Genomic DNA, 54,349 nt, shown 5'->3' on the forward strand with positions numbered 1-54,349 from the left:
AACTGCTAAAATAATATTTTAAGTCGAAATGAACACATACTAGAAACATTATAAGTTAGTTGAGTCTGTTTTTTTTTTCCCTAAGTACTTTCTCAAACAGACAAACCTTAGCCCCCTAAGAGACACTTCACATTAAAAATAAAATGTCTGCCCACTGCTGGTTTCTCAACTTGCCTCCACCTTCTGTGCCCTTTAATGAACTGGGCCATGAGGTGAGTCACAGAGGATAAAGGGAGTGGTAAGAATTTGAGGAGAGAAGAGAGTGAGGCTAAAATAGGAAATCAGGAAATGTGATTTGGTCGCCCTGTCCCTCACATGGGGCCGCCCTCTTGTTGCCCAGCGTGGCTTCTTCTTGAGGGTTCTGCGTGGTTCCTCAACCCCAGGGAATTCCGCAGGGCGTTCCGCCCAAGACCACTGGGCTCCCTCCTCTACTCTTTTGCCAGTTAATGAATAGGCAGGAATTTCACTGCCTGGAAAGAGGAATGATGCTTTCTGGTCCTTATTTCACGTCTAAAATAGAGAGGTCTATTGATTTATTCCTAAATATCTTTGAACACTAAAATAGAAGTTTTAAAGCATATATACTACCTGGTTGCTCTAGTCTTAAGCCCGGGAAAAGCACAGGTTCAACAATTAAAATTGAGATAAACGCTACCAGTCTTGCTTTATTTCATGAGAATGAGAATATAATAATATGCCATACGTTTATTTGGGGGAAAGATTGATGTCTTATAACATGATTTATAATTACAGAAAACATGTGAGTTCACTGGGAATAAAGAAATTTTGAAGATAATAAAATGCTTTCACTTATGTTGTAATTTCTATGTCATTTGGTGTAGGATGTGGAGATATTAACGTTTATACCTAACTTAAGTTTGTCATCTGAGACCTGAAAGGGTTTTGTCTATCAGCTGCACCCTTGGGTAGCCACACAACCTTGGGGAAGGCCTCAGACCCATCCCTTGCACAGCAGGAATGAGAACAGCACTGCCTGTTGGGAAGCTTGAGGGAGGCTATGGACGTGCAGCGCTTGGCAGAGGGTCTCACCATGGAAGGTACCAGCAAATGTGAGATACTTTTATGATTTCATTTTCTCCAAAAGAAAGGGAATAAAAGAAGAGGGGAGGAAATAAGACTAATTGCGAGAGATAAAGTACAAGGGTGAGGGAAGGAATAAGGAGACATGAAGGCAGCGTGGAGCAGCTGAGAGGGGAGATTGCTTTCACCACTTCCCAGCATCTATTGCAGATTCCACCCTCAAACATTTTGTAAGGACCCTTTATTCAAGGTAATGTTTGAACCCTGCTGAGCCAGTGGCATGGGTCTCCGAGACAATCATTAACTTAATTTGACTATCTGGTTTGTGGATGCGTTTACTCTAATGTAAGTCAACAACATCCTGGGATTGGGACACACTTTCTGGGCACTGCTGGCCAGTCCCAAAATGGAACATAAGGAAGTGGTTCTTCTACTTCTTTTGTTTCTGAAATCAGGTAAGACATAGTTTTTTTTAATTATAATAATTATTTTTTCTCCCACAATGTAGTAAAAATACATATGCCATGGCTTTATGTGCAATTCGTTTAATTTTTGATTCATGAAACTCCCAGTTGAAAATCTTGTATAAGATTGAGGAATTCTTCAAGAAATAAGTTTAATTTTCCTATGAAGATTGTCAGGGTGCTGGAATGAATGGGCAGAGAAAATAATGGGTGATTTTTCAAATCTAAAAGAGTGCACCCACATAATGGCCAGTCTAATTGAAAAATAGCCAATGTAGCTAACTATGCAAAGGACGGCTGACCTCTTCGCCTGGTTCTCAGTTTGACTAATTTATATCATTTCTGTGACCGTGTCATGCTCCCCTCACCTGCAAGTTAAAACAATGAAATATCTCTTTGAATATATTCTGTTCTCTCACCAGTTCATAGTGGCGGCAGGGTCAGGGACTCAGCAGTTCTCTCTTTGTTATGGCCTGAGGAAGGCTTTCCATCGGTATATGTTTGCCTCTTATCCCCGGAAAAATCACACGCATCCATTTGCCAGATGCTGTGTGCAGACAGTGATTCAACAAATACTCACTTAGTGCTTGGGTTAGGTCCCTACATTTTTACACATACATACATACCTGTGTGTGAATGTGAGTGTGAGTGTGTGTCCTTTACAAATACTAGCTTCTTTAGCTCGTGGTATAGGTAGGGTAGCATATTCATGCTCATTTTATAAACAAGGAAATCTAGACTTAGGAAAATCATGTTATTTGTTCAGTGACCAAATTCTCAAATCTGGGAAATAAAGAAACCTGGATTTAAGCCAGTTTCCCAGAAGGAATCTAGGGCTCTTCTCACTTTTCAGCTTTGTTTAAGCCTTTGAAAGAATATTCTGAACATGTGCTAGTAGTCCTTTTTATTTTTTATTTTTTAAAAGCTTTATTGAGATATAATTAACCTACAGAATTCACCCATTTAAGGCATACAATCCAATGGATTTCAATATATTGAGAGTTGTGCAGCCACCATCAGAATAAATTTTAAAACTATTCATACCCCCAGAAAGGTACTCCACGCTCTTTAGCTGTTACCCCCAATCTTCAGCTTCTGGCAACCACTAATCTACTTTCTGTATTTGTATCTTTGCCATTTTGAACATTTCATACAAACGGAATCATACGATTTGCTAGTAGTTCTTCATGTAAATAATGTATACTTGAAATTCAATCTATAAATTACCAGATAAAATTTTACAAGTTGTACTTTAGAGTCAAATACATTTGAATTTAGTGGAAGCCATTCAAGGAATTATCAAAGAAAATACAGGGCAGGAGAAAATTAAAGAAATTTTTGTAAGAAATTGGTGTATGTTGGGGGGTATGAATATTATATTTCAATGCATGGAAACTAGGACATAGATCACTATGAACTTATTCAGCGGGCTACACCCAAAGGCTAGACGAAACTTCTCTGCCATAGGATTAACATATATTTTAATCAACCTGGGGGGCACATTCTCTCATAAGCTCTTTTGGAAAGCAAGGCTTTCTGTGGATGTATCATCTTTCCAGTGTGCTGCAATGCCCAGGAAGAGGAAAAAGTTTCTTTTACAGCCATGCTTAGTGGGAAGTGGAGAAACATCTTCCATTTCACAAATTATTAAGTCTTTTACACATGCAAATATGCATACACATTTGCACACCACAGTGAGGAAGAAATTCTCACACCATTAATAAAATACATTTGCATCAGTAGCAATATACATCTGCATTTTGCCTATAACATAAATGTATTTTTCCACTAAAAGATTTGTTTGATGTTTCCCTGCCAGCAAATAAGCCTATCAAATCCTATTGCCATATGAGTCCTAGAGGTGAATAAGAGAAAAAAAAATGGGGGGAAATTATTTCAAATTAAAAAGAAAAAAGTTTGATTCTGTTTTGGGATATTTCCTAGGGACATGAGCTGGGGAGGGGATCTCAGCAGTGATGCGCTATGAAGCATAATAACCTGACACAGAAGTAACTTAATTGAAGGGGGAAATAAATGGAAGTTTTCTTTTTTTGAATATCAATTGTAGCCTGCTCTGCTATACTTCAAAAAACTCTTCAGAAAGTTTGTTGTTTTTTTTTTGTTTTTTTTTTGTTTTTTGAGATGGAGTCTCGCTCTGTCGCCCAGGCTGGAGTGCAGTGGCGCGATCTCGGCTCATTGCAAGCTCTGCCTCCTGGGTTCACGCCATTCTCCTGCCTCAGCTTCTCCGAGTAGCTGGGACTACAGGCGCCCGCCACCACGCCCGGCTAATTTTTTGTATTTTTAGTAGAGACGGGGTTTCACCGTGGTCTCGATCTCCTGACCTCGTGATCCGCCCGCCTCGGCCTCCCAAGGTGCTGGGATTACAAGCGTGAGCCACCGCGCCCGGCTAGAAAGTTTAACTGAACTCACTGTAGGACACACTTTGTGGATTTATTGTGTGTTTTGAAGTCACACTGTGAGCTATAGAATTAACCAAAACACAACTCTTCTTGGAAATGAGAGTTCAAGTTGGCAGAAAGTGCAGGGTAAAGACATGGATATGGGCTGAAAGCATCTATTTCTTTGTGATCTTTTGATACATCTCTCAAGTGCTTTTTAGTGGATTCGGTTTAGAATGCATCAGCCAACTCCTGCCCAATAATCCATTTTTCCAGCCTGGGATGTCTTAAATTGAGGAAGGACAGAGTCCCAGAGGTGGGGAGCAGGGGAACTTTGGCCGAGGACTTTGCATGAATCGATGAGCGTGCATCCTCCTCCCTGTCCTGCCCCTTGTGCTCTGTGTACCCTCAGGAGGTCAGGACGGGCCCTTCTGAGAATGAGAATCTGTTCATTTGCCTTCCTACTGGATACCTGGCATCAGCATACAAACCAATGCGCTCTGCAGTGTGTCACCTTTCAGAACCTCCCCTGACCACATGTTCCCTGGAGGGCTCGCTGTCTTCAGAGCCAGGCTTGTCTCCTGCTGCCGCCTCCACTGCTCTCCTAGTCACTCTGTAACCCACTCCCTCTGCCTTCGGCCCCCACCACGCCCCTTAAAGTGGTCAAGGTTGTCCTGTTGTCTAATTCCATGGAGCTTGGCTATCTTCATTTTATTAGCCTCTTTTGACCTCTCACCCCTGTGAAAATCACTAGCATTCTGTGCCAAGGATGGAGTTGGCATCTCCAGGCTTGAATAGAGCTACCAAAGCTCAGCCAGGTGTCCGGAAGAGCCTCAGGACGGGGGACACTCTGTAGCCTTGTGGTGGGAGCACAGCTGAGGCCCCCTTGGCCACCCTCTGTCATGACCAGGCAGAAAGCAGCTTTCGGACAGATTCGTTGTCTCAGATTTGATTTCAAAGAAAGACCAAGACCAGTATTTGTCCCAGGTTCTGCTTTTTTACAATTTCCTCCGAAATCCAGATACCTGTTGACACCTTGGAAAAACTGATTTCTCCCCAATTAGTAGTGTTGTGTGACTGTGGTAAGCCCCGTACAAAAATGGCCTTGTTTGTTGGGGAGCTTCTTACCCTCCAGTGTTTTGCCCAATTTTCGTCCAAGGTGGCAACATAATTTAGTTCAGTTCTTGTTTATTGCCAACATCACCCATGCACCAAAATTTATGTATCTCAAGGAGGGATCATTCAAAGGATGCTTCCCACCAGTTAAAGTGACAGTGTCAGAACCAAAGCGCGTATTGTAAGAAATCAAACAATGGCCTCCAAGTTCCATTTCTACCCAGGGATGAACAAATCAACATCAATCTTGGTAATACAACTGCCACTGATGGTGCCTTACTCTTCTCTCATGACATGGCACAATCGATAGCAAACATAAAATTTGTTCTTATTTAAGGATTTATATCCACTAATATGGTAACATAGTAGTGGTTCCATAGTTCTAACCCGTTTATCAATCCAGTTAATCTTTTACTATCTTGCAATCTGTTAAACTGTTTTTCTTTGTTTTATAATTTCAACTTTTAGAGTCAGGGGTACATGTGCAGGTTTGTTACGTGACACTGAGCTTTGGGGTACAAATGATCCCATAACCCAGGTAGTGAGCTAAATATCTACTAACTAAGTAGTTTTTCAGCCCTTGCCTCCCTCCCTCTCTCCCTTCTCTGGTAGTCCCCAGGGTCTTTTGTTGCCATCTTTATTTATGTCCACATGCCCAACTGTGTGTTCTTAACTAAACATTTTGATTCATAGCTACCCATTCTACTTCCAGTAAACAGCAAGTTTTATTTGGTTAATGCTAGCCAAATAGATTAAAAGGAAGTCATGACAATTAGACATTGGTGTTGATTTACTGACCATTTGTTCCACTTGGATCTCCCACCTCTAGGTCAAGGAGAGCCTCTGGATGACTATGTGAATACCCAGGGGGCTTCACTGCTCAGCGTCACTAAGAAGCAGCTGGGGGCAGGAAGCATAGAAGAATGTGCAGCAAAATGTGAGGAGGAGAAAGAATTCACCTGCAGGTATTTTCATTGTCATTGCACCTACCCAGAAATCTGTAACTCAGATGGCAAGTAATTTACTCACAAATTTATTAACGATTTAAGAGGAAAGAGAAATTTATGGAGCCAGAGTTTGGAACTATATTTGCTCATAGTATGTGAAGCCATACTAACAACTTCTTATTAAGGTTTATTGGAGTCTTTGTTAGAAAAATACCCTAAAAGGAAGTTATTTGTTTTTACACCGGACATAAGCGTTAGCAGTTATTGTTCTGAGCTCCAGTTTTTAACATCATCATCAGTAAATGTTTGTTGAGGATCACGTGAATGAAAGTGTCCTAGATAGATCTGAGCAATGACTTATAGCTACAAGATCCACTACCTGCCCTTTAGTATTTAAGGTGTAGTCAAAGAAACTGGATATAATGTTAAAAAAAAAAAAAAAAAAAAAAAGACAGCCCAGGTGAGGTACAGGCATAATCAATGCATGCTCTACCCAGATCCAGAAGAAAGAACAGTGCCTAAGGTTGAGGCAGCTAGAGAAGGCTCAGGGAGGAGGTGGGAACTGAGCTGGGTTTGGAGTTGAGAGAGCTCTTGACAAGCACCAGGAAGGCAGGGGAAGATGCGGCCCTGCACCTTCTGAGGGGGACCATTAAGAGATCAAGTTGACTAAAGCAGAGACTTTGTGTAGGTAATGGGCCTGGGAAGGTAGCTATGGACGCCAGACTGAGCACACATAGCAGGACCACGGGATGGAGATGGGAGGGGTCAGGGGCCAGGGCGGGGTGGAATGTGGAGCAGAGGTTCAGGGGAACTGATCAGAGTTGGGAGGTCATGGAGACGGACTATCTTGGGGAATGTGTTCAAAGCAACTAGAGTTGCTTCTTTCCAACCCAAAAACAAAAATTAATAAGATGAGTGAAGAAGAAGTAAAGCAGTTGAAACAGAAAGAAAGAGAAAATTATGAGGGAGGAAAGGTAAGGGCATGAGAGAACAAGACTTACTGCCACGTTGGTGTATTTTGTTCAGTACTTCATTGATGCCATGCCCAAATAACTGAAAGAGGCAGCAATTCTGAGCTCTCTGGTCCCTCAAGATATTCAATGATCTTTAGCATGTCTCACTTATTAATAAACATTTGTTTTCTTTAAATAAAGAAAAATACTTACTGGATTTCCTGCTTCGTTCTGCAGGGCATTCCAGTATCATAGTAAAGAGCAACAATGTGTGGTAATGGCTGAAAACAGGAAGTCCTCCATAATCTTTAGGATGAGAGATGTAGTTTTATTTGAAAAGAAAGGTGAGTACGTTTTCTTCCTCCTCCTCCTCCTGTCCTCCCCATCCTCCCACTCTTCCTCCTTCTCTATTCTATCTTTAATTTATGAGACCAGAGGAGGAAGGGACTATGCTGGTGTAAAATTGAATTCTGAGTTAGGACAGGATTTGATTACTAACTAACCATGTCAGCTTGAGTATATTATGTCACCTCTTAGATTTAATTTTTTTGTTGTTCAAAAAATGAAAGCATTAGATTTACAAAATCACTTCTACCTCTATGACCCTGAAAATAAGATTTTTAAAATATTATGTTATATTTAACAAGGAGATGGGAAGTCTAAGCATTCCTTTTGATCTTGGCTTCTTATTCTGCAGGGTGACCATGGTCCTTGGGCCCTAATATCTGGACGAAGCCTTGTAAAATAGAAATACTGAGGTGTTTTAATCCTCAGAAACATTTGGATTGGGACACACATCTTATCTTTACTCTTAAATTTTTCACATTTTGGGGGCCATGGTCTATATTTTTCTCAGATTTCTGAAATGTTGTCTTTTAAAAATGTATAAAAGTTACAGTTCCTTTTCTATAGTTTATTTTAAAATATGGGTCAGTAGTCCCACTGCTTAGAATAAGAGGCAGACAGGATTTCAATGGAAATTGCATGCCTTTTTAGATGTGCAAATGTTTCATTAAGCATATGAATATTTGAAGAGATGTATGACACTTTAAAAACTGTTTCCTCTACTGTGTTGGTGGCCAGGTATTAAGACCGTTAATAATAACAATTTAGCTCTCCAAATATTCTGCATCACAGGTGTTAAAGAGGACTGGTTTCTTGTATTCTTGAGGATGATGTGCCATATTGTGTCTAGTATCACAGCAAAACTCTAAGTAGCATTTTAAATAGTATTTATTTGGGTTGGAATTATTTCTACGCATTGACTCATCTTCCTGGGTTTCATTTGTACACATTGTACTTTCTTCCTTACCACTATTTATCTCGAATTCTTGACATTAAAGTACAGATTAAATCTAAACTTTATCTGGTGAAGTTATTCGTTCTTACAAGTAGCAAGCAAATGGTAAACTAAATAGGATCACCTAATTGTACTAGATTAAAAAAAAAAGCCTGATTCTCTCTACAAAATGCTAACATTTAAATATGTCATTTGTAAATTTTTAACCAGAAGGAACATGAGAATGACTGTAGGTTGAGTTTGAAGTCTGAAGTTTGAAGGCTTAGTTTGCTTGTTTTCAAAGTGACAGAAGGGAGCAAAAGGTTATATAAACTCTGGTGGGTACATACAAACAAAAAAGAAGTGAAAAGTCAAAAGTCAGTCATTTTTTGGTCCTTGTTTCTTTGCTGTGGGATATTGACCTGCTACTAACTTACCTGCCAGGGTTTTGCCAGGAACAGTCAGTGTTAGATCACATTTACTTCTGCCACTTGCCACCAGCCACACTGCCTTCACCGAGTCCAAGACCCTATCACCACTGGTTGGGGCTACTTGTAGCTGTACACGTAATCTCTAAGAAATGTAACTTCCCTGTTTAAAGCCCTTCCTAGTGCCCTTAAAATAAGACCCAAAGACTTCCCAAATGTGCTAGGGCCCGGCATTATTTAAGTAACCCCCAGCTGCTGTTTGCTTGGCTTGCTAAACTTTTCTGCACTGGCCTTACTTCTGTTCCTTCACCACCCCAAGCACACACCCTCCTGCGGACCCTCTTCCCCTTTGTCCTGCTGTGCCAGCTCCTTCTTATCTCCTAGGTATCAGCTCAATCATCACCTCCTTTGCAAATCTTCCTTGACCCCTAGACCTCCCTTTCACAAAGTGCCTTGAGTTTACACTTTTGATGAGTGTCTTATGTCTACTGTAATACTATGTCCCAATGAAGATGTACTTGCAATCATAATACGTAGTATTGGGTTAAAAGCATTAGTTTGCTGTAGGTATGTTAGGAGTACTTTCCCCATGTGATTGATCAGTGAATTAAAAAACGGCTAAAGTGGGTAACCTTAAATGATGGTGCAAATATACCTTAAACATTTTATATTTTCATTGAAAACACAAGTGTACTTGACACCTTTTGATGTAGAGCAGAGGCTTTTTTTCTTCGAATATGAGGTCACCAGTAGAAGGTCTCTGGTGCATTTCCTGCATAAACTATGCTCTAGTGCAACATCTACAATAATTACTTTCCTTATTTTTGAAGTGGACCATATCTCGACATTTATTAATCAATCTGAATGTGTAAAACCTTTAGATTTTTATGAATTCCTCCTCAAGCTTTATAGTCAACTATATGAGTGGATTGCCCTCCGTGGATTTGATAGCAATTTTTTAAATGATTCATGTTTCAACTTGTTAAAAACATTTAATTTAGTTAAAAACCAAACAAAAAAGAGCTTTGTTTCTTTTCTTTTCACATTCATTTCTCAGTTTAGATCATCTTTAATTAAATATAACTGTAAGAAAGTTGGAAAATGCAAAGAAATGACTCGTTGTAAGCACATAACTCATGTGGGGGGAACAGACACGGGTGGGCACACTAGCAAACACCTGCCAGCTGCATGTGGACCCAGATGGGCACCGGACTGTTTTAAATGCAGGAGAGGGCCCATTGGCTAACTGGTGAGTTGGCTGAGTGGAAGCTGGTTGAGAACTTTTACTGCAAACCATTTACAGTAGACCACAATTTTACAGCCCTGTTTGGCACTTTTTCATATTGCGGGGAGCCTAAAGAAATAGAAGTGCGTTGGATCTCTTTCAGCCTCTGAAAAGCCTGCCATTCCCCCATCTAAAAAGCCCTTTTCCCATTCCCCCACTCTGTCTCATCATGTATGTAACATGTGTCATCATTAAGTGATCTCATTTCATATTGTTTCCTTGAATATTTCCTGTAAACCCCCTGCCTGATTCCACTAGAATGTGAGCTCCATGACAGCCAAGCCTCTGGCTGCACTGTGCCCCGTGTGTCCCCAGCATCCTGGTGGGGCTCGATACACAGAGAGCTCATGAGGAGCATTTGAATACATGAATCAAAGTATGGAATGGCTCAGTTTACTGCAGCCTTTGTGCAGATGCAAAAGATGATCTTTTTGAAAGCAGAAACAGGGGGTCTGGTGCATGAGATCTTTTTCTCAATGTGACTATGCTGTGCAGACCTTCATGTGGTGTCTTGTGAAAGACTTTGACCACTGTGTGGACTTCCCTTCAGTGTATCTTTCAGAGTGCAAGACTGGGAATGGAAAGAACTACAGAGGGACGATGTCCAAAACAAAAAATGGCATCACCTGTCAAAAATGGAGTTCCACTTCTCCCCACAGACCTAGGTAAGACTTTCCCTTTCATCTTTGTGTTCATCTACTGTAAAGTTGTCCCTCTGTGTCTGTGGGGGTTTGGTTCCAGGACCCCTGTGGCTACCAAAATCCATGCTTCTCAAGTCCCTTATATAAAATGGTGCAGTATTGGCATATAACCTACATAGCTTCTCTTGTATAATCCCTAATATAATGTAAATGCTATGTAATCGTTGTTATACTGTATTGTTTTTATTTGTATTATGTTTTATTGTCATATTGTTATTTTCTCTCATCTTTTTCAAGTCTTTTCCATCCACAGTTGGTTGAATTTGTGGATATGGAACCCAGGGATACAGAGGGCCAACTGTATTTAGGATAATTTCATCACTTTTAATTCAAACCAGAATATGTGAATAAGCAGACAGAAAGAATCTTTTTGGTGTCGATGTTCAACTATTTTTGACACCATAGTAGAATATGGTTGCTTTCTATTTTTTCTTGGGTACGGAGGTTTCTTGAAGACCTAGAACATAGAAGAATGCCTAGTTAAAAAAAAATCAATGAAACTATGAGTTTTAGGCCAAATCTGAGAAAAGACCAAAGATGACTATGTTTGGGACTGAAGTAAACATATCAAGTTAGAACTCTCATCACATGTTCGACTCAAATTGTGGAGCAAAATAGTAAATAAAATATAAAAATGAAAATGAAGATACGTGAAATTCAAATGTCGCAACTTGCCTATTATTTATTTTAGTGCATTTTTTTGTACTTTTCCCAGTTTGGTGTTAGGTGGCATTAAGTTCTCAGTAATGACGCTTATCAAATAGGAACTTAGTGCTTGTTACTCACCTTTATCCATTCCCCCAACACTCAACAAATTGCCTTTGCTATATCCCTATGAGATGAGCAGATCAAATATTCCCCGTGAGTTAATGAAAACTGATTCAACCGAATGGCGAAGTCAGAGACTATTGGGGGCCATGGAGACACTCTGGGCCATTTTTATGAGGTCATCTTTATGAAGGAACTGAGGTCTCGGGGGGTGGGGGTTACCCCAAATAGGTTCACAGAAGAACCAGAAATAAAACCTGCCTTTCTAGACTGTAAGTCTTGTGATTTTCATCTAAATGGTTGTCTCTATACAGCAACCCATCTCTAGAACTGAAAATAAGCTTAAATCCCTCCTCCATCCCCAATAATTCAAGCTGCATTTCAGAGAAAACTAAGACTTTGGAATCAGACAGATCAACTTTGAATTCTTGATCTGCTTCTTCACAGCTATTTATGCTTAGGCAAGTTTTGTTTTGTTTTGTTTTACGTTGCCACTCAGTCTTCTCATCTGTAAAATAGGGATAATAACACCTTTCTCAAATGGTTTTATTTATTAGGACTAAAAGAGAGAATGTGTAGAAAGATGTTAGTGGAATTCCTGGCACATAGTTCACATGGACAAAATCGTATTAACTACGAAAATTTTTACAGAGAAAAGGGTAACTGACAAAAGCAGGTGTTTGGAATGAATTAAGACCATGGCAGGCTTTTGAAGCCTTTATATTTCTCCTGACTGTGCAATAAAAATATTTTGGCTCTGTCTAAGACTTGGGTGTCACAGTAGCAATGGTAATATTAGCTACTGTGCCAGAAGCAGCCTATCAATAGAGAAATTGAAAATCTGACCACACAAATGCTGCAGCACCCAGCTGAAATGCATTTGGATGACAATTTCAGATGGGAATCGAGAGCATCTCCTTCTGCCTCGCTAATAGCAAGCTGATTTTTAGAATATAGTCTAAGTGCTTCTTTTCCATCCTCCCCAGATTCTCACCTGCTACACACCCCTCAGAGGGACTGGAGGAGAACTACTGCAGGAATCCAGACAACGATGTGCAGGGGCCCTGGTGCTACACTACTGATCCAGAACAGAGATATGACTACTGCGACATTCCCGAGTGTGAAGGTCAGGAGTGGCTCTAGAAAATGTTTTCATTTCTGCTCTTCACCTGTAAAATAATTTGTTGTAAAGCCCCGTCCCACAGGGATATTATTAATAATTGAGTAACGTATTCACCTCTCAGAAAGGAGCAAAACTTTGCTCAGACCCCAGAATTAACCTGAAAAAAATTTTTTTTTTTTCTGAGACAGAGTTTTGCTCTCGTTGCCCAGGCTAGAGTGCAATGGTGCGATCTCGGCTCACCACAACCTCCGCCTTAGGGTTCAAGCGATTCTCCTACCTCAGCCTCCCAAGTAGCTGGGATTACAGGCATGTGCCACCATGCCTGGCTAATTTTATATTTTTAGTAGAGACAGGGTTTCTCCATGTTGGTCAGGCTATCCTTGAACTCTCGACCTCAGGTGATCCGCCTGCCTCAGCCTCCCAAAGTGCTGGGATTACAGGTGTGAGCCACCATGCCCAGCAGATCTGAATTATTTTCATTAAAATGTTACATCAACATGTACAAATATAAAACTACATCTAAACTCTAAGTACAAACTTCTTATGCTTAAAACTCTTACACAGTGTTAACCCCAAGACAGATTTGCAATTAAGTAGTTAAAATAAAACAACAAAATCAATAAAAATCAAATAAACAATAACATTTAATGTGGTAGACTTTGCTGTTTTGCTGAAGCTAAGCAAGGAACCAGTTTTTAAATCAGCAACCCATTATTTTAATGGACTGACCAATTTAATAGTGCACCTCAAAGGTCAATGCTAAAAAATAAAAAAAAAATCCTACTGAAAAAACTGTCATCATTTCACATTTCTGGCTACATTTATTAGTGCAAATGGGAATGAATAAAGGTGAGATTTGTGTGACAGTGTGGATATGGTACTGTGTGACAACTCAGTTCTCCCATCACTTCCACCTATTTGAATCATGGGCATCCTTTTTTTGTACACCATGTTATAGGTATTTGCCCTTAAGCACTACCAATGCATCACTTTTGTATTAAGTCTGCCCCTGTTTTCCTTAGTACTCCATTAAAATTTAAGTCACATATTACTCTGCCTCACCATGTTACTTCAATAATTCTGAATCAAAGTTTAAGTTTGTGAATAATTTTGCAAAAAAGAGCCAATCATGCTTGTCAACAACATAAAAAGAGAAGCGCTGTCACTTCAGGTGAATATTGTTCTCCGTGAGGCCATGAGCATAAACAAAAACTCCAGACTAAAACCCTGAGACAGTGCCAGGTCATTCAGCAGTCAGCGGAGTGATCAGAATAATTTCATACAAAGTTTTAAATATCATTATTGAAATGAAGATGCCAAATATTGAAAACTCCTAATGGAGAATGTAGACTCCTGAGAATATATGCACCCCTGGCTCCCCACTGGCCTGTGCATCCTGGTCTAAGGACATGGCATCATGGAAATTCTGAACTTGGTCATGACTACAATAGTTGAGGGGGTATTGCCTAAAATATGTGAATGTTACAGTTTAAAAGGAAAATGACATTTGGATTATGGTAGAAAATCCTGAGTCCTTACTGCCAATTTTATTGCCAAGTGCCTGTTGTGAATTACATCGGAATGAGAGGCAAGTCGCACTTAAGTGAGTAGGATTCTGGTTTTTACTCTCTATTTTGCTTCATCCATTTCAGTTTTCTTCTTCCTGTCTTTCCTTCCCACTCTGTCCAGAGGAATGTATGCATTGCAGTGGAGAAAATTATGATGGCAAAATTTCCAAGACCATGTCTGGACTGGAATGCCAGGCCTGGGACTCTCAGAGCCCACATGCTCACGGATACATTCCTTCCAAGTAAGTCTCACTGGGAAAAGCATTCCATGTTTAAGGCTCTGCAGCTCTATCAGACATTTGCTGTCATTTAGATATTTTAGCATTCCTCAAGAAGTGAACGCCTGATGTTTTTAATTTCTTTTTTTTTTTTTTTTTTTTTTTTTAAGACAGAATCTCGCTCTGTCGCCCAGGCTGGAGTGGGAATGCAGTGGCACGATCTCGGCTCACTGCAAGCTCCGCCTCCCGGGTTCACGCCATTCTCCTGCCTCAGCCTCTCCGAGTAGCTGGGACTACAGGCGCCTGCCACCACGCCCGGCTAATTTTTTTGTATTTTTAGTAGAGACGGGGTTTCACCGTGGTCTCGATCTCCTGACCTCGTGATCCGCCCGCCTCAGCCTCCCAAAGTGCTGGGATTACAAGCGTGAGCCACCGCGCCCGGCCATGTTTTTAATTTCAAAGCTAACCTCCTCCCACAATATTGCAAGTGAAATACGCATTCTTGCTGCTCAAAATGTCGTCCATGGGTCAGCAGCAGGGATGTTTTCTGAGAGTTTGTTAGAAATCCAGAATGTCACACCCTCTGAATCTGATTTGAATAATAACCAGATCCTCAGCTGATATGCACACACATTTAAACACTAATGTCGGTATGAATACATTAACATCTGTCTTGAGAAATACACACACACATGTTGCTGGTGTATTTTCCAAATATTTTCCTTTTCTCTTTACTCCTTGTCTTTCTTTTCCCTTTGTACCAATGAGATTCAAGTCTCCTAACCTTTGACCTATAAGCAGACATCATGGATTTTTGAATCCCTGATGTTTTGTGTGTATTTACATCAGTGCATTTTTCTGGAATGAGGATTCATAACTTCCATCAGATTCTCTAAGGGGGCCATGAATTTAAAATGAGAATAAGCTTCTTGCTCTAGAAAGTCATGATGGTTCCTAGAATAAGGTTTTGTGAGTATTCTATTTCACATTAATTGTGCTGGAAAACACCTCCCATTCCACAGTTGCTTCTGGTCTTCCTCTTCATTCTATGATGACTATAGGGCCATACCAGGGCTTTCAAGAATGCAGAAGTGCGGCTGAGCCACAGATTCCACGATGGAAAGCAGCTCTACTGAATTTGTACACCTCCCATTCCAAATAGCTAGCATAAAACACAGCAGCTGCCATTTTCCTTCAAAGGAGAAATACAGGAAAGGCCTAAGGGTCCAAAACTGGGTAAAGGCACTTCCAGGAAACCAGAAGGAGAAGAGGATTGCTTAAGCCGCTGCTGGCTCCTCTTTCCATCCTGGTAAGCATTTACAATCTCAGAGAGGGAATGAATAAGCGCAGAGGGCCACCAGGCATGGAGTGCATCCAACAGCCCTAGCCACGGGGCCCCACGAGGAAGGATCCAGACCCATACTGCATGGTAAGACCCTTGCAGGAGCACAGCTTCTCCTCTTGGTTTTTCTAAGCTTCAAGGCTGGTGGGAGCAGAGCCTGGTAGACCAGAAGGACCATTCCTTTCAGCCATGAAGATACCCATTTCTTGGCTCTATTAGGCACTAGATGAGTATCTTTAGGCAGAGAGCACTTTGCATTTTAAAGACTGCTATTATTTGTGGTTGAATAACTGGAGTTTGCTTACATCAGTTTTCCAGATGGCCAAAATGATGAGGTCACTGATTCTGTTGAGTGATTTTTACACATGTAAACTGTTAGAAAAACAGTGCTTGGCAGCGTGGCACATGCCTGTAGTCCTAGTTACTTAAAGGGCTGAAGCGGGAGGATTGCTTGAGTGAGTTCAAGGAGTTCAAGGCAAGCCTGGGCAATAAGTGGGACCCTGTCTCTAAAAACAAAACAGAAAAAGAAAGTCCTTGGAATACGGGGCCAACCTTGTTTCCTAGTTGCCATCTCTGAACACAGCCTTCATCCGATTACCTCCTCCATGCCCGACTGTGCCTAGCACACAGCAGGTGCTCAATGTTTGCTCTTGAAAAAGAGTCTCATCCATGAACGTAAATGTTCAGTGCTACTAAAATCTTTCTTGTCCATTCAGATTTCCAAACAAGAACCTGAAGAAGAATTACTGTCGTAACCCCGATGGGGAGCCGCGGCCTTGGTGTTTCACCACCAACCCCAACAAGCGCTGGGAACTTTGCAACATCCCCCGCTGCAGTGAGTATGGTGCACACCCAGATTCCAGGATTCTGACCTGCCCTGTTCTTGAAAAGAAAATATGTGTCAGTGCCTGAGTGCAGCCTCTGAAAAGTGACCTACAGCCCTATGGGATGTTATTGGTCTTTATTTTATTGCTGGTTTAAAACAGTTATGGTTATTGGTTACTGTAGGTGACTGATCAGAGCGTCCATTTATCATGTTTTTCTTTCTTTGCAACTGAAACTTCTGCCTCAGGAGTTCACTGAAATGTAGGCTTTGGGTGTTGTTCATCCTATTCTCTCTGTGCTAAAGGGAAATCAGACCCATGCTCTCTGACACATGGATTTCATTTTCAACCAGAGTTCTAATAGTTGTTTTGTAAACAAAGAGTGTCTTTGTTTACAATGTTCAGGTCTGTGGGTGTCCAGTTTTTCCAACTTGGGAAGCAGAGGGTGAGGGGTGGGGGTGGGGAAGAGTTCAGGAGGAGAAGATGAAGCGGCAGACCTAGTAGAAATGATGTAAACAATTTTATCATATTTTCCTCTCTGAGAATTTGAAGCAAAGCATTACATACTAAGACAAAGACAGGCATGAAAGGTTAAAAAGGATTCAGTGAGGGTTGGCCTCCCCTCCTTTCCTCTGACACGTGTCCTTTGAAAGCGGAAGTTCCTCAGGCATTCTCCCTTTTTTTTGAATATTAATTTCTCTTTTTTTTTCAGTTTCTCTTTTTGTCATCTTTTTTTCCTCAAGAATATCTTGATTTCTGGATGCACACACTTTTCCTTGGCAGTGTTTTTTGCCTTCTTTCCGTGGACTCTTTCCCTGTTGTTTGGCTTTTATGGCATGTTGGGTGCCATTCAGTCATGTCTACTCAGTGAATAATTTATTCTTCAGGAAAGAGGGTGGACCTTTGGTGTATGCTAGAATTCGGGGTGGGAGGTCACACGTGTTGATACTTACCAGGTAGGAAGAACTGAGCAAAGAGAAAATAGAAAGAAGCATCTACCCAAGGGTCTTTCTCTGAAGGAGTTCCTCATGAAAGGGTCTCACAGGCATTGATGCTACTAAATTGATTTCATCTGAAAACACGAAACAATTTTCAAGTGCCAAATTCCAAGAGAGGCTGAGCAGAAGCCAAGACAGGCCAGAGCACCCTGCAGTCATCCTCCTTAACATCCATCTGTGCACTCTATTTTAAAATTATTCATTGTAGGGCTGGGTGTGGTGGCTCACGCCTGTAATCCCAGCACTTTGGGAGGCCAGGGCGGGTGGATCACGAGGGCAGGAGTTCAAGACCAGCTTGGCCAATATGGTGAAACCCCACCTCTACTAAAAATACAAAAAAATTAGCCAGGTGTGGTGACACACACCTGTAGTCTGATCTACTCAGGAGGCTGAGACAGGAGAATGACTTGAACCCGGGAGGCGGAGGTTGCAGTGAGCTGAGATCATGCCACTGACTCCAGCGTGGGTGACAGAGCGAGACTCCATCTCAAAAAATATATATATTCATTGGAATTTATTTTTCCCATTCAAGCAACACCTCCACCATCTTCTGGTCCCACCTACCAGTGTCTGAAGGGAACAGGTGAAAACTATCGCGGGAATGTGGCTGTTACCGTGTCCGGGGACACCTGTCAGCGCTGGAGTGCACAGACCCCTCACACACATAACAGGACACCAGAAAACTTTCCCTGCAAGTAAGTCCCCTCTGGTCTCATTCTGCTGCTATGGAATGTGAAATTCCATTGACTTTGCCTTAGTTTTAGTTACTGTAGGAATGCAGGATAAAGTATTCTGGAAGAAAAACTGATCTAGTCATAAGTAAAGGAAATGAACTTTAGCACGTTTTTTCCCATAACAGTTGTTCTCAAAGTGTGGTTCCCCAGACTTTTTTCTTTTTGGAAAGCTAAACTCACAATCACTTCTTTTTCAGAAATTTGGATGAAAACTACTGCCGCAATCCTGATGGAGAAAAGGCCCCATGGTGCTATACAACCAACAGAGAAGTGCGGTGGGAGTACTGTAAGATACCGTCCTGTGACTCCTCCCCAGTATCCCCGGAACAGTTGGATCCCACAGGTAAGCAAGGGTATGGGAGCTTACTGAGGGCCCAAGTGCTCTCCTTATTGCATCATCACAATATACAGTAGCTTTGTTAGTTTAATGCTATTGTGGTCAGAGAGTGTGCCCTGTATGATTTCAGTTTTTTTAGATTTGTTGAGGTTTGTTTTATGGTTCAGAATATAGTCATCTTGGCGAATGTTTCATGTGCTCTTGAAAAGAATGTGTCTTCTGCGGTTGTTGGGTGGGGTTTTCCTTCAAGGTCATTTAGGTGAAGTTGGTTGCTGGTGTTCTTCTGTATCCTTACTGATTGTCTGTCTCCTCCTTCATTGACTACTGTGGATGAATGGTGATGTGTCCAACTTTAACTGTAAAGTAGTCTATTTCTCTTTTCGATCGTAACTCTGTTTCATATATTTTGAAGCTCTGTTGTTAGGCACATATGTATTTAGGATTGTTATGTCTTCTAGATGAAAGGACCCCTTTATCTTTGTGTAATGTTTCTTATCATCTCTGGGAATATTCCTTCTTCTGAAGTTCTGAACTCTCTTTATGGGGATATAAATACAGTCTCACAGCTCTATTTTCACTAGTATTTGTATGATATATCTTTGAAATTTGTATGATATATCTTTTAAGTTTATCTCAGCTTTTAAATTGAGATGTTCAAACCATTTGCACTAATGCAATTGTTAATAGAGTTGAATTTACATCTACCATCAAGTTAGTTATTTCTCTTTGTCCCATTTAAACTTTGTTCCTTTTTTCATCTTTTTCTGCCTTCATTTAGATTTTTATCTCCACTACTCTCTTAGTAAATTAATTTTTAATGGTTTTAGTATTTTCCACAATGTTTATAATATACATTTTTGACTTTTCATATTCCACCTTCAAATGATATAATTCTACTTGACATATAAAAACCTTATATCATTGCAGTTCTACTTCTGCCCTCCCAAAATGCTATACTATTACTCTCTGTAATAGAAGTTTACTTCTACTATGTCACAGATCTCACAATACATTGACACTATTTTTGCCCTAATCGTTGTGTTTTAAAGTGATTAAGAATAAAACTATTTTAAATACTTTCTTTCTTTCTTTATTTTACCATTTCTGGTGTTTCTCATCTTTTGGGGTAGATCTCAATTTCCATCTGGTGTCAGATTCTTTCCGTGAAAAACAACCTCTAGCATTTTTTGTAGCACAGGTCTGCTACTGCTGAAGTCTTTCAGATTTTGAGTGTCTGAAAAAGTATTTTGCCTTCAGTTTTTAAAAGTAATTTTGCTGAATGTAGATACTGGGTTGAGAGTTTCATTCCTTGCAACACTTTAATGATCATGTTCCATTATCTTCTGTTTTAAATAGTTTGACTAGTAATCTGATGTTTGTTCCTATGTTTTCAATAGGTCATTATTCTGACTACCTTGAAGATTTTCTCATCTTTGTTTTTCAACAGTTTGACTATGATGTGTTTATTATTTTCTTTGTGTTTAATCTGCTTGAGGTATTCTGAGTTACTAGATTTGCAGATTGTTGATTTTTTTCTTTTTCTTTTTTTTGAGATGGAGCCTCACTCTGTCACCCAGGCTGGAGTGCAGTGGTGCAATCTCAGCTCATTGCAACCTCCACCTCCCAGGTTCAAGTGATTCTCCTGCTTCAGCCTCCTGAGTAGCTGGGACTACAAGCATGTGCCGCCAGGCCCAGCTAATTTTTATATTTTTGGTAGAGACAGAGTTTCACCATGTTGGCCGGGCTGGTCTCAAACTTCTGACCTCAGATGGTCCATCACCTTGGCCTCCCAAAGCGCTGACAGTACAGGTGTGAGCAACTGTGCCCAGCCTAGATTGTTGATTTTCATTGTCCTTGTAAAATTCATAGCCATTATCTGTTCAAATGTTTCTTTTTGCACTTTTCTCTCTCTGTATTTTCCTTTTGGGACTCTAAGTACCACGTGTTTGGGACTCTAAGTACCCATAACATTCATGTTGTTTCATAAATCTTGTAAGCTTGTTCTTTTTTTTCAGTAATTCTTTTTCTTTCTTTGTGTGTTGGTTTGGATAAGTTCTAGTAACCTATTTCCAAGTTTATGGATTATTTTGTCAGTTGTGTCTAGTCATCTCCTCAGCCCATTGAAAGAATTCTTCATCTCTGATATTATGACTTTTTTCTAGCATTTTCATGTTACTCTTTTCTATAGTTTCCATCTCTTTGCCGAAATTTTCTACCTATCCATGCATACTGTCCACCGTTACAACAAGATCCTTTAACATGTTAACATAGGTATCACATAATCCCAATCTGATAGTTTCCAGACGGCATCTTCTCTAAGTCTGGCTCTCTGGATTGCTTTATTATTCAACAGTGGCTTTTTTTCCCCCCTTGGGTTTTTTGGTGTGTCTTGTAATTCTTTAATCAAACACTAGGCATTATAAATAGAAGAACAGTAGAGGTTACAGTAAATATTATTTATACTTTGAAATGGACACCCTTCTCTTGCAAATATATGTTGTGGATAATTGAGGCAATGTAGTCACTAGTTTAACTGAATTGGGATTTGTGATTGCTAGTTTTACCTTAAGTGCACCACAGATATAAATTCCTCCAGTGATGTGCTGCTGCTATCTTTTACTTAGAGTGGGGCCTGGGGTGCTGAAGAGTTTTCTCCGTATTCCTACCCATTCCCAGATTTCAGCAGTCACTGCATGCCTGCACTACAGAGGAGATATCTTCATACACATAATCTAACCCCATTGACACTCAGCTGTTTCTTGTTACTGAATGCTCACTTTTTGGTGGACGTAGGAGAATACTTATCTCCCTGGTCTACCTCCCTCTTAGGCCAGTTGAGCACAGCTCAGCTTTGAAAATAGTGATTTTTCAGTGTTCTTGTGCCTCCTTCTAATGGAACTTGTACCTGTGGTGGGTTTGGAAAGAAAGAGTAGTAGCTTCTGCTTCATTGCAATGCAGGATGTTGGGCACAAGAGGATTCCCTGTAACTTCTCCAAGGGAATAAGATTTTTGCCTCCACCACTCTCTGAGAAGCTGTGGATCTTTGCCTGCAGTCCTAGATGCAGGACCATCTCCTGCCCTATCACCCAGCTTTGGTCTTTGGCTTTGTTTGAGGAAGGATCTAGAGAAATGTACAAAGCTTTCATGTCTGCGCCCCCACTGACAGCCACTCACCACCCACAGCCTGCACTGCTGAATGCATCCTCCTCTCATCTGCCCTCGTGTTCTCATGAACACTCAGTAGGGATCCACAAAAAAGAGCTTGCACATAAGTGCAATTTCCAATTATAAGTACTCTATCTGTTCTTTCCCACCCAGGTTTTAAATGAAACATTACTAAGAACTTATTAATCTTCTAAAATGCTATAAATCTATTTTTTATGTTAATCTGTCTGCTAATACAGAAAACAGTCATAATTCTCAGAGGCTACTGTACTGTTTTTGTCATAAATTGCTTCACGCTTTTTTTTCAGTAATTATTAAGCTTGATTTCTTTTGTTTTAATTTCAGCACCACCTGAGCTAACCCCTGTGGTCCAGGACTGCTACCATGGTGATGGACAGAGCTACCGAGGCACATCCTCCACCACCATCACAGGAAAGAAGTGTCAGTCTTGGTCATCTATGACACCACACCGGCACCAGAAGACCCCAGAAAACTACCCAAATGCGTATGTCTTTGATTTTTGCTGTAAGAGGGGCATCACCCAACTGAAATTTCTGTTAAAAGAGCCATGCTTCATGCTTCAAGCCAACTTCCTAGGACCAAATTTCTCTCAGACCCAGAATGTGTAGAAAAATGTCTCAAGAATCTTGCTTTTGAAGAAAGGGCCTGCGAGAAGAGAAATTTTAGGCTGGCTATTTTTCCTGAGTAGTTTTATGGATGCAGGGGGATATCTGGAGGTGATGAGGTCACATTAATTGAAAGCTCAGGAGTACATATGAGCAAATGCTTAGAAACAGTACCATTCCACAATGCCCACTAAATATCAGTGCAATATTTCTACCATAGAAATCTATCATTTTTAACCTCCAACCCCTGAAACGAAGGTCGAATTTGCTATTTTTGTCTTGGGTCACAAGTATATATACTTTATAGATATAAGTATGAATACATATACACACATATATATGTATACATACATGTGCATATATAAATACACACACATATATGATATACAAGTATACATATATACACACATATGTATGTATACAAGTATACATATATACACACATATGTATGTATACAAGTATACATATATACACACATATGTATGTATACAAGTATACATATATACACACATATGTATGTATACAAGTATACATATATACACACATATGTATGTATACAAGTATACATATATACACACATATGTATGTATACAAGTATACATATATACACACATATGTATGTATACAAGTATACATATATACACACATATGTATGTATACAAGTATACATATATACACACATATGTATGTATACAAGTATACATATATACACACATATGTATGTATACAAGTATACATATATACACACATATATATGATATACAAGTATACATATATGTGTGTATATATGTACACATATATGTGTGTATATTAGAATAGATATAAATATATATATATACACACACATATATATTCTGACCTGTATAAACACAGTGGGTCATGAGCTCCAGTGGTCTGAAAGGATATGGGTTGCTGGGACATGAAGAACAAAAGCAGGATACACAGATGCTGAAAAGCGAAAGAGGCCGTTAGATGAACAGAAAACCAGGTCTAACAAGGACAGCCTTTCTTCCATAAATGAGCACACAATATGTGGAAAAAACTGTTTTTACATATTAGAGAACAGATAAACTGAGATAATTTAGAAAGGGAATCAAATGAGATCAACCCAATAACTAACTACCTTGGGTTTGTTCCTGGAGACTCTTCCTGGGCTGAAGAACAAGGAGATGGAGCCCAAGCCGACCACAGCAGTCTTGCTGAACTGAGGAAGGAGATTGGAGCTGGGATTCTAAAACAGCTGAGATTTTCTAGGCTAGGTAATAACATGAAAGGATTTGTGGAGGAAAAGAGCTCCAGGAACGTCCATAGAAAAGTCCTCAAGTCTTTGGCTAAATAGAAAGCTGCATATGCACAGGGAGAGGTTCCAGAGAGAAAGCAGGATAAAGAACAGCTACTGGGGAAAGAAAAACTGCAGGGGAACAGTGAGCTCAATGGAGATGCCAGAGCTCACATAGCACTGGGGGATATTTGAGTTCTGACCAGCCAGAGGAGAGACCTCGCTGAACATCTTGGGCATTAAGTAGTCACCACATAAAGCCAAACTTTGGGAGTAGGATTAGTGTATTCCTATAATAAAGGCCACTCCAGAAACAGCATAGTAAAGCATAAAGCAAGTCTGAAAAAATCAACATGATCTCCACGTAAATTAACTGATTGCCAGAAGAAAATTCAACCCTCTTTAGAGGCAAACAACAAATCAAGTTGCTCGGTTATGTGGCATCCACAATGTGTGACCTAAATTTATAACTTTACCAGACATACAAAAAGCATTTAGTGTGATCCATAACCAGGAGAAAAAGCACTCAATACAAATAAACCCCAAAATGAAGAAATTAGCATGAAGATTTGAAATATATATATATATATATATATCATAATTGTGTTCAAGGATTTAAAGAAAACATGAACATGGAAGAAACAAATGGATAATATCAAAAGAAGAAAATTATAAAATAACCAAATAGAAATTAAATAACTAAAAAAGTATATGTTTAATGAAAAATTTACTGGATACCCTTACCATCAGGTTAGACATTACAGAAGAAAAAGTTAACTAGAAAATAATTCAATAGAAGTGATACAAACTGCAGCACACACATACAAAGACTGAAAAAATAAAGAAACAGAGCCTGAAGAATATGAAAATATCAAAAGATTTCATATATGTGTAAAGCAAGTCGCAAGAGAGGAAAGAGATACTGGGACAGAAAAAATTACTTGAAGCAACAAGAAAAATCTTATTAGAAGCCAGAAGAAGAAAATATATGTTTACATACAGAAGAATACTGGTAAAAATGACTGATGCCTTCTCGTGAGAAACTATGCTGGTCAGAAACAATGAAATAACACCTTTAAAGTGATAGAAAAAAATAAAAAAGATTAACATAGGATGTTATATCCAGCAAAAATATCCCTTGAAAATGAATGTTATATAAATACATATTCTACCCCCCCCCAAAATAAACAAAACACTAAGAGAATATTTCATTACTAGGCTTATATAATAAAAGATGTTCTAGAAATCTATTTTGGTAGAAGAAAAATAGTGCCAGATGGGAACTTTATACTAAGTAATGAAGAACCCTGGAAATGGCAAATGTAAAAGATTCGTATTTAATGCCTTAATTTCTTTAAAAGATAATTGACAGGAGGCTGAGTCGGGCAGATCATGGGGTCTGGAGTTTGAGACCAGCCTGACCAACATGGTGAAACCCCATCTCTATTAAAAATACAAAAATTAGCTGGGCATGGTGGCACATGCCTGTAATCCCAGCAACTCAGGAGGCTGAGGCAGGAGAATCACTTGAACCCAGGAGGTGGAGGTTGCAGTGAGCTGAGATCGTGCCATTACACTCCAGCCTGGGTGACAGAGCGAGACTCAAAACAAACAAACAAAAAGTTAATAATTTACTACTTGAAGCAAAATGATAGCAATGTATTGCTACTTTAACATATGTAAAAGTAAAAATTTCTAAATAATAATAATCACATAAATAATGTAGGAAATAAATGGAAGTATACTGTTCTAAGTTTCTTACATTATCCATGAAGTTATATAATATAAACACATGGTTGAAGGTGGTAAGTTAAAGAGGGTTATTGTAAATCCTAGAGCAACTGAAAAAATTTAAACTTAGAGGAATAGATAATAATAAGAATGTTCCATTTATCCAAAAGAAGGAAAGAAAGGAAGAAAAAAGAATGAAGAAGATATGGCAAAGAGAGAAAATACACAGCATTATGGTAGACTTAAACTGAACTGAAAGTATATTTAACATACTCCTAAGCATATTAAATATAAAGGGATTAAACATTGCATAGAAAAGGCAGAGATTGTTAAGCTGAATAAAAATCAAAGCCCATTTATGTTCTTTTTACTATACATGCTCTTTAATTGTAAAGAGCTACTTCAAAAACCAAGTGTGGAAAATGATGTATCATGAAAATAAGAATCAGAAGAAAGCTGGAGTGGTAATGTTAATCCCAAAGTAATCTACAAGAAATAATACCACGATGAAAAAGTTATTTCTTAAGTAAAAAAAGTTTATTCATCAAGACTTAACAATGCTAAATGGGTTGCACCCTCATAAGAGCCCTTCTGATACATGAAGCAAACACTGACAGAACTGAAGAGACAAACAGATAAGCCCACAATTAGAGTTGGAGATATCCTAATGTCTCTCTCCGTATGGTTATACATCTTCCCAAAATATAATAGAAAAAATACACAAAAAATCAGAAAGAATATATATGTTTTAAAGGAAATTGTCAACCTATTTAACACTATGCCAAACTGCAGAATACACATTCAAGTATGCATGGAGCATTCCCCAACATATACCATATGTGTGGCCTTACAGCAAGTCTCAATAGATTTAAAAGAATTAAAATGATACAGCATCTGTTTTTGAGCAAAACAGAATTAAATGAGATATAAATAACAAAAAAATTGGGAAATTATCAAATATCTGAAAATGAAACAACACATTTCCAAATACTTCATAAGTCAAAGAAGGAATTTAGAAAAGTTTTGAACCAAATAATAGTAAAAATACAATATATCAAACTTTGTATGATGCAGCGAATGTTTTTAGGGTTTTATAACTTTAAATGCTTTTAGTAGAAAATAGAAACATGTAAAAATCAATGACTTAAGATGGCATTTCTCAAAGTATGCTCTGGAGAAACCTGAAGTCTCTTGAGATCCCTTCAGAGACAGTCTATGAGGTTAAAACACCTTTAAATTAAAAAAAAAAAAAAGATTGTATTTGCCATTTCACTTTTATTTCCTGATAAGTGTACAGTGGAGTTTTCCAGAGGCTACATAACATTTGATCACATTATCTCTCTGATGGCTAATAAAATGTGTGATTTTCTACTGTGTTTAAGAAGTTCTCAGTTTTGGATGCAATAAATCTTCATAGTATATATTACAAAACGAAAGCTCTTTAGGATCCCCAATACTTTTTAAGAGTTAAAGGGGTCTTAAGACCAAAAACTTTGAGAACTGTTGATTTAAGATAACTTAAACATCTAGAAAAGGAGAAGCAAATAAGATCCAAGGTAAGTGGAAGGAAGGAAAGAATGAAAATCTGTGAAATCCAGGATATACGAATATAGACAAACAATTGAGTAAATCTGTGAAACAGAAAGTTGGTTCTTTTGAAAGATCCATGTGATTGATAAACCTCTGCCTAAACTGATGACAAATGAGGGGGCACCACCATCAACATCAGGAGTAAAAAAAGGGAAGAATCATTGCTATAGGATCCTTTAGATATTAAAGCTAACAAACAAATATTGAGAGCAACTTTACATTAACAAATTCAATAACCTAGATAATATGGACTAATTCCTTAGAAAAAAACAAATAAGCAAATCAGACACTGAATAAACTGAATTTCTAACCAACCTGATATCTATTAAAGGCAACATGTATATATAATCTTTAACATGTTAATATATATTAATAAATCAATAAACTTCCCACAGAGAACACTCTAAGCCAAGATGGCATCATTAGAAATTTTATTATTTAAAAAAAATTCCAATTCTTCACGATCTGTTACAGAAAACAGGGGAGAAGGGAACACCTCTTGACTCAATTAGTGAGAAAAAAAAAAAAAAAACCCTAGTTGTGAAAAAGTAGACAAGGATATTGTAAGAAACTATAGCACATTATGTGTTGTGAACATAAACATAAAAAGATGTAACAAAATTTTAATCATTAACATGATGAACATCCCAAACAAGTGAAGCTTCTCTTCCAGAATGCAAGGCTGGCTTAACATTTACAAAACAATCCATGTAATCCAACATGTTAACAGAATAAAAGTGATAAATCATATGATTATGTCAATAGATGCAGAAGAAAATGTGACAAAATTTAACACTCATCCATGATAAAATGTCTCAGCAAACTATGACTAGACCAGAACTTCTTTAACTTGATCAAGGGCATCTACAAAAGACCTCCAGATAACATCAACTTAATGGCAAAAGATGAATGTTTTCTCTCTAAGATTGGGAATAAGAAAAATATGTTTGCTGTCAGTACTTCTAATCAGTATTTTACTACATTGGTCACAACCATTGCCATAAGACCTGAAAACAAAACAAAAGGAAAAAAAAAAGGAAGGAAAGAAAGAAAGGGCCTAAAGTTTGGAAAGGAAGAAGTAAAACTGCCTGTATTCACAGAAAGCTTAATTAATGGATGCAGAGAGTCCTAAAGACTAATAATTAAATTTTGCAAGATTGGAGAACACATAAGCATATACATGGTCAATATATTAAAAGTAGTTGTTTTTATACACTGCCAATGATCAACTGGAAAATAAAAATGTCAGAGCAATATCACTGACAATAGTATCCAAACTACAAAATATTTAGTGATACATTTAACACAATATGCACAAGAACTATATACTGCATACTAAAAAATATTATTAAGGAAGAAACCAAAAGATCGAAATAAAGATATATCATGCTTATATTAAAAGAGTCAATATCACTTCTCACCAAATTGATCTTTGGATTCAGCCCATACCCAATTGTTAAGGAAGAAATTAAAAGATCTAAATAAAGATATATCACATTTATATATTAAAAGAGTCAATATCACTTCTCACCAAATTGATCTTTGGATTCAGCTTATACCCAAGCAGAATCTCAGCAGTCTTTTTTTTTTTAAATGTGACAAAATGTATATGCTAGAATCACCAGGACAATATTTAAAGAGAAGAAAAAAGTTGGAGGACTTACCCAAAGGTAAAGACTTATAAAGGTACAGTAAACAAGATATGTGGTATTGGGAAAAAAAGTATACAGATATAGCAATGGATGGCCCAGCAACAGATCCACATATACATGATCAATTTAGTTTCTATGTAGGTGACAAGGCAATTCAATAGGGAAAAACATCTTTTCCAAAATCATTGTGAAACAATTGGATATCCATCTAGAAAACAAAAATAAAAACAAATTTTGATTTCTACTTTCCATCCCAAATTAATGTGCAAAAGCTCTTAGATCTAAATGTAAGAGCTAAAACTTAAGATGAAATAAAACAATTCCAGGAAAATATATAATATTTTCACAAACTTGAGGAAGACAAAATTTTTTTTAGGCAGGACCCAGAAAACACAAGCTCTAAAAGAAAATAAATTATAATTTGGGCTTTCATAAAATGAAAATTATGTTCATCAAAAGTCATTGTTAAGAAATCAATAGGTAAGTAACAGACTGGAAGAAAAATTCTCTCCATCCATATATCTGACAAATGGTTTGTATCTAGAGTATAAACATTTCTCCCACTCACTAATCAGAGGACAAACAACCTAATTAAAATGGGCAACAGAATTGAATAGGAAATTTCTCAGGGAACGATGGACAGATGGACAACAAGCACCTGAAAAAATGCTCAACATTTTAGCCATCAAAGAAATAAGAATTATAACCATCACAAGATGTCACCAACATTTAATGGGCATGGGTGTCATTAAGAAGACACAACAATAAGTGCTGTCACTGATGTGGAGCGAGGATGTGCAGCTCTCGCATACGCTGGTTAAAGTACAGTCTGCTGGTTTTCCATGAAGTTAAATAACTGTGAGTCTACCTCACAAAACTGCAATTCTGTTCCTGAATAGTTACCCCATGGGAATGAAAACAGAAGTCCACAAAGAGATCTACAAGAACATTCACAGCAGCTCTAGTTATTATAACCCCAAACTATAAACAACTACAAGGTCAATCAATGAGAAAATGAATGGATAATTTGTGATCTATCCATATAATGGAATATTATTAAGCAATTAAAACGAAGAAGTGACTGATCCTCTCAAATAGGATGGATGGAACTCAAAAATATTATATTAAGGAAAGAAGGCAGATTGAAAGTGTACATTCTGTATGAGTCCATTTATACCAGGTTTGAGGAGAGGCAAAACTAATCTTTGGTGAAGGAAACCAATAGTATTTCCCTCTGGCAGTGGGAAGAGGGTAGCAGGAATTGAATGAGCAGTGACACAGGGTGTTTCTAGAGTAATGGAAGTGTTCTGTATCATATGGGAGTGTGGGTTACACAAATATAGGTGATCATCAAAACTCACCAAACGACATTTAAGATCTGTGCATTTCACACTATGTAAAAGTACACCTCAACTGGAAAGAGTGGAAATCTGTTTCAAATGCTCGGCCTTTTAACACATCCAGTTGTGTGGACTATGAACTTCCTCAAATGGGGTGTCTGGGCTTGAGATTAGATCACATGTGTAGAGTCGCTAGAGAGACAATGTTGCATTCCCATGGTACATAATACATTTCCCGTTTTCTCAGATAGCCACAGGTCATGAACATGAGGATTCTGAGAGGTTGGAGCAACATTCTTGGGAGGCATGAAGGGGAGCACATTCTCCAAGATCCCCCCCCAGCCCAGGGTCCTCACCTGCTTTGACTCTTACTCCACTGTTTTCAGACTCCTCCGTAGCTGCCTGACCTCTTCAGATCCCATAGTCTACCCAGCCGTCTCCCTTTATATCTTGAGTCCCACTGTTCTTCCAACGCATCCCCCATTTCCTCAGACCTGGAGTGGCAGTGGCCAGCAGAGGATGGACTGAGAGCAAGAGAGGATGTCCTGCCCAGGAACCCATCCTAGAGAAATGGTATCCTGCCTGGGAGCTAGTTTCCCAGGGTGGCTTTGATGAGTCTTGCAGAAACAAACCCACTTGACACACCTGATACGGTATTGACAGTAACACTATTTTCGTGGTTGTTTTTCATAGTAAAAGTAGATTCCTTTAGTTACACTGTGAGTACTTAGAGTAAGGTGACTGGCCTGGGAATGATACCATCTTGGATGTCATTTTCTCCTTGGAGAAATGTATTTTAGTTCCAATGCACATTTCACAATACAGTCCTACAGAGAGAAATACAGAGAGCTAGACAGTTAGAGATATATTTTATGTGCATAAAAATATAAAATATACACTTTAAAATCTGTACCTGTTATTCCTGAGAAATGTATTTGGCAGAAGGTGGGAGGAGGATATTCTGATCCTTTTATTTACACATCTATGTATGATCTGAGTTTTTATATGGAGCATATAAAGAAAAATTAAAATCTGTCTTTGAAATGTACACAGTTGTTTAGAAGTTAAGGACCATTTTTGCTTGTTACATTATTGTACCTATAATGGGAATATTTCAAAGCCACTTGTTAACACTTTGTTAGAACAAAATGTAGAGGGTGCTGGGTGCCCCTGAATATTCTCCCACCTCTTGTGACCTGTATTGTTTTGGAATTTCCAGTGGCCTGACAATGAACTACTGCAGGAATCCAGATGCTGATAAAGGGCCCTGGTGTTTTACCACAGACCCCAGCGTCAGGTGGGAGTACTGCAACCTGAAAAAATGCTCAGGAACAGAAGGGAGTGCTGTAGCACCTCCGCCTGTTGTCCAACTTCCAAGTGTAGAGACTCCTTCCGAAGAAGGTAAGAAATCTGTGGCTGGACATCTACATACTTGGACGCTGGGATGAAAAGCCATGGAAAATCTCACTGATGCAGAAGCCTTCCATGCTACACGAGAAATCAAGTGTTTTTAGAGGGTCTGCCATGTGGAAGGAAGCCTCAGTGCACTCTCTCAAGGAGGCAGAGGTGTGACTTTTGGCACAACGTGAGTGGGCTGTGCCTTTAGGACAGGTGCAAACCCTCCAAGGTGTTCAACTTAACCACTCACCTTGTTCTAAAATGGGTTATCTCAGTATCCCCGTCCAAATTCCTATTCTATCATGCTGCCGTATGTGTGATTCTTTCCAAGCCCGTAAGCATCTCCAATAATTTCTTCAGGTAGGCAGTGTTCATTGCAGTCTTCAGCATTGCAGTTTCTGAGGAATGTGGCCCCTGATTCTGTTATCCTAGAGAAACCTGACATGATTGTATTGATTCCATATCATCCTGGGTCTATGCGGCTGTTCATAATCATCCATTTTTTCCCCGTACAGACTGTATGTTTGGGAATGGGAAAGGATACCGAGGCAAGAGGGCAACCACTGTTACTGGGACGCCATGCCAGGGATGGGCTGCTCAGGAGCCCCATAGTCACCGCATTTTCACTCCAGAGACAAATCCACGGGCAGGTCTGGAAAAAAACGTAAGCCACTTTGATTAGGACTCTTTGGCCTTTTGCTCACCAATCTTTGCAAACAGAATTGGTTCTGTATTACAGAAAATCTGCCTGGACTGCCCTTTTCTGTAAGGGGGGAGAGAGGACAGAAGAAAATATTGGAAAGGCATCAGGGGGCTAAGTTAGAATATAATTGGCCTTAGTATGGAAAGTACAAGCAGCACAGGCCAGGAAACCTCCACACATGTGAGGGTTCTCAGGCCTCTGCCCTTTAGTGACATTTCTTTAAAGTTTCCATTATTGGGCACTGTTTCTAGTTTCTAGTGTTTGTATGCTAGGTTCCAGTAATCAAAGATGCCCTTTATGAATTTTAAGTCAGATTTTTCTAAAAAAAATTTGGATGGGCCATCAGGTCACCATGGGACTTCCCTTAGCCTCATGCATTCTCTGCAATGGTTTACTTTGGGGCCTGTGTATAGGGAAGACTGAGATACAGGAAAAACGAAAATGTCTGTGTTCCCCCACTCTCACACCCATGCAACATAACACTTCTCACACCAGATGGGTGCAATTTCTCCTCACACCCCAAGGGAGTCTCCAGCAGATACCAGCTGGGTGTCCTACAATGTCACTCAGTCCTGACACTCTATCTGGAGACAGTGTCAGATCCCATAAGTTAAGGCTCAGTCCCACAAGACCGCCCCACTGCAGATGCCAATCCCAAGTTACAGGCTGTGACCTGTACTTCTGCCCAACTGGATAAAAATCTGTTTTTCTACTTGATCACTTTGCTAGAGTGGCTCACAGAACTCAGGGGAACACGTTACTTTTATTTACCCATTTGTTATAAAAGATATTACAAAGGATCCTGGTGAACAGCTAGATAGAAGAGATGCATGGGGCAAGGCACGTGAGAAGGGGCTCAGAGCTTCCATGCCCTCTCCAGTGCACCAGCCCCCGGTACCCCAAGTGTTCAGCAACCCAGAAGCTCTCCAAGTGCAGTCTTGCTGGGTTTTTATGGAGGCTTCATTACAGACGCACAGTTGAATACATCGTTGGCCATTGGAGACCAGCTCACCTTCAGCTCCTCTTCCCTCCCTGGAGGTTGGACGTGGGGGGCTGAACAGTTCCAACCCTCCAATCACATGGTTGGTTCCCTTGGCAACCAGCCCCATCCTGAGACTATCCAGGAACCCACCAAGAGTTGCTTCATTCGAACAAAAGATGCTCCCTTCACTCAGGAACCCCCAAGGGATTTAGGAGCTCCGTGTCAGGAACTGAGGGGCAGAGACCAAATATACATTCCTTATTCTATCACAGTATCATATGAAGGGGAAGACAACACTGCCTTTCTGTGTCTTGCCCCGTAGAGGGTGCACAATGCATGGAAATAAATGTTTCTGAATCAACAGCAAACAGGCTTCATCGGGTAGGAGAGCGCTGAGCCCTCCAGGGACAATGCACATCAATTATGTCCCACCGTCCTTTGGTGCTGGGGCTCTAAGGCCTCCACTGGGTCAGGCTCCTGAAGGGAGACCCATTCTCCAAAGACCCCTCAGGGTCACCACTCCCTGTCCAGGGGTGTGGCCTCATAGCTCCTTTTGAACAAGGGCACAGGAAGGACGGCTTTAGAGCATTCAAAAAATAACTTTGCCAAAAAAAAAATAATAGAAAGGAAGAAGAGGCTGGGCGTGGTGGTTCACACCTGTAATCCCTACACTTTGGGAAGCTGAGACAAGAGGATCACCTGAGGTCAGGAGTTCGAGACTAGCCTGGCCAAAATGGTGAAACCTCGTCTCTACTAGAAATACAAAAAAAAATTAGCCAGGTGTGGTGGCATGCACCTGCAGTTGCAGCTACTGAGGAGGCTGAAGCAAGAGAATCGCTTGAACCCAGGAGGTGGAGGTTGCAGTGAGCTGAGATTGTGCCACTGCACTCCAGCCTGGGCGACAAGAGCAAAACTCCATCTCAAAAAAAAAAAAAAAAAAAGAAAGAAAGGAAAGAAGGAAGGGAAAAGAAACACTCCTTTATGTCTTCTAAGGATAGACGTGAAATGCGTGAGCCTTGGAACACCTTCTCCCTCTCCTGCCCCACGTGAGCTGGAGCTTACATGCCTTCTTGTTTTCAGTACTGCCGTAACCCTGATGGTGATGTAGGTGGTCCCTGGTGCTACACCACAAATCCAAGAAAACTTTACGACTACTGTGATGTCCCTCAGTGTGGTAGGTTGCCTTCTTTTTGGTAAGGAAACTGCTTCCTTATATGGATTTGCAACAAAAAAAGGAAAAGGGCTTCTGAGCAGAGTGCTTCCAGGGAGGAGATAGCTGCCCTCTCCACCAGACCCCACTCTTCATCATGGGCATCTTGAATCTGCCCTACTATTGGCCACATTTGTTAGGGGAACACCTGCCCATCGCCCCAGACACACATAAATAAAATAAATGTAAAATTCCCAAAGAGCAAGCTTAGAGGTAATCTAGTCAGCCCCAGGATGGTCCCACTGAATGCTGCCATGTCTAGCATGGGATGCATGAAAAATTTAGTCATTCGGATGAGAAACTCCCCTTCCGCAACTGAGAAGTAAGAAAGAAAATACAAACAGCAGGAAACAGGTAAGCACGTAATGCACATTGTAAACCTCAGATGGCCATCCTAGGAATTCAATGAAAGGTAGTGCAGCTCTTTAGCCCCAGATGGCCTTTCTCATAAGTTTACTATTCACAAGTCGCATTAGTGACATAGCTTAGAGACTGCTTGTTGGGTTCTGTCCTCATTGCTCTGAGACTCTTGTTGGGAGTATGAGGCTTGGATCAGGGGAAGGGGAGTTGACATTAGTTCTTAAACAATTGGAATAACAAATCCATGGGTATTTCTGAAAAAAAAAGAAAGGAAGCTACTTGGAATTGTCCCATATTTAACATTCTGCTGACCAATCAATTTGTCCTAGTTACAGAAAACCACCCTGGACTTCTCCTATGCATAATTTGGTTGCTTGTGGTTGGGTCTGCCATGTGGAGGGACCTTGAGCTGGGGGAAGGAGCTTGGCCTCCAAGGCCACTGAAGACCAGCATCCTGAGATTGCCTGGGATGGTGGTACAGGGCAGTGATGAAGACCATGGGAGCCACACTGCCCAGCTTCACATTTGGGCTTCTCCTAGAGACAGCAAGAGGGAGGAAGGAGGGGTTAGGATGATATGAAAGATTCTACTTGGCCAATATTATTGTAATGTGGCATTGTGATCTCTGGATTTAGTGTGAGTTGATAGCTGACTTTTTCTGCAGAAGCATCTTGGTGGCACCTCTAACTCAAAGTCCCTCGATGGAGTCAGTTCCAGTTCTCCACTTCTGGCCCTGTCTGGTACACGCCACTGCCTCTCACTGCCCGGGCTCTCTATCCTTGACAGGCTGCCTTGAAGTTGAGCCCAGACTGACTTTCTTGCCTCAGACCCCACTACCGTGCCTGGGACTCATGCACCTTTGACTCCCATGGAAGGGAAATGCAGTAGCTTCCCAGGTGCAATTCTGGTGTCCTCACCCACACTGAGGATGTACAAGAATCAGGTTCTTAGAGATTGGAGAAAGAAGGAAGAATGGGAACAAGATTTTTCCCAAAGGACTGTGAGGTCCCCCACCTTACCCTGATGTGAGACAAGTGAGGTTAACCCCAAGCCTGGTGAGAAGGGTTCCCATCAGACACTTGGAAATCCTGAGGACTGTTTCATGCAGAAGGATATGGTTTATTCAAGTTTGACTCAAGCTTGAGAAAGCTAGAGCCTCTGGTGGTGAATGATTTTAATAACTATTTCCTTTCCACCAACATATAAAGTACAAATAATAAGTAAAAATAAATAGAAACATTCAGTTTTGTTTTGAATAGTAGGAGCAGGGTACCATCATTTCTGTAGTTACTCTTTTAGTGCAACGATGCATGTCTACTGTATGTAAGGCATACTAGCAGAAATTGAGCTCAGCACTAGAGAAGACGATTGCATTCTATGCCTTGCTTCTTTTTAAAAAAAAAAAGCTTCCATAGATAGATTCTCAGAACAGCCCATGGCAAATGTAAAGTTATTTGGAAAACCCAGGTTCCAGATTCACTAGAGTGTAGAATCTCTGGTTGGTTGGGAAGGAATTTCCTCTTACAGTTGTTATTAACAATTGTATGAACAATTATTTAAAATATTAACATTTATATTTGTGAAGACCTTGAAGGGCTGGAGACAACAGAGAAGCATTTTTGAACACCCTCTGCAGCGCCTGCACTGTTGTAGGCATTGGTGGATGCTACCAAAGATGGGACACTTTCCCTACCTCCAGAGACCCTGTGGGCTGGCTGCAGAGAGAAGGCAGGGAGGAGGAAAAGAAGAATAAAGTCATGTGTTTAAGTCACCCCCACGGCCGTCGGTTAGTCATGGGAGGCTCCCCAGAGGAGCTGTCCTGAAGCTGGCTGAGAGAGGGCAACATTTCAACTTAGGACAGTAATCCTTGCTACATACAATCACATACACACACACACGTGCACACACACAGACTCACATGGAAAAATAAACCTTTGTGCCTTTCAGCAGTGATGACAATTATGGTTTTCAGTAAACTTTACATGGTTTAGATGGTGATGGTGATGACGATGATTATGGGAAGGATGACATCATGTTCTAAACATACTGCATGGAGTCAGAATAACAATGACAAATAACCATTTGTCTCAATCAAGGTCTTCTCAGAAAATATCTCATTCTGATGCTAAACTATGCCAGTCTGTTTGATCACTTCTCCAACAAAGTAATTACAAAGTGCTTATATTTTCTTGAAAAGAGAGGGTCCTGTGTTGTCTACTACCACTTTTGAAACTTAGAGAAAATGTTCCAAAAGATGCTGATGATTTTACTATTTAGTTCAGCCTTTGAGATGTCAAAAACTCAGTGCTTGGAATTTGTCTCGAATTACACCACAAAATTGCTACCTTGTCTCAAATGGGATTTCTTTCCCACCCTGTGCCACAGCGTCCGCTTCATTTGATTGTGGGAAGCCTCGAGTGGAGCCGAAGAAATGTCCTGGAAGGGTTGTAGGGGGGTGTGTGGCCAACGCACATTCCTGGCCCTGGCAAGTCAGTCTTAGAATAAGGTAAGAACAGGCCCAGAAACAATTTACACTGTCCCTCCAAGTAAGCCCTGCAAAACCCTTCTACATTTACACAAAATCCACACAGCTGAGGCATCAGTACCTGCCTCTAAGTTTTCTGGCGGAAAAAAGCTACAAAAATGAATATATATAATATATATATATATATATATATATATATAATATATATATATATATATAATATATATATATAAAATATATTTTATAGGTTCTCTACTGTGAAAATGGCAAAAATTGCTGTCTTTTTCTTGATCCAGGCAGCTCTATCAAAATCTGTAGGCACAGTGATTTGCACCAAGTTCCGATATTGCTGGAAAATATTGAAGATGCTCTGAGGATTTCTATGGATATCCATTGTCTGATTGTCAGATGAAAAGAGAGGGAAGTTTTTAGAAATGTGACACTTTCTGGGTTGGGAGAGCAAGGACAAAATTATCTCCAGTCTATCACAGGCACAGATTTTCTTTGGACACTTTTGTGAATCATTGAATTCAATGCAGAGGCTACTCATCCATTCGCAAACAAAAAAATTCTAGGTCATGATCCCCATAAATGAAAAGTGATCAGTCCAATCCCAGGGAACCTGGACATTTTGGGTATTGTTTCAATGGAACATGCCTTTCGTAAGTTCCATCTTCTTGGGTATCTCTTAGGAAGCACACATAGGAAACAGGCCCATCTGTCTGCCTGTTTTGCTTCCTCATCTCATTTCTACACCAGGGCACCTGTGCTCAATTGCTGTTCTCTAAAGAGACTCTTTTCCATAAGTTTGTGAAATGCCGTTGACAAACCTGATCACATTGCATTTCACTCTGCTGTTGATTTTTCTTTATCGTTTAGTAACTCCTTGCTCTACAGAGCTTTCACCTTCCACATATTTCAGATGCATTCTTTCCTGAACTGTGTGGTGGTCTACGTCCTCACTGACTTATCAATATGCTGCCATCATGCACTTCCTATCTCTATTCCTTTTCATTACAATCTGGTTCAAGTGGCTCACACCAGTATTCTGAGCTATCACCTGCCTATGCAGTCCTAGAAAGTAAGTGATTCAGGAAACATTCCCCAAAAGTAAAGTTTCTCAGGTAAGATCAGAAGACTCCCATGAGTCACTGCTGCTCAGGATCACATCTGGCTCCTTGAAGAGTGATTCATCAAACCTTACATAGATCTTGTCATAAAAATGAAAGAGACCTCAGGGGAAGGTCTTGGGCTGGTCGCTTCCGTTGGAGTCCCAGGCTGTGGGGTGAAAGCCACGACTGTAGAGCTTCAGGCTGAGTCACTTAGCTTTGTTGTCCTGTGGACAGGCTGTGCCTCTCCCTCCCCCAGGCATCAGAAAAAGTGGTATAGATGGGCCCTTCTGAAAAATCCCCCTCCTGGAGCACTGGCCAAAATTAGTACCATCCTGATGCTGGGCTTGCAGTCCTTTCCTTTGGGAATATGAACATGGTCAAAATTAAGTGAACGTGTCTTTCTGTACAATGGAGCAGAACAAAGTATCAATTTAACTAAAACTTGAACTAAATCCTCTTTCCAGGTCTGGACCGCACTTCTGTGGAGGCACCTTGATATCCCCAGAGTGGGTGTTGACTGCTGCCCACTGCTTGGAGAAGTATGTTTAGGGGACAACTGACATGAAGTCTTGTCTTAAATACTTTTTCCCTCCCTCTTTTCCTCCTTTCCTTTCTCACTCTTCCTCCCTTCCTTCTCTGGCTGTGACACTAGGGACCAGGCCAGGGCTATTGAATAAGAGAGAAGGGAAGGGTTTCTAGAGAGAAACTACAGAGGAAAGACAAAGTACAGATGATTTTGTGGGCCTGAATAAACTGCAGAACAGAGCTGTTCACTACCATAGGCATCAGTCTCTGCCCAAATAGCCCGAGAACACACCTTAACTGCCTGTTTCGAGCAAATCATGAATTTTGCTTCTTGCCACTCAGAAGTCACTAATTCTGAGTGGCCAAGGGTGTCAGGGAGACAGCACCAAGTTCATGGCACAGAGGTTACCCGAAGGGGCTGGACCATATTTTGCTCTTGACATCCTCATCTTTTCTAGGTCACCAAGGCCTTCATCCTACAAGGTCATCCTGGGTGCACACCAAGAAGTGAATCTCGAACCGCATGTTCAGGAAATAGAAGCGTCTAAGATGTTCTCGGAGCCCACAGGAGCAGATATTGCCTTGCTAAAGCTAAGCAGGTACTCGTTCACCTGTGGTCTTCACCCCATGCCGGTGAAGATATTTGCTTCATGTTTGGATTTTATAGGCCATGGCCACTGCATGGCAGTGGGGAGGGACTGTCTATCACGTGAAAGGCTGAAGGGCTTTGGGGACAGCATCAGTCTTCAACCCCAGCCCTGCCAAATGCTAGCTGTGCTCTCGAGAAAGGCAGCAGGACTCAGTTTTCTCATGTGAAAAAAAGAGTTGAAATATGAGGTACTCTGTTACCCCTAAAACTCACTTAATGTTCACCAGTTCATACACATTCATGATCAGAGAACGATTCAGTTATTCCAGGCTGACAATTCCCCTTTCATCATAATATGTTTAAGAGAATCAAATAAGACTATATTTATTTCAAAGCACTTTAAAAACCACAACATCAAGCTGGGTGTCTGGTGTGGGTGCCTGTAATCCCAGCTACTTGGGAGGCTGAGGCAGGAGGATCACTTGAGTCCCAGAGTTTGAGGCTGCAGTGAGTTATGATCGTGTCACTGCATTCCAATCTGGGCAACAGAGTAAGACCCTGTACCAAAAAAAAAAAAAAAACCCAACAACTTCACAATCTCAAAAAAATCACAAATACAATTTATAAATGCAAATTACATTATTATTGTCTTCTTTGATTTGATTTTCTCTTTCCTGTTGAAATGTGGTTTCATTAAGCCTGACAAAGTGATATATTTGCTTATGTCACTTATTAAGTTAGTGCTTTTTGGAGCCAGATACTAGTTGAGTCAGCTAAGAAACAGCTATTTGTAGGAGAAGCAGGTTTGGGACAGGTGACAAGGCACACAGGGCACTCACTGTGCTGGCGGCTCTGGAAGACAGGGTGTCAGTGTGGACAGGGATGAGCATGGCCTGGATGAGAAGGCACGGGGCAGGAGCCTGAGCTGCTCTCCTGGGCCTGGCCACAAGCCCGGGGCAGCTTCTCTGGGTCTGTGAACTGAGGGGTGACGTCCTGGAATGCTCTGACACTCTAGAAGGAGAGAAGAGCCTTTCCAGCTCAGCCTTTATAAACAGTAGCTGATCTCCCTCCTGCTCCCCAGTGTCCTCCCCCCGATCCCAGCAAATGTGCAAATAGAAGGTCCCCGTTCCTCATGATCCTCAGAGAGCTGGGGTGTTCTGATGGCTTGAACAAGTAATTTGGAAATTTTGGGTTTTGGAGGAGTTCTCTGATAGGCTGATACATTTCAAGTTTAGAGTTCCCATCCTACGTGCCCACACCCCGAGTCTAGGGCATTTAGTGCTCCACCAGGGAACCTGTAGAGTGAGAACGTCTGCATGACAGGCTGGGCCTTCTGATGATGCTCAGAAGCAGAAAGTGTGCCTGCTTCAAAGTTGGTGACAATGATGTTTCTTGAGCAGAATAGGGCATTTCTCATTTCCAATCCTTTATCCCCTTGAACTTACTAAAGTAGAATCAGGTCTAAAAACCGGAGTTCTAATGTTTGAGAGTCCCTGGGACTCTAAAGTATGTGAATGTTCTTTGAAAACAATACCATTTTGTTCAAGCAAGAGGCTTATTTCCAATCCTCTTTCATTTGGTATCAAGTATTTTACTGGATTCTTACAACTATGGTGTAGTAACATTCACTGAGGAGGAAGTGGAGGATCCAAGGATGAAGCAAGTTGCTCTGGGCACACAACACATTTGCAATTTTACAGCCTCTTGGTGGCATCTCAGTCAGACATTCCATGCACTGATCAATGCCCTATACGATTAATGTAAAAGGATGCACTCGGTGTGAGATTCCAGTTGTGCACAGAATATACATGAGAAGTGCGCCTTTGTCATCCCTACTTTCAAAGGTGAAGGCCACCAGCAGTATCTTGCATGCAACTGATGCCTTTCAGATGAAACTTTATATCTGCATAGTCCATAGGCAACCACAGGCAAATGTGAGGGTGAAACTCTGTGTTCTATGTTGCTCTGTGTCAGTGAAGCAAGGCAGTGCCAGCTCAGAGGGCTCTGGGGCCTCAAGGCAGGGATGACTGGTTGTGGGTGCTGCAGCTGCCAGCAGAGCAGTCAAACATAACTGCTGATGCTTTTCTTTCAGTCCTGCCATCATCACTGACAAAGTAATCCCAGCTTGTCTGCCATCCCCAAATTATGTGGTCGCTGACCGGACCGAATGTTTCATCACTGGCTGGGGAGAAACCCAAGGTGAGATAAATTCCATTGCCCACATGACGAATTGGTTTTGACCTACAGTCCATATGACAAAACGAGCATTTCAGAGAAAGCTGTGCAAGTTCCTATCCATGAATGTGGTCCACCCCACTCCTGATTTTGCCTGGGCACCTGTCTATATCTTAATCAGTCTTCAAGGCACATGATCAGAGGGAGGAAAACTGTGTCTTTGAGTCTCTCTCTCTCTCTCTGTTGGTTTTCAGAACATTTTTATTTTAATTAATTAATTTTTAACTTTTATTTTAGGTTCAGGGGTACATGTGCAAGTTTCTTGTATATGTAAACAGTGGTTTGTCATACAAATTATTTTGTCACCTAGGTACTAACCCTAGTACCCAATACTTAGTATTTCCTGCTCCTCTCCCTCCTCCCACTCTTCTCCCTCAAGTAGGCCCCAGTGTCTGTTGCTCTCTTCTTTGTGTCCATGAGTTCTCATCATTTAGCTCCCACTTATAACTGTGAACATGTGGTATTTGGTTTTCTGTTCCTGTGTTAGTTTTCTAAGAATAACGGCCTCCAGCTCCATTCGTGTTCCTGTAAAAGATATTACCTCATTCTTTCTTATGGCTAAACAGTATTCCATGGTGTATATGTACCACATTTTCTTTATCCAATGTGTCATTGATGGGCATATAGGTGATTCCATGTCTTTGCTACTGTGAATAGTGCTGCAATGAACATTCATGTGCATGTGTCTTTAGGGTAGAATGATTTATATTCCTCTAGGTATATCGCCAGTAGTAGGATTGTTGGGTTGAATGTTAGTTCTGCTTTTAGCTCTTTGAGAATCACCATACTGCTTTCTACAGTGGATGAACTAATTTACAGTCCCACCAGCTGTAAGTGTTCTCTTTTCTCTGCAACCTTGCCAGCATCTGTTATTTTTTGACTTTTTAGAAAGCCATTCTGGCTGGTGTGAGATGATTTTTCATTGTGGTTTTGATTTGCATTTCTCTAACGATCAGTGATATCGAGCTTTTTTTCATGTTTGTTGGCCGCAGGCATGTCTTCTTTAGAAAAGTGTTTGTTAGTGTCCCTTGTCCACTTTTTAATGGGTTTTTTTTTCTTGTAAATTTGTTTATGTTCCTCATAGATGCTGGATATTAGACCTTTTTCAGGTGCATAGTTTGCAAATATTTTCTCCCATTCTCTAGGTTTTCCCTTTACTCCCTTGAGAGTTTCTTTTTCTGTCCAGAAGCTCTTAAGTTTAATTAGATCCCATTTGTCAATTTTTGCCTTTGTTGAGATTGTTTTTGGCATCTTCATGAAATCTTTGCCCGTTCCTATGTCCAGGATGGTGTTGCCTAGGTTGTCTTCCAGGATTTTTGTACTTTTGGATTTTACATTTAAGTCTTTAATCCATCTTGAGTTGATTTTTGTATATGGTGTAAGGAAAGGGGTCCAGTTTCCATCTTCTACATATGGCTAGCCAGTTACCCCAGCACCATTTATTGAATAGGGAGTTATTTTCCCATTGCTTGTTTTTGTCAGCTTTGTCAAAAATCAGATGTCCGTAGGTGTGTGGCCTTATTTCTGGGCTCTCTATTCTGTTCCATTGGTCTACGTGTCTTTTTTTTTTTTTTTTTACCAGTACTATGCTGTTTTTGTTACTGTAGCCCTAAGTGTAGTTTGAAGCCAGGTAATGTGATGTCTCCAGCTTTGTTCTTTTTGTTTAGGATTGCCTTGGCTATTCCGGCTCCTTTTTGGTTCTATATAAATTTTTGAAGTAGTTTTTTTAACAGTGCTGTGAAGAATGTCATTGGCAGTTTGATAGGAATAGCAATGAATCTGTAAATTACTTTGGGCAGTATGGCCATTTTAATGATACTGATTCTTCCAATCCATGAGCATGGGATGTTTTTCCATTCATTTGTGTCATCTCTGATTTCTTTGAGCAGTGTTTTGTAATTCTTATTGTAGAGATCTTTACCTCTCTGGTTAGCTGAATTCTTACATATTTTATTCTTTTTGTGGCATTTGTTAATGGGACTGTGTTCCTGATTTGCCTCTGGGCTTGGCTGTTGTTGGTGTAAAGGGATGCTAGTGATTTTTGTACATTGATTTCATATCCTGAAACTTTGCTGGAGTTGATTATCAGCTGAAGGAGCTTTTGGGCTGAGACTATGGGATTTTCTAGATATAGAATCATGTCATCTGCAAATGGGGATCATTTGATTTCCTCTCTTCCTACCTGGATGCCCTTTATTTCTTTTTCTTGCCTGATTGCTCTGACCAGGGCTTCCAATACTATGTTGAATAGGAGTGGTGAAAGAGGGCATCCTTATCTTGTGCCAGTTTTCAAGGGGAATACTTCCAGCTTTTGCCCCTTTAGTATGATGTTGGCTATGGACTTGTCATAGCTGTCTCTTATTATTTTGAGATATATTCCTTCAGTATCTAGTTTATTGACAGTTTTCAACATAAAGGATGGTAAATTTTATCAAAAGCCTTTTCTGCATCTATTGAGATAATCATGTGGGTTTTGTCTTTAGTTCTATTTATGTGATGAATCACATTTATTGATTTATGTATATTGAACCAAGCTTACATTCTGGGGATAAAGCCTACTTGATCATGATGGATTAGCTTTTTTATGTGCTGCTGGATTTGGTTTGCAAGTATTTTGTGGAGGATTTTTGCATCAGTGTTCATCAAGGATATTGGCCTGAAGTTTTTTGTTGTTTTTCTGTCTCTGCCAGGTTTTGGTATCAGGATGATGCTGACCTCATAGAATGAATTGGAGAGGAGACCCTCCTCCTCAATTTTTTTGAACGGTTTCAGTAGGAATGGTCATAGCTCTTCTTTGTACATCTGGTGTAATTCAGCTGTGAATCTATCTGGTCCTGGGCTTTTGTTGGTTAGTAGGCTATTTATTACTGATTCAATTTTGGAGCTCATTATTGTTCTGTTCAAGGAATCAATTTCTTCTTGTTCAGTCTTGGGAGGGTGTATGTGTCCAGGAATTCATCCCTCTCTTCTAGGTTTTCTAGTTTGTGTGCATGGAGCTGTTTGTAGTAGTTTCTGATGGTTATTTTTATTTTTGTGGCATCAGTGCTAACATCCCCTTTGTCATTTCCAATTGTGTTTATTTTGGTCTTATCTCCCTTTTCTTCTTTATTAGCCTAGCTAGCAGCCTACTTTTCTTATTACTGTTTTCAAAAAACCAACTCCTGGACTTGTTGATCTTTTGAATGAATTTTCATGTCTTGACTTTCTTCAGTTCAGCTCTGATTTTGGTTATTTCTTGCCATCTGCTAGCTTTGGGATTGATTTGCTCTTGTTTCTCTAATTTTTTTTCCATTGTGATGTTAGATTTTTAATTTGAGATCTTTCTTCTTGATGCTAGCATTTGGTGCTATGAATTTCTCTCTTAACACTACCTTAGCTCTGTCCAAGAGATTCTAGTATGTTGTATCTTTATTCTCATTAGTTCAAAGAACTTCCTGATTTCTGCCATAATTTCATTATTTACCCAAAAGTCATTCAGGAGCATGTTGTTTGATTTCCATGTAATTGTATGATTTTGAGTAATTTTCTTAGTCTTGACTTCTATTTCATTGTGCTGTGGTCTGAGAGTGTGTTTGGTATGACTTTGGTTCTTTGGCATTTGCTGAAGATTGTTTTATGTCCAATTATGTGGTTGATTTTTAGAGTATGTGCCATGTGGTGATGAGAATGTATATTCTGTTGTTTTGGGAAAGAGAGTTGTGTAGAGGTCTATCAGATCCATTTGGTCCAATGCTGAGTTCAGGTCCTGAATATCTTTGTTAATTTTGTGCCTCGATGATCTAATACTGTCAGTGGAGTAGTGAAGTCTCCCACTATTATTTTGTGGGCGTCTAAGTCTCTTTATAGGTCTCTAAGAACTTTCTTTATGAAGCTGGGTGCTTTTGTGTTGGGTGCACATATATTTAGGATAGTAGATCTTCTTTTTTGAATTGAACCCTTTACCATTATGTAATGCCCTTCTTTGTCTTTTTTGGTCTTTGTTGGTTTAAAGTCTGTTTTGTCTGAAATTAGGATGGCAACCCTTGCTTTTTTTTTCTGATTTCCATTTGCTTGGTAGGTTCTCCTCCATCCCTTTATTCTGAGCCTATGGGTGTCATTACATGTGAGATGGGTCTCTTGAAGGTAGCATACCACTGGGTCTTGCTTTTTATCCAGCTTGCCACTCTGTGCCTCTTAAGTTGGGCATTTAGCCGATTTACATTCAAGGTTAGTATTGCTATGTGTGAATTTGATGCCCTCATTGTGTTGTTATGCTGGCTTGTTTGTGTGATGGTTTTATAGTGTCATTGGTCTGTGTATTTAAGTATATTTTTGTATTGGCTGGTAGCCATCTTTATATAGTTAGTGCTTCTTTCAAGATCTCTTGTAAGGCAGTTCTGGTGGTAACCAACTCCCTCAACATTTGCTTAGCTGAAAATGATCTTATTTCTCTGTTGGCTTAGGAAGCTTAGTGTGGCTGGATATGAAATTCTTGGGTGGATATTTTTTAAGAATATTGAATATAGGCCCCAATATCTTCTAGCTTGTAGGGGTTCAGCTGAGAGGTATGCTGTTAGATTGATGGGGTTCCCTTTGCAGATGACCTGTCCTTTCTCTCTAGCTGCCTTTAACATTCTGTCTTTCATTTTGACCTTGGAAAATCTGATGATTATGTGTCTTGAGGATGATCTTCTTGTATAGAATCTCGCAGGGGTTCTCTGTATTTTCTAAATTTGACTATTGGCCTCTCTAGCAAGGTTGAAGAAGTTTTCATGGACAATATCCTGAAATGTTTTCTAAATTGTTTACTTTCTCCTCATCCCTTGCAGAAATGCCAGTGATTTGTAGATTTGGCCTTTTTACATAATCCCATGTTTCTTGGAGGCTTTGTTCATTCCTTTTCATTCTTTTTTCTTAATTTTTGTCAACTGTCTTATTTCAGAAAGCCAGTCTTCCATTTCTGAGATTCTTTCCTCAGCTTAGTTTATTTTGCTATTAATACTTAGATTGCTTTGTGAAATTCTTATAGTTTGTTTCTCAGCTCTCAGCTCTGTCAGATCCATTAGGTTCTTTTTTAAACCAGTGATTTTGTCTTTCAGCTCTATATCATTTTATTGTGATCCTTAATTTCCTTGGATTGGATTTTGCCATCCTCCTGGATCTTGATGATCTTCATTCCTATCCATAGTCTGAATTCCAGTTCTGTCATTTCAGCCAGCTCAGCCTTGTTAAGAACCCCTGTTAGAGAGCTGGTGTGGTTGTTTGGAGGACATATGGCACTCCGGCCTTTATGTTCCTTTAACTGTAGTGTAGGGTGAATACAGCCAATAGACTTGTTCTTTGGATGTTTTTACAGGGCCAAAGCCTTGTGCAGGGTCTTTATTTGAAGTTGATTTCTTGTCTTTGGTTTCATAATGTGGTAGGTTAGCAAGGTATTTTTGGTGTTGAAGCTTTGGGGTGTGATCCATTTTTAATTTGTATATTTCCCTACACCTAAAACAAGCAAAAAAACATTAAAGGTCTTTGAGTCTCTTAATCCATAATTTCAGCATTCATATTGCTTCCCTGGGTAAGTGGGGTTTTCACCCAGCCCTCAAGTTAACAGTGTTAGATTATTTTTCATGTGAAATTAGCCAGACTGGCTTTCTTAACATAATGTAAAACAATAACAACAAAAGTTATAATTAGACTAGTCTTCTTCCCAAATACCCACATGTCTAATGTAAGTGGGATGGTGTTAAACAGGGGACCTACGGCCGGGGGAGAGGCAGACAGGTCCCATGGCCCCAGGTCTAGGACGGCATTTGGTATTGGTTGATGGGTGTGGATGAGAACAAGAGAGGGAACATTTGTGCAGGATGTGGTATCAGCACCTGTAATACATTTTAGGGATTCTTTCTTCTCTTTGCAGTATGCCCTGACAATAATTATATCCATCAGCCTAGCCACCTTGGCCATTGAAACACTAAGACTGTCTTAGGATCTCTGCTTCAGTTTCTCAGAGGTACTGGGAGGGCATTAGTAGTCTGAAGCCCTGGAAATGCGTTCTGACTTTGCCACTAGCTAGATAGACCTGGACTAGGCATGTTACCTCTTTGTACCACTCAGCTCTAACCCCTCATTCAAAAACCCAGCAATTTCAAGTGGTGTTTTTCACATCAGCCTTTGCATAAGTTTTCATCTGAAGAAAGGTTTTTTTGTTTTTGTTTTTGTTTTCTTGGTTTAACCAAACGTTTAAAAATGAATGGTCTAGATGATTTCAAAGTTGGCTTTCCTTTTCCTGTGCTTTTCCTACTATTTAAAAACTTCACCTCCTTGATTTCTTGATCTCCCTTTCTGCACTGCTGGGTCTGGGAGCATTGAGGCCAAGTAAAAGGAACCTTGGCAAATAAGGAACACCTATGGGTGTGCCAGGCTGCTCCCAGTGTTTTGCATTTTTAAAAATTTAAATGCTGCAAACCTCTATGAATTACATATTATTGTTCCTAGTTTACAAATGAGAAACCTGAGGCTCAGAGAAGGTGTGGGACGGTACAGACAAACCTGAATTGGAACCCTGGCTCCCATTTACTGGCTGTCAGGACTTAGAAAAGTCATAAACTCTCTGGCCGGGTGCAGTGGCTCACGCCTGTAATCCCAGCACTTTGGGAGGCTGAGGCGGGCAGACCACGAGGTCAGGAGCTCGAGACCAGCCTGACCAACACGGTGAAACCACGTCTCTACCAAAAATACAAAAATTAGCTGGGTGTGGTGGTGCACCCCTGTAATCCCAGGTACTCAGGAGGCTGAGGCAGGAGAATCACTTCAACCTGGGAGGTGGAGGTTGCAGTGAGCCAAGATCATGCCATTGCAGTCCCACCTGGGTGACAGAGTGAGACTCTATGTGAGAAAGAAAGAAAAGAAAAGAAAAGAAAGAGAGAGGGAGGGAGGGAGGGGGGAAGGAAGGAAGGAAGGAAGGAAGGAAGGAAGGAAGGAAAGAAGGAAGGAAGGAAGGAAGGAAGAAAGGAAGGAAGGAAGGAAGGAAGGAAGGGTGGGTGGGTCATGAACTCTCGTTGATTGTTTCCTCAGCTGAAATGTGGGCTGCAGGACTACTGGGGGAGAAACAATAAGAAAGTGCATCAAGCACCGAGCACATGCTAAGAACTCCATCATGGCAGCTCCTGATAATAATACGGAATAGAGTTGTATCTAACTTGACTCTTTCTTGCAAGTGACAGAAAATGCAACTTAAATTCGATTAAGCAAAAAAGAGAAATTCTTAGTGAACTGAAAATTCTGCAGGCTCACATCATGGCCCCAGACCCTGTCCATTATTCTTGGGCACAAATGTGACATTCTCCTGGCTGCAGATGCTGTGGTGGCTCTGGCTCTGCCAGGAAAGAAATAAGGAAGGCCACTCTCCCCATTACACAAACAATAGTCTTCCAGCTCTGAGAGGTCGAACTTGTGTCATCAACCTGCCCCTAAACCCGTCACTGATTAACTCCAACCTGCATCAGCTGTTCCATGCTGGAGGTGGACGCAGGACCACACTCATACCAAGATGGGGGCAAAGGGTAGTTCCCTCAACAGGATTAGAGGATATAGTGTGACAGGCTGCTGGACAGACAAAAAGCAAACAGATCCTCTACAATTCCTCAACTGATGAAAGCATGAAGCTAAAACCATAAAGATCTGTGTGTGAGTTCTGGCTCTCCCATCTTCCTTGTGAGATTGAGCAGTTAGTTAATCTCTTTTAGCCTCAGCTTTCTCACCTGTACCAACCTATAAGGTCATTGTGAGGATTAAGATTATGCCTCATGATCATCATCATCATCATCACCATCCACATTGCAACCACAACTACCATCGTCATCCCCACCAACATCATCACCACCACCACCGCAATTATCATTACCACCACCATCACCATTGTCACCCTCAACATCATCACCATCACCATCATCATCACTACCACTACCACCACCATCACTGTCATCATTCCACCACCATCACCATTAACGTTACCATCACTATCATCACCACCACCACCACCACCATTACTGCCACCAACATCACCATCACCATCATCACCACCGTCACCATCATTATTATCAACCATCATCACCACCACTCCACCACCATCACCATTATCATCACCATTACCACCACCATCACCATCACCATAACCATCATCACCACCACCACCACCATCACCATCACCATAACCATCACCACCACCACTATCAACATGATAGTAATTATGATTACCACCATTAGCATTATCATTACCACCATCAGTACCATCACCATCACCGCCACCACCTCCATGATCATTACTACCCACCACCATCACCATCATTTCACCACCAGCACAATTATCATTACCACCATCACTACCACCCTCATCACAACCCTCATCATCACCATTCCGCCACTGCCACCACCATCATGACCGCCACTACCACCACCATCACTATCATTAACAATAGACATCACATAACCAGTTTGTAGCTGGACCTTGAGCCCAGAGCCCACTCACTGTTTCTTCAGTCCCACCGCCAACCACCAGGATGAGTCACGAAACATAACTCAGGCCTGTTCCTCAATTTTCTACATGTCAATAATGACATTGAAGCAATGGGTGTTCTCAGCTTCTCAGAGGGAGGTTGAAATTCTCCTGCTCTTCCCTTCACATTTCCAGATGTTCCCTGACTTGGATATTCCAAACGCAGAGTTTGGAGGTGTTGAGGCCAAGGGGTTTTTCCAGGTCAGCCATCATCTGCAATCACTGAGCTGATCCTGCTGCTGGACTTTCCCTGTTGCCCTCTCCCCAACGCCCCATCGGGGAGGGCTTCACTCCTCAGGTCACCTGTGGCCTTCCTGCCCTCAGAGGTGCCATCTCTACATCTACCACTGGATGGCAGCACCTACTCACAGATTGCATCAATTTCCCAGCAACTCGTGGTGGGTTTTCCCCCTTATCAGGGTGTTTGCCTTGCTCAGAGAGCAGATTCCAGAGCAGTGACACCTAACTTAATTTTCAGCAAAACATTTTGAGAAGGGTGCTCCCTCACACATCTACACAGTCCAGGTGATGCACCCACTGCCCAACGCTTGGTAGTCAAGAGGAGCTTCCTCCCTACAGCTCTGCCCAGATAGGGCTGAGCTGGGCTCTGGAGCGAGGCGCTGGGACGAGCCTCTTCCATGCTGCTCATGTAAACTCCAGATTCAGTTTTCTGAACCCGAGACAATTATCTAAATGCAGTCAAAGGCTTTGGGGAAAGAGAGAGTGCCTCGGTTCTTGCCTGTGTCATGCGCGCAAAGAGTTTTGCAAAATTTTAATGAAACCTGGGCTTGCAAAATTGGAAAACTGGATTATTTGTGAGAACACTGAGACATCCCTGGGCATGTCTATCTGGAAAAACGGCATTTTCTCTGGCAATTTTGCAGACATTCTATTTCAATTTGGCAAAGAAAATAAAGCAGTTTTTCACAAAGGCAGAAATATAACTAGAATGTTCACTCTCCCTAATTGTCAAAGAAGTGTAAATTAGAAAATGAATCAGGACAATTTCAACCTATTAGATTAGCTAATATTTTAAAAATTGAAGACTCATACAAGCGAGGTGAAGTGATTGTTTTCTATTGACACGGTACACTGTCACACCCTTTTAGAAAATAATTTGGCAACGTATTGACAGACAGAAATATGTCTATGTAATTTATGGGAATTTAGGCTCAGAAAATATTAAGGAATAAGAATGAACTTTATGAACAAAGATGTGGAAAGCTGGAAGCAAGAGTGGGGCCAACACGCATGGGGAGGAAGCATTTGGGCAGTGACTCCACAGACCCAGGCTCAAGCTGAACTACACAACCTCCTTACGCCTCAGTTTCCTTAACAGTAGAACAGAAATGATAAAAGTGCCTGTTTCATAGGACTATTGCAAGGATTAAGTGAGATACATCACATTATAAGCTTGTGTCTGGAAAGGTTAATTCTTGGTAAATGATGACTATTCTTTTTTATTGCAATAAAATATACAAAACATAAGGTTTACTATTTTAACCATTTTGGAAGGTACCACTGAGCGGCATTTAGTACATTCACAATGGTGTGCAACCATCATCATATTTCCAGAACCATTCCTCATTCCCAAAGGAAACCTCATGCTCATTAAGCAGTAGCTCCCCTTAACATATTAGTTATGAAGATCGTAGCATTATACAAAACTCATGACACAATGTTGACTGAAAATATCAAGATGTGAAATTTTCTGTTATGATGTAATTAGTAAAAGAAGCACATTAAAACGTCTGAAAAAAAGAGTACATAAAAATAGCAATTGCATTTTTCAGACTCTACATTTTAAACATTATTCTTTATAGTTTTAAAAGCAAAAAGTAAAGAAAAAACAACCAACCCCAAACCACCACGACAAAGCCCAGATTGTTAAATCCAGGTCTCAGGAACACAGAATCATATATGATGTTTACACTCTGCAGGGTCAGAGACTCCAGCGGCATTGGGAGCTGCCTCGTGTTCTGCAGCCTCAGACAGGAGGTCCAGTGCTGCTGCTCTGTTCTTCTGGAATTTCCTCCTGAACGTGTTTTGGGTGCAGTTACCATTTCTTTCATCTTTTTAAACACAGGTACTTTTGGGGCTGGCCTTCTCAAGGAAGCCCAGCTCCCTGTGATTGAGAATAAAGTGTGCAATCGCTATGAGTATCTGAATGGAAGAGTCAAATCCACCGAGCTCTGTGCTGGAAATCTGGCCGGAGGCACTGACAGTTGCCAGGTAAGCAAAGATCAAGAGACCAAAGTTAGTCTTGTGCTCTCTTGTCTCAGTCTCAGCCCCTCAGACTTCATTCCCCAGGTGGCAAATTCTAGAAGGATTTGTCAACGTTAGACCCCAGTCTAAGTGTTGGCTCAGAAACTCCCTAGATCTGTCCCTGAATGCGTATTCAGATAATCTAAGGGGATGTCTTGGAGCTTGAGTTCCAGATCGGTAGCAAGGGAGTTTTAAGTGCCGTAACTACCTCAGGCCACTCACCCTCCTGGGGTGTGCTGGTGGCCAGGGACTAAAGTGGTGACTTTTCCAGTAGGGAAGGAGGTAGAGGGTACAGGACAGAGACCAACTGCACACACTTTACAGAGATGCCCAGGCTAGCCCAGTCTAAAGGAAACACCAACATAGGAAGGGATGTGTGCAGGATTCACATAAGATCTTTTTTACCCCCCAGGAAAAACTAAGTGGTGTGGTTTCGCTGAATAGATTTGCTAAGTACTTAAGCACTGCAGATGCTCGAGTAATATGCTCATAAGTTCCTTTCTGATTTCAATTACAGGGAAAATGTATATATGGATAGTAGAAGGATGGCATCCCATAATAAAAGGCAGGCAGCCTAACCCTCACATGGATTTTTCTCTCCCTCTGTTTAGGGTGACAGTGGAGGGCCTCTGGTTTGCTTTGAGAAGGACAAGTACATTTTACAAGGAGTCACTTCTTGGGGTCTTGGCTGTGCACGCCCCAATAAGCCTGGTGTCTATGTTCGTGTTTCAAGGTTTGTTACTTGGATTGAGGGAGTGATGAGAAATAATTAATTGGACGGGAGACAGAGTGGAGCACTGACTCACCTAGAGGCTGGAATGTGGGTAGGGATTTAGCATGCTGGAAATAACTGACAGTAATCAAACGAAGACACTGTCCCCAGCTACCAGCTACGCCAACCTCAGCATTTTTTGTATTATTTTCTGACTGCTGGATTCTGTAGTAAGGTGACATAGCTATGACATTTGTTAAAAATAAACTCTGTACTTAACTTTGATTTGAGTAAATTTTGGTTTTGGTCTTCAACATTTTCATGTTCTTTGTTCATCCCACCAATTTTAAATGGGCAGATTGGGGGGCGGGGGAATTTAGCTGCTTTTGATAAGGAACAGTGCACAAAGGACTGAGCAGGCTGCAAGGTCGCAGAGGGCAGAGCCGAGAAGTTGTCCACGCATTTACCTCATCAGCTAACGAGGGCTTGACTGCATTTTTACTGTCTTTATTCCCATCACTGAGATGAATGTTTTCAAAGCTGCAACATGTATGGGGAGTCACGCGAACCGATTCTGTTACCGGGAATGAAATCTGTCACTGACTGCTTGACTTGAGCCCAGGGGACACGGAGCAGAGAGCCGTATATGATGGAGTGAACCAGTCCACGGACGTGTAACACAAGACCAGCTGAGAGTCTGAATGTTGTTCTGGGGCACATGTGAGTCTAGGATTGGTGCCAAGAGCATGTAAATGAACAACAAGCAAATACTGAAGGTGGACCACTTATTTCCCATTGCCAATTGCCTGCCCGGTTTTGAAACAGTCTGCAGTACACACGGTCACAGGAGAATGACCTGTGGGAGAGACACATGTTTAGAAGGAAGAGAAAGGACAAATGTATACTTTTTACCATTTAAAATGTTGTTATCAAACAAAAATATCCATTCAAAATACAATTTAACAATGCAACAGTCATCTTACAGTAGAGAAATGCAGAGTAAAGCAAAACTGTGACTGTGAATAAAGGGTGAATGTAGTCTCAAATCCTCAAAGAGTTGTTTATTTCATTGACAAATAGATTATTTGTATTCAATTCTGATGTGCTTTAGGGATGAAGATGCTCATTTTACAATTAGCACACACTTCGTATAGATTGTCACCTGTTCTCTTTACAGAAATGTTGTTCCCCATTGTGAAGGATTCCCTTTGGTACCAGTTTTGCCTGTCCACATAAAGTATTTCATTTAAAAAACTCAGCATAAAATATAGACTGCATCTGAAAAGGTATTGAATATAACATACAAAGCAGAACACACACGTTCCACATTTCAAAAGC

General features: G+C 40.6%; 1 protein-coding gene across 2 annotated transcripts; it reads left to right on the forward strand.

Moving 5' to 3' along the window:
• Positions 1–913: 913 nt before the first annotated feature.
• Positions 914–54,106, forward strand: PLG (plasminogen). 2 transcript variants are annotated; one of them, XM_063623260.1, is made up of 19 exons: positions 914–1,058; positions 5,850–5,985; positions 7,158–7,264; positions 10,463–10,577; positions 12,368–12,507; positions 14,194–14,314; positions 16,349–16,467; positions 17,987–18,149; positions 18,386–18,531; positions 22,036–22,195; positions 31,128–31,309; positions 31,822–31,970; positions 34,072–34,165; positions 36,947–37,067; positions 38,623–38,697; positions 39,142–39,282; positions 41,365–41,471; positions 52,121–52,266; positions 52,911–53,998. In XM_063623260.1, the coding sequence occupies exons 1-19, from the start codon at positions 1,019–1,021 to the stop codon at positions 53,070–53,072; spliced, it is 2,424 nt and encodes an 807-aa protein (XP_063479330.1). In that variant the 5' UTR covers positions 914–1,018; the 3' UTR covers positions 53,073–53,998. The 2 variants fall into 2 exon arrangements, with proteins under 2 accessions (XP_063479330.1, XP_055124900.1); XM_055268925.1 differs by lacking the exon at positions 914–1,058 and adding an exon at positions 1,387–1,496 and having other exon boundaries at positions 52,911–54,106.
• The last annotated feature ends 243 nt before the right edge of the window (positions 54,107–54,349 follow it).

Source organism: Symphalangus syndactylus, chromosome 2 (genome assembly GCF_028878055.3).
Source record: "Symphalangus syndactylus isolate Jambi chromosome 2, NHGRI_mSymSyn1-v2.1_pri, whole genome shotgun sequence".
Lineage (NCBI taxonomy): Eukaryota > Metazoa > Chordata > Mammalia > Primates > Hylobatidae > Symphalangus > Symphalangus syndactylus.

Excerpts from the sequence above, each read along its gene's own strand:
- PLG (XM_055268925.1), top strand. The coding sequence starts at position 1,448 with ATGGAACATAAGGAAGTGGTTCTTCTACTTCTTTTGTTTCTGAAATCA. Across the intron at positions 34,166-36,946 it reads CTGTGATGTCCCTCAGTGTG|CGTCCGCTTCATTTGATTGT; the intron begins GTAGGTTGCCTT and ends CCTGTGCCACAG. Across the intron at positions 37,068-38,622 it reads CAAGTCAGTCTTAGAATAAG|GTCTGGACCGCACTTCTGTG; the intron begins GTAAGAACAGGC and ends TCCTCTTTCCAG.